This window comes from Papaver somniferum, chromosome 5 (genome assembly GCF_003573695.1).
Source record: "Papaver somniferum cultivar HN1 chromosome 5, ASM357369v1, whole genome shotgun sequence".
Taxonomy (NCBI): Eukaryota; Viridiplantae; Streptophyta; class Magnoliopsida; order Ranunculales; family Papaveraceae; genus Papaver; species Papaver somniferum.
In genome coordinates this window covers 126,628,553-126,700,641 of record NC_039362.1, presented here as the reverse complement: position 1 = coordinate 126,700,641, position 72,089 = coordinate 126,628,553, and the positions used below count along the sequence as shown (strand labels likewise).

At 36.6% G+C, this 72,089-nt stretch overlaps 4 protein-coding genes and 1 long non-coding RNA gene across 7 annotated transcripts; 3 read left to right on the top strand and 2 right to left on the bottom strand.

Annotated features, from left to right (window-relative positions):
- Window positions 1-19,528: 19,528 nt before the first annotated feature.
- On the top strand, window positions 19,529-22,995 carry LOC113282635 (protein FLX-like 4). 3 transcript variants are annotated; one of them, XM_026531680.1, is made up of 5 exons: window positions 19,529-19,668; window positions 20,476-21,097; window positions 21,341-21,480; window positions 21,670-22,080; window positions 22,598-22,995. In XM_026531680.1, exons 2-4 carry the CDS (start codon window positions 20,568-20,570, stop codon window positions 22,050-22,052), a joined length of 1,053 nt encoding a protein of 350 aa, XP_026387465.1. In that variant the 5' UTR covers window positions 19,529-19,668; window positions 20,476-20,567; the 3' UTR covers window positions 22,053-22,080; window positions 22,598-22,995. The 3 variants fall into 3 exon arrangements, with proteins under 3 accessions (XP_026387465.1, XP_026387462.1, XP_026387463.1); XM_026531677.1 differs by having other exon boundaries at window positions 21,667-22,080; XM_026531678.1 differs by having other exon boundaries at window positions 19,568-19,668; window positions 20,460-21,097; window positions 21,667-22,080.
- An 8,585-nt stretch (window positions 22,996-31,580) lies between these two features.
- On the top strand, window positions 31,581-32,540 carry LOC113279564. The gene has a single exon (XM_026528250.1). It carries the CDS (start codon window positions 31,581-31,583, stop codon window positions 32,538-32,540), a length of 960 nt encoding a protein of 319 aa, XP_026384035.1.
- A 13,216-nt stretch (window positions 32,541-45,756) lies between these two features.
- Window positions 45,757-48,073, top strand: LOC113282634 (tetraspanin-8-like). Its single transcript, XM_026531676.1, has 2 exons — window positions 45,757-46,509; window positions 47,491-48,073. Exons 1-2 carry the CDS (start codon window positions 46,003-46,005, stop codon window positions 47,803-47,805), a joined length of 822 nt encoding a protein of 273 aa, XP_026387461.1. The 5' UTR covers window positions 45,757-46,002; the 3' UTR covers window positions 47,806-48,073.
- A 1,101-nt stretch (window positions 48,074-49,174) lies between these two features.
- Window positions 49,175-50,916, bottom strand: LOC113277781 (WAT1-related protein At4g30420-like). Its single transcript, XM_026526776.1, has 6 exons — window positions 50,735-50,916; window positions 50,582-50,647; window positions 50,350-50,466; window positions 49,842-50,268; window positions 49,600-49,751; window positions 49,175-49,480 (listed from the first exon to the last, which is right to left on the bottom strand). The coding sequence occupies exons 1-6, from the start codon at window positions 50,914-50,916 to the stop codon at window positions 49,273-49,275; spliced, it is 1,152 nt and encodes a 383-aa protein (XP_026382561.1). The 3' UTR covers window positions 49,175-49,272.
- A 3,944-nt stretch (window positions 50,917-54,860) lies between these two features.
- Window positions 54,861-60,552, bottom strand: LOC113282633. Its single transcript, XR_003327059.1, has 6 exons — window positions 60,369-60,552; window positions 58,280-59,575; window positions 56,998-57,165; window positions 56,351-56,487; window positions 55,771-55,948; window positions 54,861-55,326 (listed from the first exon to the last, which is right to left on the bottom strand). It is a non-coding gene; the product is annotated as an uncharacterized LOC113282633 (long non-coding RNA).
- Between the last annotated feature and the right edge of the window lie 11,537 nt (window positions 60,553-72,089).

Sequence of the window (72,089 nt, the reverse complement as noted above, 5' to 3'; positions counted from 1 at the left end):
ATGCTTTATTTAACCGAACCTATGCTTTTAGATGAGGAATCACTTCTCAGAGAATACTCACCCTTTATTTAACCGAACAAATCTGAGACAAATTCACAACTTCCGAATTGAATTAAGACCAATATTTAGTCATACCATGAAATCCTTCCGGATAACATGTAGAACAAATTTTTATGAGATAAACAAATTAAAATTAAAATAATAAAAAACAATACTAAAAAATACTCAAATATGATACGTTAATAAAACTAGCCTAGTGATTTGTATAAGTTTAATAAGCTTTTTTGTTGATACTTATTAGATTATATAAGATCATTTCTTTCTTTTCTTCTCATCGAACATATTACGTTAATCTAATCCAGTGACTTAATTACTATCAAGTATCTTTTTTTCCTATAAAATATGAAGTATTATGATTAGCCAAACCATAGTTTTGTGCGGCCTTACAAAATGTGGTTTCAGCAATTCTCCGGCATTCGCTACTGCAAGAGACTTTACTTCAGGATTATATCTCCTCTCCTCCTTACTGTCAGAACTCTAGCTAATAGTTGTAATTTCAAAACACTAATATTCTAGTATTATAGTAATGTCATATATATATACGTAGACTCGAAAGGAGAAATTTCCTATATGCAAAAAAAAAAAAAAAAAACTGAAGCCCACAGGATGAACACTGAAAAGCTAGATGCTAAGAGATCTTTCCAAACGCTAAGGAGATATTTCTTCTCTTTCTTCACCCTCCCTGCATGTAGGCTCCAAGTTCCCCAAATTGATCATTAGCTTCTATTGATCGGGATCATCATCCTCATCAGCAACATACTTATCATTTTGAGCATCCTCGTCTGCCGCATACTCAACTTTACGGACATCCTCGTTCAAATTATAGTATCCTTCTTTATAAACATATTCATCAAGAATCGTACGACCTGTTGCGTCTAAGAAGGGACTGGCGTCCCCATCTGATCCGGAATAATGACTCTCTGGTGTACCGTTCCCATCAGTCTCATCATCCTCATCTACCTTTTCACGTGGACTTTGTACGAATCCACCAGTAAAATCTTCATCAGCATCCTCGTTTATTTCACCCATGTATGGAACTGGACACACAATCTGAGCCAACCGAAGATCACCACGCTTAAATTCTACCATAATGATGCGATTTGTTAAGTAGACAACAAGTCTTGCTGGCCTACAATATGATTCAAGTATCCCAAAGATACGGATAAAACTGGAAACATCAAGATTCCATTCCCCCTCCTCCTCTCCACCCCTCTAAAATTTGAAGCTTCTTTCAATTCTTGATGATAGGTACTTCATTTTCAACAAACCACCCTTAGAAGATACATCTGCAACATTTGCTATGAACCAACTATTTTCCATTCTAACATTTAACCAATCAACGATATCTCGAAGTTCGCTGGAGACAGCATGTGACTTTGGTAAAGGAGTTCGGCTAGCCTCCCTTGAATCTTACAAAGAAAGCGGTCAGCAGTAACAATCTTCTCAGCACCCCCGTCGCTGGAAACCGAAAGTTGACAATAGTAACCCTTATCCACCTTTGTCGAGCGCACAAAGAAAGCTTTGTTTCCGGTAAGGGCACCCAAAGCTATCCATAAGTCTGGCAAACTAAAAGTAAACCGAAAACCTTGTTTCAATATAAAATCAAAAGAATCGAAGAATTCATGTTTATTGATTTCCAACCGAAACCCTTTTATTCAAATAATCAGAACTTGCTGGGAAACTGATAATAGGGTTATTTCATTCTCCACCCTATAAGTGATCTCTAGGGGTGGGACTTGGGTTGGGTTAACCCATTCCCAACCCGAACGTTGGGCGGACATGGACAACGTATTTCAAAACTTTGGGCAAGTTTGGGCACAAATTTTATAAACCCGAGTTAATTTGGGCAAGCATGGACACAAATATTTCTAACCCAAGCAACACGCCCAACCTGAAGAACTATGATATAATGATATTAAACTATTTTTATAATTGGTATTCTTATATATCTAGAGTAAATTTAGATATTATCTTCAAATCTAATAATGAAAATAAAAATTATATTTATCTCATTAATCATTCAATATGAAATTTTTTCATATCATTGTAAATAATCTTCAATTATTTGGAAATTTGAGATAAATGAAGCAATTAAATCTTATTATTACTAAAGAAAATTATTAACATTAACAAACTAGTATGTCCAGCGAAACTTGGGCCAATCTGAGGAACCCAAGGAACATAACTTGGGCGGGTTTGGACAGTACATCCATAGGTTCCACGGGTTTGATAGGCAATCTGCGCAAAGGATTCCTAGCTCGAGTCTGCCTCGTCCAAGCCTTCTAACCCGACCAATCAACCCAAGTCCCAACCCTACCGATCTCCTGAAAACGTCTCAGAATAACCAAACAATCCTGTCGGATAGGTCCCCCCTTCCAAATCAATGTTGACATAGGGTCAAAAACAGATATAAACCTTAAACGCGCTTCTTGGAAAGCCTAACCTGAGACAGTGGTAGCGAAGCGCTTCTTGGAAACCCTAGAGACAACACTACGAGTTTCATTACTATCAAGTATCAACAGAAAAAGGATTTGATAAGAAGAAGTTACATAGAAGAGAAAGTTAAAAATATAAAAACAGAGAAGAAAAGTCATTATATGTGATTCTTTAAATTAAATATATTACCTCTTATATCTTGTTCATATTGCTTCCTAGAATAAAAATCGAATAATAAGTTTTGCTTCAACAAAGTTGTTCGAAATTGATATGAACTACCTTCACGGTCATCGAACCTCAAATCTTTCACAGAACGTATAAACTTTTTGATCGGTAATATGGTTCTATGAACTGGAAGTGTTCATGAAGGTATTTTCATCAAATAGATGTGTTTTCGATAATGTTAAATGCAAATTGATAAAATGCTTATTGTATTTGACTAAATATCTCCAACATTTACATATTGACTTGAAATTCATTAGTGATTCCAAAGGCTTAAATGTCAAAAATTAAATCATTGCCATTAAGAATGCGACTTAGCTCTGTTCCATTACTTCTACTTTTGTTGCTGCTGCAATTGGTCTCCGTTAATATTTTTCTTTTCAGTGTTGTTGCCAAGTTTATTATGTTTATTTGGAGATCAGCCACTGGGAAGGATCGGACTCTTTCACCTTAAAGAAACGATAATGTATGCATCTGATGTGTTTGATAATAGGTCTAAATTGAGAAAAGTATAAACCAAAGTGAGTTCTCTCTATATGGTAATCTCACTCTAGAGTCTAGACGTAAGACCCGACTATACTCGAGTGATGATATAGCGTGTGTATTTGTCCACAACATTTGATGAATTAAAAACTAAATGAGATGAATGTCTACCCTTTAGTTCTTGAATGCCACGCGGAAAGCATTGGCGAATTCTCTCAGAAAAATGTTAACTGTATTCTGATGCAACAAAGGATAAATCTCCTGGTCGATGTCGTATAGTCGATATAAATATGTTTCAAAAATATGATAGATACGATGTTTATACATGGTGTATATCCTTTATAGTTAATAATGTTATTAAAATTGTTCCCAACAAGTATTGTAGGAACACAATAAGAATTATAATGAAATCTATGATTGGTATACAAATTATTTCTAGGTTATATGTCGTGAAATAAAATTTAAGAAACTCTAAACATTCAGTGAGCCCAATTATATTATTTCTTTTTTCTCTTTGTGTTTCTTTTCGTGTAATAACGCACCTATTTCTAGGTTTTGTCTTTTTATTTGATTTTTTAGTCTTTTTTATGTGATAACTCATCTTTTGTTGTTGTTACGGAGGGTCGTAAACAACGTAAATTAAAAAAAAAAAAAAAACTCATGCGTGAGTTAAAATTGTTAAAGACTGAGATGATTTTTTTTTAAGTGATAGCTCATCTTTCATATTTTATGTTTCTATGTTTTTTTTTACATGTGCTTTGAGCAAGCATTTTTTTTTGTTTGACGCACTAATTTACATAATCTTTCAATGACACATCAAGACTGAGATCTATCATTATAGAGATGGAAACACATCAATATAACAAATAGGAAAGAGGAAAAACAACCAACGATGTTCATGTACTATTTTTCCCGTCAAAACATGTGAAATTAATCAATGTACGTTGTCTCAGTCCCATGGTGCACATATAAAAATTCATATAGAGGATATTTGAGCTTGAGAAGATGTAAATCACCAGTAATTTGCATTCTATTCTTTTAATAAGAGTAAAAACACTTTTCGAATCGGCAAATTCTCAGTCAACTAATTCAATAATTTTCATCCAGTATTGAATTTATCTTCCCCTTTTTTTCTTATTTCTTTGATTGTTTAATGATCACTTAACGATTCTATGTTCTCCTAACATTATCTAATCCCTTAAGCTAATTTTATAGTTTTAAAATTTGAGAAATGGGATTCACTCGACAAAGTGCTGACTGAAGGGCTATCTCTTAGCAAAACTTGTTGTTAGTTTGGTTAATAATGAACAATTGAGTCATTTTTATACCCAATTGGGCTATTGATAGTATTAGTGTATATGTAAATTCTATGTAACATGACCTTTGGTTCTGATTCAAATTCTTTTCCATTTTTTTTAAAAGAAAGAAAAATAAAAGGATAGGATATGGTACACTTACTTGCTCCAACCTCGCAATATGTCGATTTTCAGGTTTCATTTTTCCTTCATGCTGCAAAAATAAAAAAAAACTTGAATTGTCACATATTTGCATTGTAGATCATCATTCAACGGTAGAGAAGTCATGTAGCCTATGAATGTTCATGATTATAAAACTTAAGCAACGTTGTACACTTTTTCGTTGTGTTGATACATGTTGCATGTTAAATATTTTGTTCCATAATGCCACTTCTTCTATTTTAAGCTTTAATTTCTTGCGTGTGTCTTGCCGACTTGATTATTAATCGTGGTGAACTTATAATTTAGAGCATGCATGAAGCATCGTAAAAAAAGATTTTTTTTCCATATTTTACCTTATTTATTGCTAATTTAGATCTCAATTGCATTGAAGATGAATTGAAGCAGACTCTGTTCCACAAGTAACCATACCATAGTTTTCCATATCGGGTGTTCACCGATACATGTATGATACCAATATTTGGTGATACTGACCGAAGCTTAAGGTGTTGTCGTCTACCGATTGAATTCGCATGTACTAGATGTTTTAATTCACCTTCATGCATATTATATGATTCAAAAAAATTTGATTGAACTTCTTTTTTTTGAAAAATATTATAATTCAAATAATTGTTACATTAGAATTGACGAATTATATTTCATTCATTAATGTGGAATATAAGATATAAAATTTAAATTAATTTTTTTGTGTGATGTTTTTTTACAAAAGAATTCAAAGTCATGGCGAATGAACATTATTATCTAATTAAAATTGATATACAGTCTTATATGATTACTGTTAAGTTGATGATGATCTGGGATATGAGTTTCACGAGAAGATTGATTTTTGCTAATGGTGTTGGACATGTTAGGTTTAAATCAAATGAAGAAGGAACTAATTTATTTCATGAGTTAATTTCACAAAGGCCATTTCACATGTAAAAGAAGTCAATTAAAGTCTTGAAAAGGTAAATGTGTAAAGTTTTAGTGTTAAAGCATTGCTCGGTCGAACTCGCATGCGTTGCTATCTCAAGCATGTTTGTCAATATTAGTGATCAAAAAACTATAAGTCTTGCAGTTGATCTCAAGAACTCCATGGAAATCATCATACAAGATGAAGGACTACTCAATGAACTGGTGGATCTTCATCGACTATAAGGTATGTGGAGACTTGAACTTATCTGTCACTCAAAAGTCTATCTATTCTACCTCCTACTCTTGAGACAAAAGTCATTTTGATATATAGACTTTCATTATACACATTTGCTATTTCGAGCCGAGTTTATCTCGCCTATCTATTTCTCGAAATATGTGTTGGTAAGCTTTCGCTTTAGCCGAATTCATCTTTACCAAGTGACGAAAGTCATGTTATGTTTCCATCACTTTGAAAAATTCTCTGACGAAAAATGGTATGTGAATAACAGCTATATCCGTCCTCTGAGAATGTTTCAATGATTGAAATGAGAGTTTAGATTACATAACCATTGGTAGGATATAAGCATTGTTGTGGAAACACATATATGTATAAGTCCTTATTCCTTGAACCAAAGTTTGCGAACTTTGTTGATCAAGAGAAATGGAAGTGGCATGAGCCAAGTCAGTGAACTAAATCCGCGAACTCAGTCCGTGAACTGGCGGAAGTTCTCGACCCGAGAATTTCTGCTGGAGTTTGTGAACTCCTTCCATGAGCTTAAGTCCGCGAACCCAGTCCGCGAACTTGAGCAGGTTATATCTAAAGTCGGTTGTTCTTGAACTAATGTTTAAATAAACTAAGGAATGCTTTTGCAAACCGTGGCTATAAAGTTCATGAACCGATTCGAGTGAATCAAACCGATTTTGCTTCAATTGTGTCTTGTGTAGTTACATAAGATTTCCTTGCAATTGAACAACTCTCTAACTAGTTCATTTGAGTCATTTGAACTAGTTATGGTGAAGAAGAATAAGGTTGATATGAGAGTAATCATATGGCTAGCCATTTGGTTGACTTGTTGGACCAACAAATATTAATGTTTGGGTACGGTTCATAAACCCAAAATTGGACATTTCATTTGTGTGTGACAAGCTAAGTTTTCGATCTAACGGTTGAGAAATATTAGCTTGAATCTAATCAGGTTTTCATTTAATGGTGAATATTGAATGCTTTGTTACTAAGCTAACATTGATTGCAAACCCTGATTTGAAAGTGTATATAAGGGAGAACACTAGCAACTGGGAAACCTAATCCCCACACATTCTGTGTGATACTAGTTGTGCTAAGCTAGAGTCGATTCTCCTTTCACATTTGGTTTCTTCTTCTAAACCAGGTTAACGACTTAAAGACTTCATTGGGATTGTGAAGCCAGACCGATACTACTTTTCTTGTAGTTGTGTGATCTGATCTTCCATCTTCTATAGTTACGAGTACCATTGTAATAATTGGCTCGAGATTTTATATCTCCGATAGGCAAGATAGAAAACTAATCACAAATACTTCGTTACATCGTTTGTGATTCCACAATATCTTTTCTCGCTGCGTCGATTAAGATTATTGTGAGGTGATTGATAATATTAAGCTGTTTTTCGGGAATATAAGCCTGGTATTATTGATTGGTTCCTGTTCACCTTGATTTATCAAAAGACGTAACAAAACTCGTAGGTATATTCGTGGGAGACAGATTTATCTATTATCTAGACTTTTCTGTGTGATACAGATTTGTTTATTAAAGTATTCGACTTTGGGTCGTATCAACTCTTAGTTGTGGGTGAGATCAGCTAAGGGAATCAAGTGCGCAGTATCCTGCTGTGATCAGAGGCGTAGGAGCATGACTGTACCTTGGATCACTGTGAGATTGATTGGGGTTCAACTACAGTCCATACCGAAGTTAATTTGGAGTAGGCTAGTGTCTGTAGCGGCTTAATACAGTGTGTGTTCAATCTGGACTAGATCCCGGGGTTTTTCTGCATTTGCGGTTTCCTCGTTAACAAAATTCTGGTGTCTGTGTTATTTCTATTCCGCATTATATTTGTTTATATAACTGAAATAATACAAGGTTGTGTTTTGTTCAATCAATTAGAATATCCGACCTTTTTGGTTGTTGATTTAAATTGATTGACACTTGAATATTGATCTTTGGTACCATCCAAATTATCTCTCTTTGATAAAGACTCGCAGATTTCTATTTGCTTGAATATATATCAAATCGAGAGATTGAGATATAAACTCTTTGATATACTTTTATCTAGATTGATTCTGATTGTCTAGTTGATTCTCTAGAAAGTATATTGGAGTTTTTCCATACAGATTGCTAAGCGAAATATTGGATGTGATTGTTAGACCCCCACTTTTTCATTTAGGTTCTCAAGTTTATCAAGAGAACAAATTTTCGAAGATTTTTAAAAATTAGATAATAATTAAGTCTACAACGAGTAGCACAAAACCTTTATAATATATTAAATTATTTAGAAACCCCTCAAAGTAAACACTCAGTAATCCATATTGGTTTCTGAAGTGAAAAACCAAAAATTAAATAAAGCATGATCCTTAACACAAGTCTAGATCAAGTCCTTAGTAAAAACTTTATTTGCTTTACAAAATGGGATTTCACTTCTCGTTCTTACTAGATAAGCTTGTATGTGTTTTGGATCTCAGAATGGCTATTGACGTCTAACTATTAGACTTCAGTCGCAACAGAAATTCATTAATTTCTTTTGATTGAATTCTAAAGATGTGTTTCAAGTCGTGGAAGACTTTGGAATTCACTTTGAAATGCCATTAGACTTGTTCGTACTAGTTACATCATGTTACTTTTTTTTTCATAGGTCCAATTCAGATCGGTTTCACCTCTTGTGGGCTAGTTGGTCCCACCCTTTTATTTTTTTCGTCCACGATCATTCTTTATCCTCTCAAACTATCAAAAATTACTCATAAATATAGGGAGTTAATCGAGCTTAACAATTCCAGCTTTAATCTGAATTTTAAACCCCCTGGAAATGATTCCAGATATGAGAAGAGTTTATTCTCTCCTAAAGTATTTTAAGTAAGTAGAAATTAGTCATTGTTATATAGAGATTGATCACGCACAGTGGCGAAACTAGGATTTCATTAGGGGATGGGATTGACTATGTCTTTGCATGGATATTAATCTAAAACTTAGACGTGTTGTATCATCCAACATAAAATTGGTAACAAAAAAGCTTTTGTGGGCTTTTTTAACCGTCCCTGATTTTGTGGCCGATAAGTTTGCTGGTTTGCACCCCAGTCACAACTTTGTACGTCAGGACTTGAGTTAGTTTAATACTGAGTTAGATGAGACTTTTGTTAGACAACAAGTGTATGAAAGTTTCGGTAAGTTGGGCCTTATGCCTTGAGGTTTGCCTATTTTGGTTTTGGGTTTTTAGTCCAACTAAACACAAAACAAAAAGCGTTTCCAGTATTTAACAATCGACAAGAGCAATTAATATCTAGAAAAGAATTTTAGTGCTTGATTCCTATATAATGAGCAAACCTTTGTGCTTCAATGAAACATGGGGAGCTTTCAGAAACATAAAGGGTTTCGATGAATGTATTTGATCTAAAGGATAAAATATATCCTATGATCAAGGGCGGAGCCTTCTTAGAGCATGGGTACACGCCCATCCTAGATGGCTCCTAAGCCATATACTACGACTTTTCTTTGTGCAAGATGGCCTACCAATCCCATTTTGCACCCCCTATCATGGATAAGCTTTTTTTTCATTTTTTTGCACAAAGCATGGCATGTCCCTGCCTATGGTTCCCAAATAACAAAGAAGGATTTGAGGGTTCACTCCCAACTTGTTCTTACTTATATCCTATCTATGGACATGTGAGTTTTGGTGAATAAATGGGTTGACTCATTAGACAAGGCATTGGTGATGAGTAAGATTGATTTCTGCGACGTATATTCTTGATATTAATGCTGGTGCAGTTAGTGTTGTAATGCAAGATAGAGGTTTCAACTTTCAAGGATGTCGCATTTGCTTTCCCACTGCCAGTAACTTACCTCGACATGAATGATGGCTCAGATGTCACTTTATATCTCAACACAACCAAACATTTTCTCTCATTTTGAGCCTAATATAAGTGCCACCTGGAGTTGAGATTCAGATTAGTCCCAACTCTTAGACCTTGTTTGTTTGCAGCTGACTCGGCGTATGGGTCTGAGTCAACTCCTGACTCGCACCGAGTCAGCAGTCAGACCTTTTGTTTTCTATTTTGAGTCAGATTTGACTCAACCTATAACTCAGACATAACCCTGACTCAGACCAATTTGAGTCATATAACAAAATACCCCTGACTTAAGGGACCAAACCACTGACTCATAATTGTTACCCCTGACTCAAGGGACCAAACCACTGACTCACAAATTTTTGAGTCAGATGAGTCAGACCTGACTCAAGACAAACATATTGTGTCAGATCCAGTCAGGCGATTTCACTCAGATGTAGATAACTCATATCCTGACGACTCAGATGAGTCAGGAATAAACAAACATGGTGTTACACACACCTTCGTTATAAATTAGTCATTCATTGGAAATCAATTACAACTCAGAAAGACTATCTTCTGGTAAGAAATTGGTCGGAAGCCTAGCAACAAGCTGAGCACTCACACCTTTTTGAATAACTACACCTAACCTATGAAAAAGAAATTCTCCGACTCAGACATTGGCATCGTGGATAGCAATGTAGTTGCGCAAGCACTTCAGAAAGTCTATAGTACCATCACCCATCTCACCTAAGGTGGTAAAAGCAAGTGTCACAAAAACCATAACCATGAGACGTGCACTTTTCTAAATATTTAGCCTTCTTGCGAGTAACAACATTCTTAATGGCAACCTGGGGTAAAAGTACGAACTCCACCATTGGTAAAAGGCGAAACACCAGTCACGTCCAAGAACACATCACGTCCATTCTCCCAGTTATGCACAAGTATGTCAGTCGGTCTCAAAGCAGTGCCATAGTTCGCAAGAATTCCCAAGTCAACTTCCTTCCTAGCCGGCACTCCCGCACGGTAACACATGTCCAAAAAGTACCTAGCACCAAATCATGTATAAAGTTAAGACCAACTTCATTCGCGCAATGCAGGGCATGATTACCAAAGACATCCATGTCTCTTTTGCAAAAGGGACAACCGCCATCCACTTTGAAAACAGGGATCCCTAATTTTTATCGAAGAATTAAACTGCCAAGCTCCAATATGTTGATTAATCCCATCAATTGGAATCGTCATTAGAAAATCCCAGACATGTTTTGTTTGGTTTTAGTGCCACAAAACAGAAACACGCTCCGTCATAGCATAACTGGTGGGTATGTTTTCCTTCACTACTTCAAAGTAAATAGTTGCCAAGGAGTTCATGGAATGGGTGGAAAATTACCAGAGCAGAGAGGAGAAACAACAGCATACAAAGATTTGAAGGAATCCAAAGCTCGCTGAAGAGCTGGGCCACTACCACTAACACCAGCATTCCTCAAAATCGTGGACTGCAACTCTAGGGTCTGTAAACAAGAAGCAAGAAAACAATATTATTTAGTATCCTGCATAGTATACACACCTAGACCACCATGTTTGAATGACAAGGTAGAAATCCTTTGCTGAAGAAGTCTGTAGCCAGGGTCATCTCCAGTGATGATGTGTCTAAGGAATTGAAACAAACGAGCGTCGAATAAGTCTTGAGCTTCTTGTAAAAAAATCAAGTCTAGCTGTTCTCAAGGCAAAATAAAGTCCCGATACACCAATGCAATTTCGAAACAAAAGCAATTCACATTGAGGGTCTTCTAATTTTTCTACAGCATTAATGAGATCCATAGTCTTGCACACCCTATTAACAACCAAATCCTTGTTGAATTGAGCGTCAAGGATGACCGAACCACCCAAAATTTTAACACCCTTAGTTGGCCTACTGATATTAGTAGGGAAAACACTTGGAACGAGAGCTCTAGGGTCTTGAGAGGGCCAAAACAATTTCGTCTTAGCTATATTCAAATGCAAACCCCTTTCAACCACATAATCTTGAATAATCTTCAAAGCCTTTGCAACCATTAAAGTATCTCCAATCAAGGTACCATCATCTAAGTACCAGGCTTGCAACTCAATATCACATTTCACGACAATTTGTTTAACCAAGGGATGAAGGGTAAGAGCAAATAACAAAGGCCCTAAAGGATCACCTTGTTGTACACCCTGGGAAGAGGCGAGAACATGATCCATATAATATAGACTTACAGGAGACACGTAATAGAATTCAACCCGTCGAGAAATTGAAGGGCACAAATTACGTACCTCAGAAAGCATGGTTGTCCGGTCAATGAGACTAAATGCATTCAAGAAATCTACCAATAACATGAAAATATTGTCTGAGTCGCCTTTCTCTTCTATCATACGGTTAACAACATGTAGGATCGCCTCTCCACCACATTTGGCACCTACTCCAAACTGATAATCCCCTAAATAAGCATTGATTTCCTTACCAACATTCGTTGTGGCGCATTTGGAGACAAGTATTCTCCATATTGTACCCACGGCAATAGGACGCAAGCCCCCATCCGTCGTCATCAAGGGAGTAAGATGTACACTTGCTGCGAACTCCCCCAAAACAGGTGGACACAAGCCTGAAAGCCATAAGTTAACTACCTCTGTGATGGCTGTAAGTAACTCTTCCGAAATGGAAGCTGCGGAACCACTAATGGCATCTAAAAGATGTTGCTTCCTGAACCCTTCTCTCCCACTAGAAGTTCCCTTAGGGAAGCTATAAGTCGACCCAAAGAAGGATTTGACTGGTCACTCCCAACTTGTTCTTACTTATATCCTATCTATGGACATGGATTATTGTGAGGTGATTGATTTCTTTGACAAATTAGGGGTTGTTTTACTGTTAGTCTAGGATTGTGGTGTCATGGCATATTTTCTTGATGTTAATGGATTGTGGATTAGTGACATTAATAGGTATTTTAGTGCCATTCATATCAGTGTCGTAGGCTCATTGCATATTTTCATGATGTTAATTGCTCTATACTAGTATTATTATTAATCCCACCCATCCATTGAATATCAAACTCTACAATTTATGGTTGCTTCTCAAGCAATCGAATATCATTAGTTCATCAATCGGATCCTATTATCTACGACCTAGTCTGTAAAAAGAATATATTCGACCTGAAGTTGATGGATTTTCCCAATCGGATAAATAAATTATCTAAAATGTTAAAATACTAATAATACTAAGCTTTTTTTCGGGAATATAAGTTTGGTATTATTGATTGGTTCCTGTTCACCTTAATTTATCAAAAGACGGAACAAAACTCGTAGGTATATTCGTGGGAGACGGGTTTATCTACTATCGTAGACTTTTCTGTGTGATACAGATTTGTTTATTAAAGTCTTCAACTTTGGGTCGTAGCAACTCTTAGTTGTCGGTGAGATCAGCTAAGGGAATCAAGTGCGCAGTATCCTGCTGGGATCAGAGGCGTAGGAGCATAACTGTACCTTGGATCAGTGTGAGATTGATTGGGGTTCAACAACAGTCCATACCGAAGTTAATTTGGAGTAGGCTAGTGTCTGTAGCGGCTTAATACAGTGTGTGTTCAATCTGGACTAGATCCCAGGATTTTTCTGCATTTGCGGTTTCCTCGTTAACAAAATTCTGGTGTCTGTGTTATTTCTATTCCGCATTATATTTGTTTATATAACTGAAATGATACAAGGTTGTGCGTTGTTCAATCAATTAGAATATCCGATCTTTTTGGTTGTTGATTTAAATTGATTGACACTTGGATATTGGTCTTTGGTACCATCCAAATTATCTCTCTTTGATAAAGACTCGCAGATTTCTCTTTGCTTGAGTATATATCAAATCGAGAGATTGAGATATAAACTCTTTGATATACTTTTATCTAGATTGATTCTGATTGCCTAGTTGATTCTCTAGAAAGTATATTGGAGTTTTCCCATATAGATTGCTAAGAGAATCATTGGATGTGGTTGTTAGACCCCCGCTTTTTCATTTAGGTTCTCAAGTTTATCAAGAGAATAAATTTTCGAAGATTTTTAAAAATTAGATAATAATTAAGTCTACAACGAGTAGCACAAAACCTTTATAATATATTAAATTATTTAGAAACCCCTCAAAGTAAACACTCAATAATCCATATTGGTTTCTGAAGTGAAAAACCAAAAATTAAATAAAGCATGATCCTTAACACAAGTCTAAATCAAGCCTTAGTAAAAACTTTATTTGCTTTTCAAAATGGGATTTCACTTCTCGTTCTTACTAGATAAGATTGTATGTGTTTTGGATCTCAGAATGGCTATTGACCTCTAACTATTAGCCTTCAGTCGCAACAGAAAATCATTAATTTCTTTTGATTGAATTCTAAAGATGTGTTTCAAGTCGTGGAAGACTTTGGAATTCACTTTGAAATTCCATTAGACTTGTTCGTACTAGTTATGTCATGTTACTTTTTTTTCATAGGTCCAATTCAGATCGGTTTCACCTCTTGTGGGCTAGTTGGTCCCACCCTTTTATTTTTTTCGTCCACGATCATTCTTTATCCTCTCAAACTATCAAAAATTACTCATAAATATAGGGAGTTAATCGAGGTTAACAATTCCAGATTTAATCTGAATTTTAAACCCCCAGAAAATGATTCCAGATATGAGAAGAGTTTATTCTCTCCTAAAGTATTTTAAGTAAGTAGAAATTAGTCATTGTTATATAGAGATTGATCACGCACAGTGGCGAAACTAGGATTTCATTAGGAGATGGGATTGACTATGTCTTTGCATGGAGATTAATCTAAAACTTAGACGTGTTGTATCATCCAACATAAAATTGGTAACAAAAAAGCTTTTGTGGGCTTTTTTAACCGTCCCTGATTTTGTGGCCGATAAGTTTGCTGGTTTGCACCCCAGTCACAACTTTGTACGTCAGGACTTGAGTTAGTTTAATACTGAGTTAGATGAGACTTTTGTTAGACAACAAGTGTATGAAAGTTTCGGTAAGTTGGGCCTTATGCCTTGAGGTTTGCCTATTTTGGTTTTGGGTTTTTAGTCCAACTAAACACAAAACAAAAAGCGTTTCCAGTATTTAACAATCGACAAGAGCAATTAATATCTAGAAAAGAATTTTAGTGCTTGATTCCTATATAATGAGCAAACTTTTGTGCTTCAATGAAACATGAGGAGCTTTCAGAAACATAAAGGGTTTCGATGAATGTATCTGATCTAAAGGATAAAATATATCCTATGATCAAGGGCGGAGCCTTCTTAGAGCATGGGTACACGCCCATCCTAGATGGCTCCTAAGCCATATACTACGACCTTTCTTTGTGCAAGATGGCCTACCAAGCCCATTTTGCACCCCCTATCATGGATAAGCTTTTTTTTCATTTTTTTTTGCACAAAGCCTGGCATGTCCCTGCCTGCCTATGGTTCCCAAATGCCAAAGAAGGATTTGACGGTTCACTCCCAACTTGTTCTTACTTATATCCTATCTATGGACATGTGAGTTTTTGTGAATAAATGGGTTGACTCATTAGACAAGGCATTGGTGATGAGTAAGATTGATTTCTGCGACGTATATTCTTGATATTAATGCTAGTGCAGTTAGTGTTGTAATGCAAGATAGAGGTTTCAACTTTCAAGGATGTTGCATTTGCTTTCCCACTGCCAGTAACTTACCTCGACCTGTATATGATGGCTCAGATGTCACTTTATATCTCAACACAACCAAACATTTTCTCTCATTTTGAGCCTAATATAAGTGCCACCTGGAGTTGAGATTCAGATTAGTCCCAACTCTTAGACCTTGTTTGTTTGCAGCTGACTCGGCGTATGGGTCTGAGTCAACTCCTGACTCGCACCGAGTCAGCAGTCAGACCTTTTGTTTTCTATTTTGAGTCAGATTTGACTCAACCTCTGACTCAGACATAACCCCTGACTCAGACCAATTTGAGTCAGCTAACAAAATACCCCTGACTTAAGGGACCAAACCAATGAATCATAATTGTTACCCCTGACTCAAGGGACGAAACCACTGACTCACAAATTTTTGAGTCAGATGAGTCAGACATGACTCAAGACAAACATATCGTGTCAGATCCAGTCAGGCGATTTCACTCAGATGTAGATGACTCATATCCTGACGACTCAGATGAGTCAGGAATAAACAAACATGGTGTTACACACACCTTCGTTATACATTAGTCATTCATTGTAAATCAATTACAACTCAGAAAGACTATCTTCTGGTAAGAAATTGGTCGGAAGCCTAGGAACAAGCTGAGCACTCACACCTTTTTGAATAACTACACCTAACCTATGAAAAAGAAATTCTCCGACTCAAAAATTGGCATCGTGGCTAGCAATGTAGTTGCGCAAGCACTTCAGAAAGTCTATAGTACCATCACCCATCTCACCTAAGGTGGTAAAATAAAGTGTCACAAAAACCATAACCATGAGACGTGCACTTTTCTAAATATTTAGCCTTCTTGCGAGTAACAACATTCTTAATGGCTACTTGGGGTAAAAGTACGAACTCCACCACTGGTAAAAGGCGAAACACCAGTCACGTCCAAGCACACATCACGTCCATTCTCCCAGTTATGCACAAGTATGTCAGTCGGTCTCAAAGCAGTGCCATTGTTCGCAAGAAGTCCCAAGTCAACTTCCTTCCTAGCCGGCACTCCCGCACGGTAACACATGTCCGCAAAAGTACCTAGCACCAAATCATGTCTAAATTTAAGCCCAACTTCATTCGCGCAATGCAGGGCATGATTACCAAAGACATCCATGTCTCTTTTGCAAAAGGGACAACCGCCATCCACTTTGAAAACAGGGATCCCTAATTTGTATCGAAGAATTAAACTTCCTAGCTCCAATATGTTGATTAATCCCATCAATTGGAATCGCCATTAGAAAATCCCAGACATGTTTTGTTTGGTTGCAGTGCCATAAAACAGAATCACGCTCTGTCATAGCATAACTGGTGGGTATGTTTTCCTTAACTACGTCAAAGTAAATAGTTGCCAAGGAGTTCTTGGCATGGGTGGAAAATTACCAAAGCAGAGAGGAGAAACAACAGCATACAGTGATTTGAAGGAATCCAAAGCTCGCTGAAGAGCTGGGCCACTACCACTAACACCAGCATTCCTCAAAATCGTGGGCTGCAACTCTAGGGTCTGTAAAAAAGAAGCAAGAAAACAATATTGTTTAGTATCCTGCATAGTATACACACCTAGACCGCCATGTTTGAATGACAAGGTAGAAAGCCTTTGCTGAAGAAGTCCGTAGCCAGGGTCATCTCCAGTGATGATGTGTCTAAGGAATTGAAACAAACGAGCGTCAAATAAGTCTTGAGCTTCTTGTAAAAAAATCACGTCTAGCTGTTCTCAAGGCGAAATAAAGTCCCGATACACCAATGCAATTTAGAAACAAAATCAATTCACATTGAGGGTCTTCTAATTTTTCTACAGCATTAATGAGATCCATAGTCTTGCGCACCCTATTAACAACCAAATCCTTGTTGAATTGAGCGTCAAGGATGACCGAACCACCCAAAATTTTCACACCCTTAGTTGGCCTACTGATATTAGTAGGGAAAACACTTGGAACGAGAGCTCTAGGGTCTGGAGAGGGCCAAAACAATTCCGTCTTATCTATATTCAAATGCAAACCCCTTTCAACCCCATAATCTTGAATAATCTTCAAAGCCTTTGCAACCATTAAAGTATCCACAATCAAGGTACCATCATCTAAGTACCAGGCTTGCAACTCAAGATCACATTTCACGACAATTTGTTTAACCAAGGGATGAAGGGTAAGAGCAAACAACAAAGTCCCTAAAGGATCACCTTGTTGTACACCCTGGGAAGAGGCGAGAACATGATCCATGTAATATAGATTACAGGAGACGCGTAATAGAATTCAACCCGTCGAGAAATTGAAGGGCACAAATTACGTACCTCAGAAAGCATGGTTGTCCGGTCAATGAGACTAGACGCATTCAAGAAATCTACCAATAACATGAAAAGATTGTCTGAGTCGCCTTTCTCTTCTATCATACGGTTAACAACATGTAGGATCGCCTCTTCACCACATTTGGCACCTACTCCAAACTGATAATCCCCTAAATAAGCATTGATTTCCTTACCAACATGCGTTGTGGCGCATTTGGAGACAAGTCTTCTCCATATTGTACCCACGGCAATAGGACGCAAGCCCCCATCCGTCGTCATCAAGGGAGTAAGATGTACACTTGCTGCGAACTCCCCCAAAACAGGTGGACACAATCCTGAAAGCCATAAGTTAACTACCTCTGTGATGGTTGTAAGTAACTCTTCCAAAATGGCAGCTGCGGAACCACTAATGGCATCTAAAAGATGTTGCGCCCTGAACCCTTCTCTCCCTTTAGAAGTTCCCTTAGGGAAGCTCTTAAGTCGACCCAAAACAAGCTCAGTAGAAGCCGTCATAGCCTCTTGCGTAACATGGGTGGGTGTAATATGTGGTGGGGCTGTTAACGAAGTTCTTTCAAGGTACCTTTGGTGTTAGGAGCAACTCCACTTGAAGTGAGGGTGTGAATTGCTGCAGCATAAAGATCATTCCTAAGTTTGCCTCTACACAGCCGAAGATTGGTAGCCTCTTGACTTTCCGGTTTGGTCTTTTTCCTCTTTTCCCGTAGTTGTTGTACAATCAGGTGCTCATCCAGAACAAACTGAATCAGTCTCATGCAACCATCAGCTTCTACCCACTGATTCAAGGCCATATGAATGGGCCTAATTTGCAGCTTTTTTCTGGTAGAAGTTTTCTCTTCTTGGTTGTTCTGTGGAAAGTACATATGGAGAATGCACACATGAAAACAAGAGTTGAATCCAGGGAACCAGTTCTTTGGGTGAAGCGACGACTTTTTGGAGCACCGTTTTGAAAGTACGCGCGAAATAGAGCCCGCACTTGGTAGAAATACTAGAGACAGTAGGGATATTGGCCTGAAAAACCGTATTCAAAAGCTCTAAACTCACAGTGGGTAGAGCTACTTCGTTAGGTTTGTCAGTCACTGCACGTGCGAGGGCATTGGGGCTGCTAGGTCTTCTACACCAACGACGGTAACAGGAGCTGACACTACGTCTCCCTGATGCAGCTTGCACTTCTTTCCCCATGCATTAATATGCATACATTGAGAGCAAAGCCAACTCTTCAAATGATGCAAAACTGATTCCCAAGACATGTAAACGGCTCCATTGCTACGTACCCTCTCACGGCATCGACTTTTACCTTCCTGTCTTTTGTAATGTTGATTCTTCAAATGGTTAAACAGGGAACCTCTCATTAAACCTCTTTCTCCTACGCCATTCTTGCACCCATCCATGCCATGGAAAGGGCATTGGTATAGATCACCACAGCCTGCAGAATTGGAGAAACCCGGACTATCAAGGGGGGTTGCAGTCCAGGCATGAGATGTGAGAGTTGTTGAAACTGCACAGGAAACAGTTTCAAGCATTGGGAGAAGGTTGACTGTAAAAACCCTAGAAGACTGAAACCCTAGTAGGAGATATATCACTGCACGAGATGCTGATTAGGTCGAAAAAGGTATCAAAGTGTAGCTGTACTGGAGGGGAATAAAGCTGAGGACCGAAGATGATGATCAAGGATCATACAAAATCGGTTTGATCAGATGAAAACGCACAGACTGTATGATCACCTGGAAAACGACCCTCGGTGGCAAACGACCCTGATAGATCCGACTAGAACCTCAGCGATTGTCGAACAAAGCTGAAGAACAGTCACCCAACAGGAACAAGAAATCTCCGGCATCGACGTCAGCCCCCACTTTTGGGGGCCACCTGGTCCCACCTTTCTATTTGTTCGTCCAGAATCATTATTTCTCCTCTCAAACTACTATCAAAAGTTTAGACTTATTACAGAAACATCCCAACCTAATTAAATCCGACTAGAACCTCAGCGATTGTCGAACAAAGCTGAAGAACAGTCACCCAACAGGAACAAGAAATCTCTAGCATCGACGTAAGTAATTCTTTACGGTGCTTCTGTTTGATTTCTGATTTCTTTTTTGAACCCAAATTATCTTAAAATTTGTTAGTTTAATTTGATTTTACAAATGCATGAATTTCATTGCTTAATCATGTAAGTTTGAAACGAAAAAAGGGTGAGTGAAATTGAAGTTAATTGAAGGATTTTGAATAGAGGGTTTTATTGTTTTCTAAAGTTTTGATTCAGAAATTGAAATTGAATAAATTTTTGTGATTTTTAATAATGGTTGTACAGGTTTCAATTTTTTTCTATTTCTGTATACTTAGCTCTACTGTTGTCACAATGTCTATATGATTTCTCTCTATGTCAGAGATTATAGATTCAGTAACAAGAGAACAGCAGCAGTTCAACAGGAAAGTTGAACTGATATTCAAGTATAGGTGGTATTGTCAAATTTATTCTGGAAGAAGTTTTTCACCTCCAGATAAACCTAATATGTGCTGCTTAGAATATCGTGTGCATGTTAGGCTATGTAGAGAAACCTTGGTCAGCCTAAATGAGGCCTACTAGAACTTTGAAGCTAACCTATAAGAGATCGACTTCTATGCTTGCTTAGTTGTCGACATGCTAAAGCAGAATTATGTTCTTCATTTGATTCAGTGTTGTGGTTGTAAGTAATCTTACATTGTCGTCTGTATTTTTTTATATATTAGAAATAGAGGAGCTCATACTCATGGAAATGTCGTCTGGCATGTCGTTCAACCATCTGTTTAATTGCCCAGTAATGCTTTTAAAAACTTTGTATTGACATTCAACTCATGCAGTTCAAACTCTTTACAGGTGAAATCTTTTGAATCAAGATTACGTTGCTCCTCAAACTTGTCTAGAGTATTTCTAACTTCTTGGGGATTATGAGAACAACCTTTGGATAGATGGCTGGACATGTTCCGTCTACATTCGAGGGAAATTTTATACAAGGGATGGCATGTCGTGGTCCATTTCCTGCTCACCACCCTTTGGAGCGTCGTCATCCGAGCGAGCGTGAGCTCCTGGAGAACAAGCTGGCTGCTCAAAAAGCAGACATAGAACGATACACTATGGAAAATCAGAGATTGGCAGATACTCATGTTTCCCTAAGACACGAACTTGTTGATGCTCAGCAGGAGATGCAGAAGCTTCAGGCTCACATCAGAAGCATCGGAACAGAAAGTGATATTCAGATTCGACTTTTGGTGGATAAGATGGCCAAAATGGAGGAGGATGTTAGGGCTGGGGAGAGTATTAAGAAAGAACGGTTACAGGCACATATGGAGGCAAAATCCCTAATTGTTGTGAGGCATGAGCTTAATGCTCAAATTAAACACGCTACTCAGGAATTACAGGAGACCCAGTCTGGGGTCAAATCATTACCAGAGCTCCATGGAGAGCTTAATAGTTTGTCCCAAGAACACCAGAGGTTACGGTAAGTGAAGCGAAACCCCCAACCCTTGTATAATCTAGTTACTGTTTTCCAATTTCTAGACTCTCGCATATACTCTAAAATGGACCAAGTTACTGGTCGAATTATCCTAGTTTATAAACTAAGTATAAAATATTGCATTTGTGCTATTAGGTGTACCTTCAAGAGCAGTTTTTACTTTACAGTTCCTTGGAAGCAAACCCTATGAGCCTAACACAGTTTTATGTACTTGATGTGTGGATAAAGGGTCACGTTTGAATCCGAAAAGGGTTTGAACGTGGAGCTAGTAGAACAATTGCAAAGAATGGAGAACATTATGATGTCAATGGCAAAAGAAGTGGAGAAGTTACGTGCCGAGGTGGCCAATGCAGAAAACAGAGCTTATGGTACTCCCTCCCTCCCTCCCTCCCTCTCCATCCCAATCGATCAGTAGACTAAAAATACTATTAGTGTCCCTGTTTAGCTTCTAAATTTATCTATTAGAAATGCTTGATCTCTAGATTCCTTTTTGAGTTAATCTTAATTGTGGTTTTTTTTTATAAACTCATCCTATTAATATTTGTTACATCTAGCAGCATCAAATGCTTATGGAGAAGTTTTCGGAAACCAAGATCCTTACGCAGCACTCCCTCCTCCCCCTCCTTCACTCCTACCTCCCCCTCCTTTACTCCTACCTTCGCCTCCACCTCCACCTCCTTTTCTCCCACCTCCACCTCCTCCACCTCCACCATCCACTCCTCCACCATCTACCCCGGTGATTGCTGCCCAAGTTGATGGTGGCTACAATGGGAATCCTATAAAGACTGGTGTTGGGACATCAGGTGATGCACAAAATGTATATGCAAGGGGCGCCACTACCGCCCTTGCTGGTTCTGCTAGCAGTAGTAATGGTGGTGCTGTTGTTGGTGCTGGGGGTACCACAGTAAGTAGTGGGGCCAGGAGCGGATGCGAAAGATGAAATAATGGACTTCTTCTAACTCTTCGAGGTAAATGTAAATTTCATAATATTATGGGCAGTATGTAAAGTTATCCAAACTAATTTATATTGTTTTACTCGGTGTAACTGTGTTATAATGAAAATGCAATTTACCACTGAGCTAGATTATCTTTTACATTCGTTCTTCGGCATAACTGACAATTCATAATTGTAACTCAAATAGAGACAGTTATTTCCGTGCTTTAGTTATGACTTGGCTGCTACAGAATTAGAGACAGTTAAGGAAACGGTCACCTGTTACCCTGTGGAGTGTTTACTGGGTTTTCAATTTGCATTTTGTATGTAAACACCATAGATGTCTAGTGCTGTCGGTTTATGTTTGCGTATCTTGTAGAAGTGAGATTGTATTGCATTCCCAATGTGCATTAGCTAGTCACTTGAGTTGGCTGTCCATGGATGTGTTGAAATGAGATAGTATTACATTCCTGGCGTGCATTAGCTAGTCACTTTGAGTGTTTTGAAAAATTCTAATGCAAGAGATCATCTTTGGGGTTACTTACTGACAGACTTTTCAACTGGACGATCCGATCTTTGTCCAACCGCGAGTCGTCGCTATTGAGAGCACAAGTGTACGCGGAGATACTAAACACGCCACGACCTTACTGGTTTTGAGGTCTTCGTCGGAGTAAATAAGGGACTGATAACAACCTTACTACTGGTCTTGAGGTTCATTTATGTCATGGTCCTGATAGCGTCCCTAGATGATGAACAAGGTTCCCATCAAAGAAAAAACGAGAACAGGCTTGTGCATTTATGTCAAACAAGATTTCTCTATCAGAAAAGAAAAGAAATGTCAAACAAGGCTAGACTTAAACAAACACCCCAGATTTGGTCAAGTTTCTTAAATGTAAAGTAAAGTGTTGTGTATTATCTTTTGATTAAAAAAGTTTGGAACTTTGGATCATGTTTGACTCCCTAATATTTTGATTATTTTGTTGCTTAATTATACTCCAGTGCTTTTTAGCCTTTTGAAACAGTGGAATGAGTCCGTGATTAGCAGCCTCTGAAAGATGCAGGTGATTACTCGGCCGCCTTTAAAGTAGACAAATCTACACACATGCCTAATTAATAATTCAGTAGTTTGATAATAATTAGCTCCAAAATCATCAAACTCAAAAACAACTAGTACTAGTTAATTGACAAGACTCCTCCACTGGATAATAATTCCCACCAAATATAAATTTAGGTGTCTCAATTTGTGTAGCTAGTGCCATATTTCTCACATGGCTAACACCAATGAGACAAAGAAAGGAAGGCCCTATTCTCGACAAAAACTAAATTGTACATATACAAGTGGCCGCACTCTGTAATTATTTAGTGTACTTGCATTAAACTAAAATAGTATCTTTTTCTTCTTAATAATAATTCTCAATCATTCAAAAATAAAAAAAAATAAAAATAGTGTCAAAAATTTGAAAATCTTAGCTCTGCCTCTGTGATCTCAATATTCAAGACTTAGAATTAGGCCACCCGGTTTTATTCCGAAAATGCTAGAAACCTCCACTTTTATATCCCAAAATTTTTACATTCCTATATGTCCATGTTTTATTGGCTCATTTTTAAAGTGGAGCCCCTGTTTTTCTATGGGATAGGGTGAGTATGAAATTTACGGTGGATAGGAATGATATATAGGTGTGTAAAATTGCGGTTTATAAAGGTGGGGATGGGAAGCCGCTTCGGTTTTATTCAAAACACCAGCTTAACAGAAAAACAGAGGAGAAGGGGAGAGGGTCAATCTGGCATACTACTGTTCTACATCTAGATGAGCGAAGCCATGACAGGTACAAGTACACATCGACCCTTTTAAAAGAAAAAGACAATCACAAGAAATTAGTTTATCCTTAATTATAGCTTTGGACAAAAATGAGCGTTTGGTGGGTTTATCATTAGGATTAAGAAATGATAAATCACTACTCGTTGTTTGTACTGACATGAAACGGCTAAGTAATTAATGTATTTAGAAAGTTGAGCCACCTTTTCACGAATCATTAGACACTTGGTATTCTTTTCTTTTGCTATGCCAGCAAGACTCCGAGTCTCGGCGCCTTGTAATAGCGTAGATCGGGAAACACGAGATAAATTTAAGAGCTGGTGGGACTAAAAACGGATAAAGACAAGGAGAATCAGAGTCATCAACTGCCAACAAGGAAACGGGAAAAAGGTTTTTTTCTTTCTCTATTCTTATTTTACTGTATTCCATATTCCACTACCAAAATTCAAATTTTAAAATAAAATAATACTCCACTCCCCTAAGAAAAATCTTCTGGATAGCCGCGTCGTATCTTTCCTCAGAAGTTGACCGGGTCCTTTTTAAGGGAGATTACTATTCTTACACCCCAGTGTATTAACAGTAAATACCCATCATCAGACTGATCTTATGGCTCTTCCCAAGCCATTCCTAAACGCCTTTTCATGTGAGTTTGGGAATGAATCATTTTTTGGGACTATGAGTTTTTTGAGGATCATGATTTGATTAGGCCACCTTCCCTATAATTATAAGGGGTGTCCTAAAAAATGGAGATAACTAGTTTACCTTTTTACCTAATTAAAATTATAACTAATCTACAATTTCTTCTTCCTCTATTCTACAATTTTTCTTCTTCTCTTCTTCATCAATATATAATCATCTAAGCCTGATCGTATACAAATCTAATCAAAATCATCAAATTTTCATCGTCGTCGATTCATTGAGTTTTCATCATCGGTTAATCAATCTTTTATAAACAAACCTATCCATAAATATTTTCCCACAAACCCATTACTTCTAATTCGTTTTTGATTGAAATTTTGAGCTGTAGTCATCAAAATATGTTGAATTTGGAGGTTACAGTATTAAGTTCGGTTAGGATAATTTTGAAAAAAACCCTAGTTTTACAACCGAACTTTTAAAAATGAAGAACACGAAGAACAGTTCGACTAAGAATTTTTTTTTTGCCTAACCGAACACCTGAGCTCGGTTGAGTCGCAAAAATAATTTCAAAACCGAACTCTTCTCTATATAGCCAAATGTTGAGTTCGGTTTAATCGCAAAAAAAAAATCCTAACCGAACTTTACTCAGAAAACCTATATAATGAGTTCGGTTAACTCGCAAAAATAATTCCAAAATCGAACTCTTCTCTGTATAGTCAAATGTTGAGTTCGGTTTAATCGCAAAAAAAAAAAAAAAAAATTGCGAACTTACCGAACTATGTTGTTTAAAGTTCGGTTACAACATGGTCGAGTCGACTGAACCGAACAAACTCTGTAAACTCAAGCATAGTAGTTCGGTGACATTTGATTTTTCATCAGCTAGCCGAGCAAACAAAATCTCCATTAAAGCTCTGGTTCGTTTGCCTGTGATTTTGGATTTATTAACCGAACTGCATTTGCAGAAAGTTCGGTTTCATGTTCTTCATATAATCTAACCGAACTTTGTTGACCTGGTTGAAATTTTTTGTTACAATTTTGATTTTGAAGATATTTTAGGCCATTTATAACATTCACTAAGTTACAAGCATACTTCGGTACCCAGAGGATGTTTTTTCTCCATATTCACCCATCTCAAAATAATTTTTTCCTCCATCTTCTTCTTCTTCTATCACTTTAGTCACTCAATAATTCTACTTTTAAAAAAAAAAATCTATTAATTTAATCTTAATCAATGATTAATCACACTAACTAATCATTATACAAAAATAATCAAGAGAGTAATTTTGGTATTAATATAAATATTTAGATAAGGGGTGACCTAGAATTACTTCTGATGTCTTACCCAAAATAAAACAATGGTCCCCCCAAAAAAAGGTTGGTCCCCAGAAAACTCTTCTTGGGAAGAGCCTATCCCCAGTCGCATTCCCCAATTAAATTGTAAAGGGAAAATTAGGCCAAGGCCCAACCCATGGATAACCCATAATATGAGGCTCCTAGTTAAAAGAAGTTTAAATCTAGGCCCCGAGTTATTAAAATACATTGATACCCTTATGCATATTGTCGAGCCCATAATTAAATAAAATTCAAATTTAGGCCCAAAATTATTAAAATATAATGTGATGATATTCCCACCACCTCCGACCACCACAGCCACCGCAAAACACCACCACCAACTACCTCCGACCACCACTGCCACCAACCACCGCCGTCAAACAACCTCCGACCACCACCGCCACCAACCACCTCCACCGCCAGCCACCTCCGATCACCACCACCGCCAACCACCACCTCCGATCACCACGTCCCACATAAGTTACACATGCATATGACATGTGTACTCAGAAGTTACACATTCATATTGTGTATCCAGAAGGAATGTGTAACGAGAAGTTACACATGCATATCCAGAAGTTACACATCCGTATGCATGTGTATCTAGAAGTTACACATGCTTATGGCATGCATAGTCAAAAGTTACACGTCAAAAAGAAATATACCAAAAATACATATATTGGTTTAATATTCATTTACAATAATTTCTCTATTTACCATTTATAGTAATCGGTTGTTATTGAACACAATAAAAACACTAGAAATAATCCACTGAATCGTATAATAGAAGTTTTCCTTTTCCTTCTTGTCTTCCTCACTCCAAAATGCTTGCATATCTGCAATAAAATAAACATCCATGGATTAGATTGGATAAAAAAAAAAAGCAAAAAAATAAAAATAAAAATATTATAGAACAATTGTAAGGAAAAATTATAGAACAAAAATTACAGAAAAGATACATGATAACCTATATTAGCATGTGTAACTGGGAGTTACACATGCATTTGTCACGTGTAATTGACAGTTACACATGCATATGACTTGGATACCTAGTATGCGGAATTTTTTGGTTGCAATTTTGTTCATTTTATCATGTGTAACTAGGAGTTACACATGCATCTGTCTACTGTAAAGAGGAGTTACACATGCATATATCATGTGTAACTGAGAGTTACAGATGCACCTGACTTGTGTAACTGAGAGTTACACATCCATATAAAGCACACATTTTATTTATTCATACATGCCTGAGTAGTATTCCAGTATCAGACCAGAACATAGTAAACATGAATGCATGATGTGAGAAGATTAACTACTGTAAATAAGAGTTACACATGCATTTGAATAGTGTAACTAGGAGTTACAGGTGCATCTAAAAAGTGTAACTGAGAGTTACAGATGCACCTGACTTGTGTAACTGAGTGTTACACATCCACATAATGTAAAGAAATGTCTAATGTCTTACACCTAAACTCGTAAGAAATGTCCAATGTCTAGTACAACAAAATTTGTTCAGCAAATCAAGTTCAATAAAGATAAAAGTGAAGGTGCAAAACCATACATGTCAGGGATGTATTTGAGGGAGCCCCAAGTCTCCTTCCCTCCCATAGAAAATCCAATCACATAGAATTTTGATCTTAGACCCAACTGTTCAGCAAGCTCTTCTACATCTAAAGCAGTACTCTTATCTGTAGATTTCGATTCAGATCACTTTTTCCATACCTAGCTCTATCAAATTATCATATGTAACTGGCGGTTACACATCTAATTAGCATGTGTAACTAGTAGTTACAGTTCTAAGTAGCATGTGTAACTAGCAGCTACACATTCATATAACTTGCGTACTTGTAAAGTCTGAAGGCATCATACTTCAAAAGCTAATAGTCCATACCAATGCTTAATGTTGATGATAAATACAATGAGCCAATACACTATACATACATGAACTAGTGCCAGAAGAAAAATGGAAACGAATATTGCTCAATATTTACCTTTCAACAGACACACATGAACCACTGCTTGCCACCACCACTACCTTCTCATCCTCCTCCAAAACCTGTACCTCCATCACCAAAATTACCACATATTCGTTTGTAGACCAGTTCACATGCTTCACAGCTGCCTCAAACATAAACACCTGAAAATTACAAATTACAAATGATTCATTAACGAATACCACTTCATAAACAGTTCAAGATTTCTATGGATATAAAAAAACGACTACCTACTCCAAAAGCACCATCACTACTAATATCTGCTGACACGCATACAAACGCGTTGTAATCTGATAGTACACATATAAAATGCATCCAACCACATTAAGCAACAATATTGCTAGACCCTGTTAACAACTCTTAAAGTTTATAAACAACAGAACCTGGATACAATCAAATTAAACATCAATAAGAGACTATTTAAGTCATAATTTGGAATCAATTAGCTTGACCAAAGTATAATTAATAAGGGAAAAGAAGAAGAACCTTTATAAGACTTTATGGCCAACTTTGTAACCAATAGCTTAGATTTTCAAATAATAATTTTTGGCCAAACCTGGTTCAAGCACAATCACACTATCGAAGCTGTTGAAAAATTTGGTTAGAAATGTTACTCCACTTAAACATACCTTTCTGTCTCCAACCAAGGGTTGCTTCTTTTAAGAATCAGATTCATAACAGATATTGCTACAACTTGTATTTGTTCTTCTCTGTTCTGTGACGCGAGCAGATTCATTTGCTGAATGACTGAACCCCAATCAGGTGAAAAGTTTGAACTCGCACAGCCAGGAAGTCCAAATTGAGTTCTTGTGTGCATCCTTTATGATTCCATGGATTCTACCATTTTGTCCTTCAGGCAAATGCCTTTGACCATGACATTATCCCTGAGCAGAGTACACTGAAAGATCAAATTTAAGTTCATAAGCATATTAATCTAATATCAAGTTACCATGAATAATGAAAACAACAGCTATTTGCAGCTGACCTTGACTCAGATCTTGTATCCAAACTCCACCTGTGTTGCAAAATTACACGAACTTACACAACGATCTATGGAAAACAACAACCTGCACAAAAAAACGCTTTAAAAGTCAACACTACCTCACAATTAAGGATTCAAAAGGGTCGAATTGAACTTCTTAAATTCGAATTTCCACCCAAAATCGTTACAGCCTCAATGACCTGATTTCATTACTTACATTTTGAAGACTACAGAGTTCAAGTAACACTTCAAAGAAGGTAGTTGGCTTAACCATCCCATTACTCATCTACAAGGGAGTAATGAACATACATCAATTCGTAAAATGCACCATACAAAGTCAAATTTAAAGAGCGGAAAGCTTTTGATTGATACAAACATCACCAAAGGAAAGACTAACAGAAGTCATATTTCCAAATCAGCTCAAATCATAAAATAAAGCACCAATTATATCTATTGAAACTTACTATATGAAACATCATTTACAGCTACCGTACTACTTATATAGTATGTATACGTTCCCAGTAAAGCTAATCAGCGAAATGAGTTTTAAGATAGGCAAGGAAACAGAAAAAGTGGATACGGATTTCCCATTGATATTAGATTAGTACCTTGAGTTCAGATCATATCGAAAATCAAAAGTAAGTAAATACTTAAATCGATTCAGATGGTAATAAGCACTAAGATGTTCTAATCACGAATCCAATTGTCGATCGATATTACAAATTAAGAGACAAATCAATTTTAAGCAGTAAGCCCTAGAAAATTTGACGACAAATATTTTTTAAGTTTCTTAACTCAACATGAAGATCAGTATAAGATGATAACCGATCTACACTATGATCATGAATTAATCAAGAAATTTCAGTTGAAATCAAAGTTAATTAGATTTTCAAGAGACATAAGAATTAGTATCTTCTGAGTTTTACTTCAGAATCACATGAAATTGATTTAAATATGATTAGAAGGGAGAAACTTATCTTTCTCAAATTTTTTTGTTGTTGAATCTTCAGCTCTACTTGTTGATGATAATTTTCATCGTCTCTACATCTCGATTTCGACTTACTCAAAAATGAATGAAGATACAAAAACATCATCAATAGATACATAAGTAGAGATCATAGAATCTATTTCTTCCTCTTCGTAGTATATAGAATCAATAAAACCCTAGAAAATGAATCTGATGAGAGCGGCTCTGGTTTTAGATGGAGAGAGAAAGTGAAAATGAAAATGAATCTGGAAATGAAACCTATAGCCTATTTCATTAGGTATATATAGTAAAGGGTATTTTTGGTATTACGAATTTCTCCCAAACCCTAAACTTTATTACCAAATCCTGAAATCTAAAGTTCTGGGCCTAGAAATATTAAAAAGTGAAAGTATGGAGTTGATGTGGGGCTTCTATTTATTGAACCCATATAGTAGGGGGTTCTAGTATTTTTCACAATTGTAAATGGGCAATGGGTAACCGTTTTTTCTACCATTGCTCGTTTTTCGTTTTTTTTTTTTTTGAAACAGAAAAGCATTGCTCGTTTGAAATTTCTTTCCGTATGGATTTCCACTCAATAGAAAATTAAGTGGGAAAAGAGGCTTTAGGTCACGGTTTTTAGGCAAATGAAATGGGAAAAATTGTCGAAATTTTTTTGGAATTAGATCCAGAAGATGCCAAACCAGTGGAGAATAACGATGTTGTAGCACTAATTGAAATTGAAGTCTCGAAGCCGCTCTACAGAGGAGTTCTAAGCCAGAATGCTGCTGATTGCATTCAATGGATTACATTCTTTTACCAGAAACAACCTCATCAATTATGCCCTTCTTGCTTCATTATTGATCATGATATGGATGACTGCAAAAATAAAGCTAAAGATGTCAGAGATTTCTCTCAGAAAATCATTAGATTCTTGGATAAGATTCCTTACAGCATGACAACTAATGAGTTCTGGAAGATTGATGAGGCTCCTACAAGAATCTCCCCAAAGAAGAATAACAGAAGCAGGAGAACAAATTTGATTCCATTTGTCAGGCCAGAGGATGGTCATTACTGCAACTCTTTTTATCCTAAACAAACCCATGAAGGAGAAAGTTCTTCAGCAATTCCTGCAAGTCAAAGAGGACAAAGTAGCAGAAGAGGTGGCATAAGAAGGTTTAAGAGGACCAGAGAAGCAGAAAGCTCTAGGAACAACTCTAATAACATCAGTGAACCTATTGAAGAGGAAGAAGAGAATGAGCAGCAGATGGACAATCAAGGAGTTGATGACTGGGACAAACACATTGAAAGCTATCAAGGAGCTGAGGCAGGGAAAGGAAACTCAATGGAAATTACAATCAACTTTCATTTTTCTATTTATCTTCAGTTTTTCAATAGAATTAAAGCCTCTAATCTTTACTTGCATAAGATAAATATGAGAATTCTTAGTTGGAATCTTCAAGGGCTAGGAAATAAACTTACTGGGGATCACCTTAAGAATTGCATATTTAACTATAGCCCAGGCATTATATTCTTAGCTGAAACAAAATCAACCATAAAGAAAGCTAGTTATCTCCTAAAACAAATGAATTATCCAAATATATGGTGCAATGAAGATAGAGTTAGAGTTGGTGGTCTAGCTTTGTTATGGAAAGATGGTATAGAGTTTGAGTTCATTCATTCCTCAACATATATGGTCAACCTCATTGTCAAGAATCATGACTCTAATGTTGAATGGTTTCTTACTTGCTTGTATAGTTCTTCTTATGACAATGAAAGACAGGTGCAATGAAAATTCATTCATGAAATGGGTGAAAATATGAATCTCCCTTGGGTCATTATAGGAGATTTCAACTCAACCCTATATAGCCATGAAAGACAAAGCTACTCAATACACCCTACTCAATCCCATCCAATCATAACCAACACCATCTCAGAGCTTGGTCTCATAGATATCCCATTTACTGGTAGCCCTTTCACATGGTCAAACCATAGAGATCAACTCAATCAGGTCAGAACCAGATTAGATAGAGCTCTTTGTTTACCCAGCTGGATGACTATCTTTCCAAATGAAATACTTAACAACCTTATCCCATGTGGCTCAGATCATGCTCCCATCTTACTAAACACCAATCCTCAAAATGAAAGTCTCAGCAAACCATTCAGATTCTATGAACACTGGCTCACAAATAGCACCTGCAAAGAAGAAATCAAGAAAAATTGGGTATGCTCAAAGAAGGGCACTGAAGCTTTTAAAGTCACAAACAAGCTAAGACGAGTTAAGAATGGCTTGAAGATATGGAGAATTAAGGAGTATGGAGACACTGATACAAAAATAAAAGAGGTTCAGGAACAACTTCAAGTAATAATCAATCAGCCTCAGATAAATATGGAGGATCATCAAAGATGTCAACAACAAGTTAAATCTCTATATGAAGTGAAGAACAGAATTGCTTACCAACAATCAAGAGAAAGTACAATAAGATATCAAGAAAGAAATTCAAAGATCTTTCATGCTCAAGCCAACTATAGAAGGAGGACAAATCAAATCCATTCTCTAAAGAGTGTTGATGGTGAGTGGAAAAATACAAGAGCAGAAATCACACAAATATTGTTGGAGCACTTTCAAGAAATAACTACTACTTCTAATCCTGAAAAGAATGATGAGATAATGAACCTCATAAGTCCATGCATCACTGCAGAGGAAAACAATAAACTTACTGCAGTTCCAACCTCTCAGGAAATCAGGAAAGTGTGTTCCAAATAAAGTCTTGGTCTGCTCCAGGCCCAAATGGCTTTCAAGCAGGGTTTTACCAGCAAAATTGGGAGACTGTTAGCACAGATGTTATTTAGATGGTGCGGGAATTCTTTAAAACTGGTAAAATTCTCAAGGAATTAAATCATACTTTTCAAACCGTCATCCTAAAGCATAACTGTGTTCAAACTCCTTCAGATTTCAGACCCATAAGCTTATGCAACATCTCTTACAAAATCATCTCAAAAATCATGAAAAATAGGTTAAAACCAATCCTCCATAAAATCATATCCCCATGAAAAGTTGCTTATGTACCAGGTAGAAATATATTGGACAATACCATCATAGCTCATGAAATTGTTCAATACATGAAGAACACAAAATCTTATCATGGTGTTGTGGCTGTTAAATTGGACATGTCAAAAGCTTTTGACAGGATGGAATGAAGCTTCATCAATGAAATTTTTCTGAAACTTGGATTCTGTGATAGATGGCGCCAGCTTGTCAACTAATGTATTTCAACTACTACTATATCAATTCTTCTAAATGGTTCTCCAATACAAGCAATGGTTCCTACAAGAGGATTAAGACAGGGAGATAGCCTATCTCCATATCTCTTCATCATCTGTATGGAAGGATTTAGTAGGATGATCCAAGCTGAAGTGGATAACAAGGTCATAATTCCCATTCACCCTGCAAGATATGGTCCTCCAGTTTCACATCTATTCTTTGCAGATGATTGCATATTGTTCTCCTCAGCTAAAAGATCTTCTATAGAAAGTATGCAAAAGGTCATACATAAATTTTGTGAAGCTTCAGGACAAATGATAAATCTCAACAAATCCAGCATACACTTCAGTAAGAGATTAAATGAGGGCATCAAGATTGACATCTGCAACATGATGGGAATGAAAACTATGCCTTTGGATGAAAAGTACCTGGGAATTAACTTTTTCATGAGCAAAGGGAGAAATAAGTGCTTCAAAAACATCCATGAAAAGATGAAGACAAGAATTCAACATTGGCAGGCTGGTATGGTAAATCAAGCAGGCAGAAGTACACAAATTCAGGCTGTCACTAATTCCATGGCTCAATTTCAGATGGGATGTTTCATTCTTCCTCAACAAACCATAAACCATCTTGAAGCTTCCCAAAGAAAATACTGGTGGAACAAGAACAATGGAAGAGGTTACTATTTCATCTCTTGGGGTGCAATTTCAATCCCTAAAAGATGGGGAGGACTTGGGTTCAAAAATCTGAAGATCTTCAATGAAGCGATGATCACTAAACTGGCATGGAGATTAATTAATGAAAAGGATAAGAAATGGGCCACCATTCTAGAAGCAAACTACTTCAGAAATGAGAACATTCTTCATGAAGACATTTCTGAGAAAGGAACTGCTATCTGGAAAAGCATCAGTAAAGGCATATAATGGATCAAAAAGTTTCATATTTGGTTAATTGGAGATGGTAAGTCATTTTATGCCTTCAGAGACAATTGGATCAAAGGATACACTGCCCAACATACCCAATAAAATTTCAGAAACAGTGAAGACATTCCTTATCACATGAAAGTTGCAGAAATCATTGACTCAAACACAAGAAATTGGAATATTGGACTCCTTCAAGAATACTTTACTCAAGACCAAGTGGAAGAAATTCTGAATATTATTCCTCTTACTCAACAAGAAGATAAGATGAATTGGTCCTTAACAACCAATGGTATGTTCTCTGTGAATTCTACCTACAAAGCCATTCTCTGCTACAACAATCAAACTCTCAGAAATAAAGAAGAAGAAGCTAAATTCTGGTTAGGCTTATGGCATCTCCAAATTCCTCATAAATGTGAGTTGTTCCTGTGGAAAATTGCTCAAAACATTCTCCCAGTCAATCAAAAGCTTAACAGATACAATCCAGACCATGATGGCATATGCACTAGATGTCAAGAAGAAGAGGATAGCACTACTCACATGCTTATTCACTGCAATTATGCCAGAAGTATTTGGAATGCTATCTTCCCATATATTGCTCAAGATCTCAGTAATACTGATGATATTCAACATTAGATAAAAACTTGGGACAATAAAGATTCTAGAATCAATTTTGGGAGACAGGTCAATGTGAATCTCATTGTGATCACAATGTGGTTCATATGGAAATCCAGATGTGAGCTAGTTTTTGAAGGAAAAAACTGTTCCATTAACAATCTGAAAGCCAGGGTTTACACTTATTGCAATGAGAATAAAATACATAGTAACAATCAATTGATTCAGATGCAGGTTTTAAGATCCAGGAGCAACAATATGGATAATAGAAGAGATAACATGAATAGATGGTCTCCTCCGTAAAGGGGAAAACTGAAAATTAATATAGATGCTTCTGTTTTGCCTGGTAACCATTATGCTGGAATTGCTCTAATAATAAGAGATTTTACATGTCAATATGGACACTGGTAGAGAGAGTCAGGGATATAACTCAGGATGAAGCTGTTGCGGCATTTAAAGCTCTGCAATGGATCATTCAACTACAAATACAGAATGTCATTGTGGAAGGCGATAACAAGAAAGTCATGGACATCATCAATGGCCTGTGTAATATCTCTCCCTGGGAAGATGGTAATATTATTAAAGAGTGTCAGCACCTTGTTATTTGTTTAGTAAATGTCGTTGTTTGCTTTAGAAATAGGAAGTGTAATCAAGTGGCAGATCTTCTGGCCAGGTTTTCTAGGACAAACAATTGTAGTAGGAAATGGAGTATGAATCTCCCCGAGTCTGTTAAAGTCAAGCTTGAAGCTGAAAAAGTTATGATGTAACTCTTTGTCGTTTCTGAATTTTAATGTTTATCTGTGTGTTTTTATTTCAAAAAAAAAAGGTCACATTTTTAGAGCTGGGAAAAGGTCGGGAACCTCCATAAGCATCAGTCAAAAAGTATCCTTTTAATACAAAATCATATATCCTATTACTCTAGGACAACAATTGAAGATTGTGTCCGAATATAAGATGGGAAAATTCAGAAATAGTCCCACTATTAAGACCCGGTTTGCAAATTAGTCACACTATTACAATCTATTAACAAAACAATCCTACTTCCATTAGTTTCAGGGTTAAGTCGGGTGGGCCCATAAAGTCAGAGTTAAATGAACTCGTAAAATTACAAGCCTGTCTTTAACCTGACTTTGTTAGATCTTTCACCATACATCGTGTGACTGGCACATCTCGAGGATACTTTGGACGGACAAGATCACTCAAACAAAACACCCACTATAACAGTTTAGGGTTTTCATTTGAGATTCATTTTCTTCTCAGCCGAATATGTCTCTCTAAACTCTCTGCAACAATGGCGATTTACAGAAATTCGAGAGGTTTCAAGTCATTTTCTTCACAAACAGATCCTTTATAGACTTTAAAGGACTTGTCTAAACACTCTGCTGCAAACGAGTGAACCAGATATGCAACAATGGTTAAATGCCGGCTAGTAGACTGATGGCTGATTGAGATTTGCGAGTATGGATCGAGAAATCAGGAGAAGGAGATCTATCAAAAATGCCGACTGTTGAATTTGGAGTGATTTTTAAGCAATAACAGTGAGGGTTAAGGTAGCTTCTCTCTTTCTTTCTTATTCTTTTTCTTCTTCTCTTCTGTCTTTCTTCTTCTTCCGTTCTTTCCTCTTTTCTTCTTTCTGTCGATTTCAAGTCGACGAAGCAAAATTGTTTTGATGTGGGTGTTTCGTAGAATCTTGTAGATGTATTAGTGGAGAAGGTGATAGTGTTGAAGTTTTCTGAGTTCCAGGAGAAGAAGAGATTGATGTAGTTGTAAACTAGAGAATTAGGGTTCTTGAGTCGATTGAATTGAGATTAAGGTTGGATGTAACAAATTGAAGATGGGTTTAAATATCTTGAGTATAAGAAGAAGATTGTTGTGCCAATTTGAAGATTATGTTTCAGAGAAGAGTAATTTGATAATTAGGGTTTCTTCATGTTGTATTCGAGTTCGAACTGGGCAAAAATTGAGAAGATTTAGATAGAATTGTAAGATGGGTTTTGATTATTGAGAACAAGGAAGAAGAATTGATAGTTAATTCTCAAATCTCAGTGATGAATTGAGTAACTAGGTTCCTGTTTTTGATTGAAGTAATTGGGTTTGTGTTTTGAGTTCGGGGTTGCTGTCAGTTCAGAGATCGAGCAGATGAAGATGGGTAACCCAGAAGAAATTAGAGATGGGTTTTTATCATTTAAAAGGGGTTATGTGGAGTTGGAGTTCGAGAATCTACAGAAATTGTTGGTAATTTGAGTTTGAGATGAATTTAGGGTTCTTCGTGAGATGTTGCTGATTTATGGGGAATTCATGTATTACAATGAAGATTAAGAATCTGGTGTTGTTAGTGAATTCAGATGAAGGGAGATGGGATTTGAAGCTACCGGAATCAGGGAAAGAGAACAATAATGGTTGTTGAGTTGGGTTTGCAGTTGAGCAGGTGCAGTGGATATGAGTTGGAAGCTGAGGCCAAGAGAAAAAATGGTTATGAGTTGAGATGGATGTGGATGTCATTGATTGAAGTCAACAGTGCCCGGTGTTTAAAGGTTGATGGTGATGCTGTCAGTAACGGTGCAATGGCTATGGAGACAATGAAGCTGCAGTTCAGTGAGATGGTGAAGGGTAGTGATGATGGAGTCCAATGGTTTTGAGTAGTGGATATGTTGTTGTTGGTGGTTAAGAAGAAGCTGTTACTGCAATGAGTTTGTGATTGTGCTGGAGATAGTGAAGTAATTGATGGTGGTTTGCCTGAGATTTATGCAGGGTAGAATTTGTGTTGAGTTGATTTGCAGGCAAGGACTAGTTGTGCCATGAAATGGTTGGAGGTAATGGAGTTGTTGCTTTTGGTATTGAGCTAAATTGCCAGAGATGGAAGAAATGGTGGTGTTTGATGCAGAAACTGAGATGGTGGCGTCGTGTAGATGCAAATACATGAGATAAAGTTGAGGTGTGGACTAAAGTGATGAATGAAAGAGAGAGAAAAGGACTGGAATAGATGAATGAAGGTGCCAAGGCTACTGTTGTAGTGCAGTATTATGGAGTTGAAGGAATGGTTATATGTTGTGGTTCCTGTGATGTAGGATATTTGTAGTGGTGATGGTTATTGCAGTTTAAAGCATTGCATGTGTTGAGCTGAAGCTGGTGCTAATATGTAGAGATGGGTGAAGTGTTGCAGTTGAGGACAAGAACAAGGTCTGAATTGTAGTGGTGATGGTTGTAGCTGAGTTGAAGTCTTAATGCAGCTAAGCTTGATGTTTTTATGAGATGTAAGTGCTATTTTAGTGAGCAGCAGGATGAACGCAAATGGCTCAGGCCTTGGCAATTAGACTGGTCAGCCTGAGCCAGTCTGCTAGGATCTAGTTACAAAATTGTTGCCACATTAGCGAGTCCATCACATCAGCGAGGTGTCCACCACGTCAGCGATGGGTTAACTGTGGTTAACATTTGCTTGAGTTAAGAGCGAGGGTATTTTGGGGACAACTAACCCCGTTTTTCTGAAAAACTGTTATGTCGGACCAAGTAGGATCAATGTGTAACCAATTTACAAAAGTAGGATCATTTTGTAACTGAATTATAAAAAATATGACCATTTTGTAAATGGCCCATATAAGATTCAACAAAAGATGTAATTACTAATACCATTCTAAGGAATCGCTTCATTTATAAGGTGTTTGAAAACCAGAAAGAAAAGCACTTTTGCTTTTCCAAAAGCAGAAGTGAATTTTAGAAGCCAGAAAAAAAAATCATTTTGCTTCATAATCTTTATACTTCTTAGAAATTATCGTGAAATTGTATATCCAAATTAATTTCTAACTTTTGTGTTCTAGATTATAAAGGATAAATTAAGTGATATCCAAACACGTTGTCGGTACTCCATTCACGAAACAATGCAAGTTAAGGATTCAAATGCATTTTAACCTTGAAACTATTGATTTGGTAATAAGTGCATAATTCATATGATTTTAGTATCCATTCCATACTTGTTTTAGCTATTATTCTTGTATGTATTCGTATTATTATTCTTGTTTTCTCTTATTTGACTCTAATAGGTGAATCATCCAAAAAGGAGCTACAAAGTTATGAAAAGAGCTATGAAGAGAAGTATCCCAAGTATCCAAGCGCCCAAGTCCAAGAGAAATGGAAGAAGTGCGACGAAAAGGAGCAAAACGCTCATAATCAAGACACAGGCCAAAGACCGATCTTAACTCATTCAAATTAAGGATTTAACATCACCATCTTGAATATAATTGAAATATAAAAAGAATTCAAAAAGAATGAGGTCATTCCGAGTTCGGATGAAGAAGTTGTGGCCAAAACAGTTTTCATTGAATACCGAAGACAGTGAAGTCTGCGAACTGGGTTTGCAAACCGAGTTCGCAGACTTATTTCCGAAAATATCTGCTGGAATTTGAAGTTTGCGGACTTGGTACGCGAACTTATCAAATGTGAAACGTGTATTCACACCTTGGAAGGCCTAAGGGCACGTTTGGAGTCGTTATGTAATATTTTCGGGTCGGGTTCCTAAACCTAACTAAATACTTGGAGACCAAGCAATGTAAACCTATAAAAAGGTATCATGTTATGTAAAAATATCATCGAATCTCATATCACAAGTTCTAAATCAAAACCTAGGGTTTTCCCCTTTAGGGGGAAACCACCATTATTCATCTTCTTTGTAATATGAGTTGCTAAATCCTTTGTTGATTAAGGATGAATTCAATGTTCTAAGCGTGAAGCTTTATTAATAATATAAGTCTATTTGAGAGTTTTTATCATCATCGTTTGTATTTACCATATATAGGGTTTATGAATGATTCTTAGATTGATTTGGGATGCATACCAGATTAGTCTATTGATTGTTCTATCACTAGTAGAAGTTATGAGATAAGTAATCGTCGATTAACTCTCTACACAAGTAGAAATCGCGAGACCTTACAGAGAGATTCTGTGGAGCAATCGTGTGTGAAGACAACACCAGCAAGTAAACCTTGATCTAAGAGTTTAACTACTGGGATCAACCTAAATTCACAAAGCTTAAGGCATTCGATTGGATTACACCTTGAGTGATCTACTACTTGGTGGTTCGTTGGACAGAATCTGGTAGGCGAGAACTTCCGTATCCAGTGATATAAAGAGTTTTGGGGATAACACTGATCTAGATATTATTCTACGGTTGATGATGAATGGTTCTTACGAACGATAGATAAGTATTATAATCCTGTGACCGCTTGGTAACGGCGAAGGATTCCTTAATCATCCCTTTCTTCTTATTGTCTTTATATTTATCTTAAAACCAAAACCCCCCTTTGTTATTTATTTTATTTTGCTGATCAAATAACCTATCAATTACACAGCTCTCTGTGGGAACGATCTCTTACTATCGCTATATTACCAGTTAATTAGTGGGAAATATATTTATTAATTTGTTGAGCCTACGACAGCCCATACAAATTTTGGCGCCGCTGCCGGGGAGTAGTCGCTAATTGATTTGTTATTTGTTTAGCTTGTTTTTTTTGTTTTTTTTTTTGATGTTCTTTTTCTTGTGAGTCGTCATGTTTCCTTGCAGAAATAACATGTACGGAGCACAAGATCAATCATATAATAGTGGTAATCAATATGGTTTTAAATCTCATTCATATGACAACTACCAACCATCCTATGGGTATAATCAAAATCAACCTTTTGGCTATGATCGATATCCCACGGAACCTTATGGATATTCTCATACATGTCAACAACCATATGACGGTCAACAAAGTGAACAATCACAAGAATTGGAGGATAGTTATGCTTCTAATCATTTATATCCTGAACTTGAACAGAAGTTTGACCAGTTTATGCTTCAGTTTAAGGCCAGTTTTTCCACATGGGAGTTACTTAAAGAGCAACGTCTACAAATTATTGATCAACATCAACAAAGTGTTGATCAATCACTCCAAGAACTTCAAGAGGGAATTAACAACTTAAGGAGATACATGAATCAACTTAAGGAGGAAATGGAGAAAGATGAGCAACCTTTTGAAATCCTTTGTAACAGTGATGAAGTTATTCCAACTTCGGATCTTTATAATGATCATTCGCCTATTCAAAAGGAGGAGCTTTGGTATGACCGAACCATTGTTATGAACGGTGTGACACACTCAAATGCATATCAACGTTACAATGAATATATATATTACAATGTTTTTAGGCCGGTTGATTTTCAAGAAGTAGACCCGACTTTCTCTTTGTCGGAGACTCATACGGAAGACCTTAGTATTTGCACCAATGAACTAGAATTTTTGGGAGAAGATTCCGATTCCGATAAAGAGGTTGACGAAGAAATTGAGATTGAGATTGAACCAAAATTGATTGAAGTCGTGGAAGACCCAATTGAGCTAGATAATAATAGTTCGATATAGGACCACGATATACTTGAGGTAAATAATTCACTGTTAATTACGAATGAGGATCCGAAACAAGGTTTGTCTAATCCTTTGCATAATTCAATATCTATTGGTCCTTTTCCTCTAATCGAAGTAGCTTCTCAAAGAGTTGTTAACCCAACTTTTAAGAAAATACCTCACTTAGGATTGGAGTTATGTGCTTATAAAGTTTTAACGGATTACTTTGCTTCTAAGTATCCACCACTTGATGTGTTTGATTTGAGTATTGTGCAGGTTCACCAAGCTGAGGAACCTTTTGAAGTTCCCGAATTGTATGTTCTATATCCACTTCCAAGTGTAAAAAGGATTAAGTGTGGGGGAAACTTCAACAAAGTGATAGCTTCAATATTTATGTTTTGTGTTAATGTTTTTTTGAAGCTATTATTTGAATTGCAGATTGTTATTTGGAAGGATTACCAAATTTTCAGATTACTGGTGTATGGACGATAACAATAACATCGGGCTTTGACGACGTTAAACCAAGCGCTGCGTGGGAGGAAACCCATCGGTTTTGTATCTCTATCCATTTTGTTTTTAGTTTTCTTAGTTTTTCATATCATATCTTTCATTCTCATCTTATATTTTACAAAGTCCTATATCTATAATGAAAGTTTTGACGAATTCTCGTCAGAAAATTCTGACTGCACAGTTGTCACTAAAATAGCTCGCGAGACTTCATACGAAGTCCGATTTGAGTGGTTGACCCCAAATTTTAAATAGAACAGACTCACCTTTATTTTCCAAAAAGAAAATCTGAATTTGGAGTCTGTTAAGTTGGAGCGATTGGCCTGGACATTTGAGTTTCGGTATTTTTCCAGAACTTTTTCAGATTGCATGTCAGTCAGTCCGGAGGCCATCAAAGTCAGACCGTTTTTCGAAACACTGTGCACTTTTAACACGTTATAGAAAAGACGTAGGAGAACAACTTTAGTTTAGGATGTTTTTCCTAGTTCCCTAGCCATTTGCACAGTTTTTGAGTTTTTCAGGGATGTTATGTCAGAAATCAGAATTTTCGGTTTTGAACATTGAAGACAATGTTGAGTTTAAGTGTGGGGGAGAATTTAGTATCTACTATTTGCATATACACATAATAATACTCTTTGATTTCTTACATTCTTGAGACTTCATCTTTTGGAGTTAGTTATGAGCTATTTAGGATGACACTCTAAACCTTTTTAAGGTTGAAATAGTTCTTACGCCTATGGATTGAGTTCCACGTTATCAATTCCACAATCCTTAAATATATACATTCATAATTGAATGCGAAACTAAGATATGGTAGTCATTTGAAATATTTATCCTCGCAATTAATCATTACTGAATCACTTTCTTTTTATCTTTGCAGTGTTATGTTTCTCTAAAGTGATTTGGTGGGATCATGATACTACCGTGGATGTTGTAGCAAGGTAATCATTAGTTGAGTATTTGAAAGCCCCATAAAAATTGTCTAACACTCATAAAGAGTGAGCCGAAAAGAAAAAAAAAAGAAAAAAATATATATATATATATAAGGCTCCTCTTCATTTATCTACACTAATAAATGATAGGTCCGGAATTGCGGATTAATCATAGTCGATGAAAACAAAAACCATATCATCATTATATAGCAAGTCAAAAAGACTATTGATGAGGTTCTTGACACTTTGACAGCAGTATGTGTGAAACGTCGGCCCTGTCTCCGTCGCCTAAGCAAGCGTGGAGTGCAGGATCCAAGGCAACTATCACATACTTGCTGAAAAGGGAACATGCGCTTAGAGTATCTAATCATGTGGTCGAGTTAAATGGGTGCTTCTCTCAACTATTGCGCTATAAATATATATCCTTTGACGACATTCATACAAGTATTGTGGGTAACATCTTTAGTCAACATTTGCACACTTCACTTTTCTATTTCCATTTTCTTATCTATCCATGTGATTTCAGTATGCGATTGTTGTGACAAACGTTGCAACAAGTACGATGGCCATCTTAGTAGAGTTTTGCAAACAGGTTGAATATCACACATAAGTAATTGCTAATGTGTGATGATTGGAATGTATGTGGGATGTTTGTAGCTAAAGAACATATGCAAGCTAATTATTTGGCTTTATTACTTTGTGTCTATCCTTAGTTGTTCTTCCAAGGCGAGAAATTGGAGTAGGTGTTGTGGGTATACCTCTTGTAAGCCCTCACGAGACTATAACTCGTCCACTAGGGACACCTAGGGGTTTAAAGGCCTGTTATTCATGCTAAGAGTGACCGTATCCTCACGACATGGAGTTGTTGTATTTAGGATTAGTTTTATTTAGTTTTCTCGAGGATTAGCAAAAGCTAAGTGTGGGGGAATTTGATAAGTGCATAATTCATATGATTTTAGTGCCCATTCCATACTTGTTTTAGCTATTATTCTTGTATGTATTCGTATTATTACTCTTGTTTTCTCTTATTTGCCTCTAATAGGTGAATCATCCAAAAATGAGCTACAAAGTGCTGAAAAGAGCTATGAAGAGAAGTATCCCAAGTATCCAAGCGCCCAAGTCCAAGAGAAGTGGAAGAAGTGCGACGAAAAGGAGCAAAACGCTCATAGTCAAGACACATGCCAAAGACCGATCTTAACTCATTCAAATTAAGGATTTCTCATCACCATCTTGAATAGAATTGAAAGATAAAAAGAATGAGGTCATTCCGAATTCGGATGAAGAAGTTGTGGCCAAAACAGTTCTCATTGAATACCGACGACAATGAAGTCCGCGAACTGGGTTTGCAAACCGAGTTCGCAGACTTATTTCCGAAAATATCTGCTGAAATTTGAAGTTTGCGGACTGGGTAGCGAACTTATCAAATGGGAAACGTGTATTCACACCTTGGAAGGCCTAAGGGCACGTTTGGAGGCGTTATGCCATATTTTCGGGTCGGGTTCCTAAACCTAACTAAATACTTGGAGACCAAGCAATGTAAACCTATAAAAATGTATTAGGTTATGTAAAAATATCATTGAATCTCATATCACAAGTTCTACATCAAAACCTAGGCTTTACCCCTTTAGGGGGGAACCGCCATTATTCATCTTCTTTGTAATATGAGTAGCTAAATCCTTTGTTGATTAAGGATGAATTCAATATTCTAAGCGTGAAGCTTTATTAATAATACAAGTCTATTTGAGAGTTTTTATCATCATCGTTTGTCTTTACCATATCTAGGGTTTATGAGTGATTCTTAGATTGATTTGGGATGCATACTAGATTAGTCTATTGATTGTTCTATCGCTAGTAGAAGTTATGAGATAAGTAATCGTCGATTAACTCTCTACACAAGTAGAAATCGCGAGACCTTACAGAGGGATTCTGTGGAGCAATCGTGTATGAAGACAACACCAGCAAGTAAACCTTGATCTAAGAGTTTAACCACTGGGATCAACCTAAATTCACAAAGCTTAAGGCGTTCGATTGGATTACACGTTGAGTGATCTACTACTTGGTGGTTCGTTGGACAAAATCTGGTAGGCGAGAACTTCCGTATCCAGTGATATAAGGAGTTTTGAGGATAACACTGATCTAGCTGTTATTCTACGGTTGGTGATGAATGGTTCTTACGAACGATAGATAAGCATTATAATCCTGTTAACGCTTGGTAACGGCGAATGATTCCTTAATCATCCCTTTCTTCTTATTGTCTTTATATTTATCTTAAAACCAAAAACCCCCCTTTATTATTTACTTTATTTTGCTGATCAAATAACCTATCAATTACACATCTCTCTGTGGGAACGATCTCTTACTACCGCTATATTACCAGTTAATTAGTGGGAAATATATTTATTAATTTGTTGAGCCTACGACAGCCCATACATTTGGTCAATTAGTTTATATGTATCGGTCCAACTATTTGTTTGTTAAAGGTTTAACTCCGTAATTATTAAAATCAGATCAAATATGCCGATATTACTATAATACGATAGTAAAATTAGAGGTGATGTCTGAATTCAAAACTTGTTAACATCAAATTTTTTACCAATTAAAAAATAAAAATATGATTTTTTTTGAAGCATGTATATATTAAAAGGAACTAACTAGAGATTACACGGGGGAAAGTAATTCCCCTAGAGTCACTTAACAGAATTTGAATAAGAAAAGGAGGGTTGGATAAAATTAACACAGATGGGGCTGCTAGAGGCCATCCAGGTATGGCAGGAGCAGGATTCATTTGTAGGGACTCGAATGCACAAACCATTATGGCTCTTGCACAACCTCTAGGTTTAACTACTGCGCTAACGGAAGAGACATGGGTAACCGTAATAGCAACCAGAATAGCAATGGAAAGACAATGGCCAAGAATGATAATTGAAACGGACTCGGAGAATCTCATGCACTTCATCAGAACATTAGCGGAAGCTCCTTGGTATATATCACAATTGATTGCAGAAATCAAACAAAAAATGCGCCACATACCTTGTTGCCACATTCAACACAATTACAGAGAAGACAACAAAGCAGCGGATGGTATAGCAAACTTTATAGCAGATAAAAGCGAAGAAGAAGGAAGCTACTAATCGACAACGATATGACATAATCCACACGAAATGACCAACGCAATTTCTTAAAAAATTTTGTTTTGTTTCCCAAGTCAAGCAAAGTTAGCCGTGTGAGGTCCATTACAGAATAGACCATCTCAATCTCAAGTCAAACCAAGGGCACCACACCAACCATCCTCATCTACACTTCCCATAAAATCAACCTAATCCCCCATTAGGAAAGGTCTTAAATGGCGTATCAGACGAACAAATCCTCGCCGTCTCCACCTCATTAATAAAACAATAAATTATTACCGCGTCTGAACGATTTTTTCACACGCCATTCCAAATTTCTTTCTTCCCTAAACGGACACTCCAGGAAACTACTCAGAAGCATCTTTAAACCGCTTAATTACAGAGTCCATTCCCATATATAAACACCCAAATCCGTCTTCATCTTCTCCATTCCATTATTATTTCTCTCTCATTCTTCGATTATTATTTGATTTCTCAGTAAAAAACAAATCATGGCGTTTCGTATCAGCAACAATCTGGTCGGAATACTCAACTTCATCACTTTCCTTCTCTCGATTCCGATCTTAGGCGGTGGAATATGGTTGAGTAACAGAGCAAGTACTGACTGTGAGAAATTTCTGGAGAAACCGATTATAGCATTAGGAGTATTTCTCATGATCGTATCGCTCGCTGGTTTAATCGGTGCTTGCTGTAGAGTTTCGTGGTTACTATGGGTTTACTTGTTTGTGATGTTTGTGTTGATTGTGTTGTTGTTCTCGTTTACGATTTTCGCTTTTGTTGTGACTAACAAAGGTGCTGGTAAAATTACTAGCGAAAGAGGTTATAAGGAGTACAAACTGGGAGATTATTCTAATTGGTTGCAGAAAAGAGTTAGTTCTGAGAAGAATTGGAATAGGATTAAGAGTTGTTTGATTGATGGGAAAGTTTGTAAGACTCTTTCTGAGGAAACTAATGTTGATGCTACGCAGTTTCTAAAGAAGCATTTGTCTCCTATTCAGGTATACAATCTGATCTATTCTTTTTTTCTTTTGATTGATTTTGTATTTGGATCTTGATTTTTGAGAAATTAGTTTGAATGATTTGTTGATTTCATGTTGTTCTACAGTGATTGTTTTAGTCATGATAATTTTGTTTATGTATGATCATCTCTTTCAATCCTTTTTAGGGTTTTTTTTTTTCTTCTTTTTTCTTTTTCCTTTTTTTTTTTTTTTTTTTTTTTTGCCTTTTGATTTTTAACCTTTACATTTTTTACTTTTGAGTAGGATTTTGGTTTGATACTGCTTGTTCTTTTTTTTTTCTTAGTACTGATTTCTTGTGATTTCTGTATATACTAGGTAGTTAGGTTATTATGATCGCTGTATGTATGTTCTTTTACTTTCACTAGAAAAATTGGGTGAAAATTGTATAGGTTTTGTTTCAACATAATGGTGTAGAAATTGAAGTTGGGAATATCATTCAGTTTTGGGGTTTCATGTGTTTTGTGAATGGCTTTAGAGTACTGGAAATTTATCCTATGAACTTTAAAATCATATGAAATTGTTCCATTCATATTGTTTTGATGCTTATGGTTGTTATATTATGAACTTCAAATTCTTGTAAACTTTTTGAACTCTTGACTTCAGAAAAAGGTGTAAATTATGATTTTCATTCCTTTTGCTGTGATTGATGGGTTTCTCTGAAATGCTGTTTAGACTTTCTGGTTTGCTTTTTTTAAATGATAAATTAGATTCTGTTGAAGTTACAACTTGAAACATTGCCTTGAGTGCAGCTTTAAATCAATGCATGATGAATAACAATTATGTTTGTAGAGATGGAACTTGAAGTAGGCTTAGGTATGTGACATTAAGTAGTAGCATGTAAATGAAAACATCTTTGAATTCTTAGTATTTCTGTACAAGAATATATGGGTACACACATTGTTGTTGGCTAGTTCTTACTATTAATACAAATTTTCACATGGATTCCTTTTGTGATTGCAGTCTGGTTGTTGTAAACCACCACAAGAATGTGGGTTTCAGTACAAGTCTGCAGCAGTTTGGGATAATCCCGGCAACACCACCTCAGCAAACCCTGATTGTGCAACTTGGAAATCTGCTCCTTCTACTGCTCTATGTTTTGACTGTCAATCTTGCAAGGCAGGAGTCCTTGCGAACTTGAAGAATGACTGGAAGAAGGTTGCTGTCCTGAACATCATTTTCCTCATCTTCCTGATAATTGTTTACTCCATTGGATGCTGCGCATTTAGGAACAACAGAGAAGATAATGCTTATCCTAGATGGAAGGGACACGCCTAGAGGACTCTAATATCTCCTTCTCACATGAATATCATCAGTTATATATCACAGCTGTTCCATACTTCATTCCTAGAAATAGTTAGATCTTTTGTTACTTTGAAAACATGGTTCTGTGAGTTTGTAGATACCTACTTGGATACGAGTTTCATTTGAAACGTGACTATGTAGTAGTAGTTGATTTGGATCCTCATACTTCAACTTATCTTCTATATGTTGTGGATTTCATTGTGAGTTTTGTTTTGCATTTTACATTTTGTTGCAGACAACACTTGTTCCTGTTCCCTTTTACCTTTTTTTTTGCTTGACCCTTTTAGGTTTACCTTCCGTTTGGTGTTCTGTCTTTTTTTCTTCCTGCAGTTGAGAGATTCTTGAGAATTCTCCTTTGTCGGGTAAAATTTGCTTCTTGCTTGGTTGGATAGTGGGTGGTAGTGGACATTGTTGGACCCAACTTTAGAGTGGAAAAGTTATGAAGTTTTTAGGATTAGCTTTCCATACTTATCCAGTAATTGCCTGGCAACAGTTGATCGAAGAGATTCGAAAACCATAATTTGCTTTTATTGTGGTTCAGTTGTTTGGTGCACTTTTCTCCTATGAGTCTATGACCCATTGGATTCCACAGTGGTATGAGAAGACGACCACGAAAGTAAAATGGCCATGAACCTTCAACACTTGGAATAAAAATAAACAACCTTGTTCTCGATAATCAAAATTCTAAATCAGAAAAGCTTCTTCGGAGAACTAATCAGAAACTGTGAACTTGAAATTAGAAACAAAAATCATCGACTATAAACTCTGACTTCCAATATGGAGTCGTGGCCAGGTGGTCAACTATTCCTACTGGTATTCCTGTTCCTGGTTGGTTTTGGTTTTGTCTAGGCGGCTTTAGACCTGAATGGGTAACATCAATCATATCACATAAAGAGTTACCGGAAACACACTTGAAAAACCACTCATCTTACTTTTGTTGTATCTTTTCTCAGACTTATCTGAATGGGTAAACATCCATGGAATTCAATCCTTTGGGGTATGAAATTTGGTGATTTATTTACAAAAAGAAAAAGAAAAAGAAAAAAAAAAAGATAAAGCAAAGGATAGTTGAGATTGGAGAATTCTCTTTTTCCATACCAAAAGTTGTTTGGTAGGATGGTGGTAGTGGACTTTGTTGCCAAGAATTTCAAATTGGTAACTTAAGAAAGTTCGAAATTGTTTGTGTTTTCCTTTGACCCATGGGATTGAAGTTGGATGTTTCCCATCTCCACTGACTATATCAATTTGCAAATTGGAAAAGTGTCAAGATTTACTTTAAGAAAACACGTTTACTTGTTTACGATGGTAAACATATATATAGTAACATATGCAAGGACTTCTCTTTGCTGGTTGGTACGTAATAGTTGTAAAGGCTTTTGACATAACAAAAAATGTGCTAGTCTCCAGCCTTTAAATCATGGTATATACCACCTATAAGCATCATTGCTTGGATTGGAGAAGGGGTTCTTGTAAATCGATTTTGCAAGTAATCTCTTCATCAAATGTTTCTTGAATCACAATATTGAGTACTTTCTTTGAATCATCGTCGTCATCAGCATCAGTCGTTGTTTGTATCTTTTTGAAGTCTTTTGATTTACCCCATAATACAATGTATAGACCAGCTACCACTGCAAAAGCACCTGCCATGCTGTTGAAACAAAACATGACTGTCTTCATTAGTTTTTCTTATGCAGTTACAACAGTTAGAGTTGAATTATGAGTAAAAATCGAGCTCCGGATTTTCAGAAAGTATTTCAGTCGGTTTACCTTCCTGTATATAGCTCTTCCTGAAGGAATAAACAAGCCAAAATTGTTACAATGACAGTACATAGAGGATTGAACATTGCAGAAAAAAGTGGCCCTCTTAATGAAATGCACCATGCTTGAACGAAGAATGAAAACGCAGAACCTATAACACCCTGCACTTATAGACATACATATGGTGAGCCATATATGAGTGCAACTATGGAGTCCTACAATTTTTCACATTCTTTATATGAATTACTTACAGAATAGATAGCACATAGGAGTTCAAAACTTGAATTTAAACGCCACGAATTAGGATTTGGTTCCAAAAAGTATGTGACAAAAGTTGATTGCAAGGTTGCAAAGAAACACATCCACGCGGATAAACAAAGGTGATTAGGGTAACTTGCAGTCATAGGAACCTGCAAAATGAGCCAACAAGCCCAGCAAGCACAACTTCCTAAAAGAAGAAAACAACCCAGCATCCAATTGTTGGGACTTCCGACAGTCACAGAGGAGTTGAAGTAGTGCAAAACGATGGAATTCTGATTTTGTTGTTGAGGGGTAAATTCTGTATTGAGAAGCTTTGGACCCTTCATGAATGCTATGCAAAATGCTCCACTGACACATATTACTGTTCCGACTATCTTTGCCAATGTACTCAGGCTTCTTATATCAACGTTCTCTAATCTGTTTTCGGAGTCAGGTTAACACCTTAAGCAAGCAAAATTTTGACAATATTTGTAGATATATAAAGTGAAATCAACTTACCCAATTAAGGCTGCTAGCAGAAAGGTGATGGCAGGGAGTAAGTTCCCCATTGCACTGGCTATGGATGATGATGTCAAATACAATCCTTCAAAGTAAATATTTTGATTCATTGTTACCCTGCACAGTTAAAAAATCTTTAGTCAGTTGCCAGCTTTGAGTTTTGGGAATCGGTCAAGTAGTTGACCAGCGTTGACTGACTTGACTGCTCAAATTTTCCTGATAGCTTGCTTACCCAATGAGAGAAGCAGCAAATATCAAACTAAAGCTCCTCATTCCTAAAGCAGTTCCTGGTTTTTTCCTGTGTAGAGTCATTTGCATATTTGATTAACATTTGAGAGTACAGAGACAAAGAGACAAAAAAAATAAATTTACTGTAAAGCTTTACCTTTGAGAAAAATAAGCAATAGGAGCAAGAACAAGAGTAGCTATGGCTTGTCTGTAAACAACAAAAACCCTAGGACTCATTCCTTGTAAAAGAACAGTTCTAGAGGAGAGTGCTAGAGCTGCATAAGTAAACTGCAAACCAATCATAGCCATTGCAGGCTTATAATCTTCCCACTTTCCCATATTTTTCTTTCTTTTTTAGTTTTTGTTGAGATGATGAGATGACTACAAGTGTTGTAAGTAGCTTCAGTTTTAATGAGCTTATATACACAGTCTTTGCCTCGGTTAGCAATGATGTAATATAATAATTCTAACAAAAACAAAATTTCTGGAAATGATTGTATCACATTAAACTGCAGAAGATACATTATGCTTAAGGAGTAGGATATTCTCATCATCTTGGTATTTTGGCATTATATTTGCTGCATTTCCCACATAAAAAAGGAACAGAAACTGAATTCGACATGAAGTACAATCAATAATAATAGAACAGAAACTGTGTGCAGCTTCACAGCATATGTGGCGGCAAGTGAATCCGTAACACGCAATGTCTATGTGTAGGTTTTGGATCAAGTGAAGATTGGTTATTCTATATTCATTTTGAGTTGGCTATACCATGTTATATATTGCTATATAAAACAAATTTGGTTTGTCATGGGAAAGTTGAAGAAAGAGTTAAATGAAACGTATACACACCGGATATTCAATATGGATTAATCGGTGAATAAGCATTTGATGATCAAGGGGCGGTGCTATCTGTTAGTGCTTCCATAATCCAAATGCATGTGGTGGTATCCTACACCTAATTATCTCTTGTATTTTCTATTGACAAGCACGTAGTTGTGTGACTCTTACCAGTGACAGACTTACCAACATTTAAAAACCGGCGTAAGCACAGAACGCTCGACCGGCAGAAAGAAAAGGTGGGCATAAGACCTGAACCTCCAAGAAAAGAAGAAGAAACAAAACATCTAAATCTCTAAGCAGAAAGGCCATTTCTACGAATTCCTCCTTTCCGTAGCTCTTACCCTGGCATTTGATGCCTGGGGCATATTTCATTCAATTTCTTCCAACTTCAATTTCGTCTTTCTGTACTTGATCATAGCTTCTTTTCTTCTTCGGATCGAAATCTCGTTTCGTTTCCTTACCTTTCTTGAGCCGAGAAATCATAAAATCCACATTATAGCCCTTTTCTTTAATTGCTTTCAAACTCTTCTCTAATGCTTCCAGTTCATCCATAGGAGTGGTCCACTCGCAAGTTCTTATGGCACAAAACTAGCTAGTAATTCTAGCAGATAAACAACAAAAAAAGCATTTAATGTCAGACAATTTTGTAGCCTATGTACACAACCAAGCAAACCTATGCTGCTATGCACTAAATATGCATACTGCCACTCATCTACGGCCTACATCCAAACTGATATAAAAAAATAGAGGTAGAGAGAAAACCCATCGATGATGTTGATATGAACATGGTTTGCGTATTGGTTATGGTGACTGCAGAGTTCATAATTACCTGATCTTTGATTTTATCTTCCTGCCTGTGACTAGTTGTTGTCTTCCTGCCATTGATGCTTTTCTTTTTTTTCGATTGAACAGATTTAAAAAAGAAAACTTCTATTGATGTTAATGGAAATGATGTTGCCACTAACCAAAATTTCGAAAAATTAACAAATTTTAGCGCGCAGGGTTCATGCGACATGTGATCACAGGGTCAATTTTTTTTTACCGAGAATCAAATTTTGGGCCACATTGGTAGAATTTAGGTCAACATGACATATTTGATCCACCTAAATCTGATCAGTTTATGCTGAGATGACTACTACTACATAAACATGGTAAGTACCTTTGAGAGAGAACTAGCTTTTTTAAGTTTGTTCCTGATAAGTTAATAAACCGATACGGAATTGGAATTTTTTACATTAATTTTTGAATAAAGAAAGATTAACAAAAATCACTAAACACTTGGATATATCATATCCGATCTATCTACGAGTTTATCCAACGCACGGACAGAAGTAAAAAAGAAACATCTCATTCTAATTTCTTTAAGCAAAAAAGAAACATCAAGGGATATTAGTATTTTCTTTTTAATAAAGAATACGAGAGTTCTTTAAAAATTTAAAAATTCTGGATCAATTTGCACTACCTTTAACAAGTCTCTTCCTTTTCGCTGGGATTTAATTTCAGCTGGGAACTTCCCAATATCAGTTACTTTCCTTTTTCTGGCTGCTTGAGATTTGGTTTGAGCCGATTAAGAAAAGTCATGTTACATTAGATCTGAATTATGGAGAAATGACCAGTTTGCATTTGAAGAACCAAATGACCTCTTCGAAGGATGTCCAACACTCCACCTGCAGAGAGGGATAATATGAACTTTGGTAGGATAACAACAAGAGAACGGGAGATACACAAATACGCAAAAAAGAAAAAAATTTCTAGGGGAAAAAAAGATATTATTACTCCCTCCGTTTCTAAATAATAAGCTGGTTTCATGTGTTATTTGTATATAAAACCTGTCTATTTTTTTGAAACGAAAATAGTACATCATTGTCTTCGGATTTAAGCACCTAGAGTTAATTGGTCAAGGAGGTAAAGTTTTTGAGAGGATAAATCATTATGTTAGACGGTGGTGTTGTTGTTGGTGTTGAAATATCTGTCGCTGCTGTTGATGGAAGAACATCAAGATCTGTAGTTGTTTTTGCTGAAGTGGGTTTTAGGGTTTCAACATCTAAAGAAGAATTTGAGGTAAGCTTTATATAAGACCCGCCTTTATTCTAGGGTTTGAATGGAACCATCGATCGTCCATTTGTTTTTTATTACCTGATCCAGCGGACGTGATAACCGATGTCTAAATATTTGGATACACGTGGAGGTAATGTATTCACAAAATTTTGCTCAACCAGATTTATCAAAGCCTTGTCAAATATACATTTTACACCACCACCAATAATAAGAAAAATGGTCTAAACATGAACTAACTGCAAATGGTCCTGCGAACAGGAACCTGGATTGGTTTTTGTTTTTTACTTTTAGAACCATTCCTTGGGACCATGGTTTTTCTTGGGACCATGGTCTTATTAGGACACCTCTCTATAATTATAAGGAGTGTCCTCAAATGTGAAAATGACTAATCTATTCTTAACCTAATTTAATTTAAAACTAACTTAATAACCACCAATATATATATATATATATATATATGACCACCACCTCCTTCCACCACCACCGCCCACCACTACCTCATTCCACTACAACCACCACCTCTATATATATAACTTAATTTAAACAATTAACAAAGGTATTCTCACAAACCCATTATTTGCCATTCGTTTTTGGTTGAAAAAATGAGTATTAACCATCAAAATGAGTTGAAAATGGAAGTTGCAGAGAAACGTTCGATTAGGAATTATGTAAAAAACTTTGTCGAACTAACCGAACCTAATGGAAATGATGAACATGAAGAACAGTTTGGCTATTTCGCAAAAATAACTCACAACCGAACATCAATTCGGTCAGTTCGGTTACGTCACAAAAAACATTTCCCAACCGAACTGGTCAGTTCGGTTACGTCACAGAAAACATTTCCCAACCGAACTATTGTTCGGTTACGTCGCAAAAAAATTCCTAACCGAAAACGTCGCAACAAATATTTCCTAACTGTTCGGTTACGTTGCAAAAAACATTTCCCAACCGAACTTTGGTTCGGTTACGTCGCAAAAAATGTTTCTTAACCGAACTTAAAGTTCGGTTTGATCGTAAAAAGTTTTAAATTTTTTTGTAACCAAACTATTTAATGGTCACACCAAATATATAGTTTAGTTTGAACTATTTAAAGTTTCAATTTTTCGTAACCGAACTTCTTACTGGTAACTAATCATTAGTAATCATACGAATCATACTAGTCACTAATCATTAAGTTCGTTTTTAGTCATAAATTTGGTAACCGAACTTAATCGCAAAAAAAATTAAAATTTCTCAAAAAGAAAATTTCCAGTTTTTTGTAATAGAAATTCTTAATGGTAACTAATCATTACTAATCATACTAATCATTACTAATCATACTAATCATTAACTAATAACTAATTAATCATTAAACTAACACATTTAATTAAGGAGAGTAAATCTGATATTAAGAAAAACATTTAGATAAGGGATGATTTAGGATTATTTATAATGTCTTGTCTAAAACAGAACCATGGTCCCACAAAAAAAAAACTATGGTCCCAAAAAAAATGGTTCTGCTTTTAGTGCACCAGAAAGAGAGACAGGCTCACTTCGGCCCAACACTTGGCAAAATTGTGAGGTAATGCCAATGAAACATCCTACTCGCCAGAGTCCATTGGGAAAAAAAAAATCTGGGACGACACTGTTCTCAACCATATCCACAGTACCATTTTTCAGAGCACCGCTCCACTGACATTACAACTTTCTAAGTAACCAACTGCTTCCACATTTAATGGATGTCTGGAATCATCAGAAGTCCTAACATTTAATGGTTGTCTAGTTGGCAATGATCCCATACCATCTTTTAACCAAAGAAAGGCGGTAAACTGCTCACTGTTCTTTTGCAACAAGAGCTTCTATTGATTCCTGTCAAACCCAAATAGTTTGTAATTATAACAAATGAGTTATAAAGGTAATCAAAAAGCTGCTTGGATTTTCATTTTTTCTTTTAACTTTGGCCACTGTCTTACATCTCATACTACTCTAGACTTACAAATGACAGAAAGAAAATGCAATGCAAAGGAATAATGTTCCCAACGACTACTCAAAATGTGATGCAAATAGCATTGATTCATGAAAGCAAGAGAAAAATGCAGAATTTGCAAAAGAAAATATTGTAAATGAAAATCAGATTTTAGAAGATGAAACGTGAATGCTACATCTGGGATGCAAACAATCCTCACTTTGGGGGCTAAATAAGAGTCGTGGGCTAAGAAACAGTAGCGCACACATAAAGTTTAGATAGAATATCTTGAGCATAAAGTATTTAAATGCACTTTTTGATATGGATGAAATAAAAAATGTTCAAACCTGAGTTATAGGTTTCAGCCTTCAGGGAACTAACTGGCATTGGTTACAGGGAAAGAAGAAATCCTTCTTCGGTGCAGCTCATTCATAAGTGTATTAATCTCTGGGTACTGGGTTCCCAACAAGTGACCAGCACAATGCCTGGGATGGAGACTCTCTGATAATTACTCTGGTTTCACTCCTGCAGAGAACATATATAACCCATTACCAACTCACTCAGACAAAAGGCCTTATTGTAAGTCTGCTATCGCATCAAACCTAGGTATAGGAGACCAGTACATAAATCTACAAGGACTCTAGGAGCTAAGTGGTTTCTCCATAGCGCATGATGGTGGTGAAGCTGAAATTATCTTTCAGAATAGTATCATAACAAATACAGAAGTAGCTGAACTCATGTCTTACCAGCTAATTGAGGAACTGTTTTACATCTTTAATCGCTAAATATTACTATGACAACAGAAAAGCAAGGTGGAATAAATAAAAACTTAATAATTTGCTGTAACTTGAAACCTATATAACATAGTAAAAATTTGGAGAACAGATGACACTTAAGAGGCACTCAAACTTGCAAGTTGCAACTTACCAGGGAGTCTTTCATTTGCTTTATCACATTTGTGTGCTTCTCTATAGCATCGTTTACAATTTCTAATGGATCATCCATCTTCTCCAACAGAATAGATATTACCGGCACAAGCTATACAGGGTGTTGCTTCCATGCACCTGTTCAGTTTGGAAGTTAGACATGGCACATCAATGATCATAGTTAAAATGTTCAGGAGAATGTACTAAAGGCATGAGTTTAACACAATGGGACATTACCAACTCCGACAAAAAGCCGTAAAGTAAGTCCGCTGTCACATCAAACCTAGGTATAGGAGAGCTGGACATAAATCTACAAGGATTCTAGGACCTAAGTGGTTTCTCCATAGTGCATGATGGTGGTGAAGCTGAAATAACCTTTTAGAACAGTCTCATAATGAATACAGCAAAAACTGATCTCATGTCTTACCAGCTAATTGAGGTACTGTGTTTCCATCAACACAAGTGTAGCCCTATGCTTTACACGCTAAGTCAGTTTTAACCTTAAATCAACAAAAACATCTTTGATTGCTAAATATCACGTCAACAGAAAAGCAAGGTGTCATAAACAAGACTTGTGAAAAACTTATATCACATTGTGCAAAATTGGAGAACAGATGACCAATGGAGGCCATTAAACTTGCAACCTACCAGGGAGTTCATTTGCTTCATCCTTTTTGTGTACTGCTCTACAACATCAGTACAATCTTTAACGCATTATCCATCTTCCACCAGCAGCTTTTTCTTACAGGATCTGTGTGATGCCTCCAACAGAATATATTATTGGCACAACCTATACTGGGTGTTGCTTTCATGGACCTATATTCAGTTTGGCGCATCAATGATTACATTATTAAAATATCAACCACAACATACTAAAGGCATGTCTTTAAACAATGGGCAGCAAAAGTACAAAGGAACCACCATCAAAATATTAACTCAAAATGATTTTCAAGATCCAGGCTTCCAGCTTTAAGCAATCTAGAGTTTATCATAACCATGTCATTACTGTGATGCGGGAAACTCCTAAGATTAAGGGCTACATTGTCAATTATCAGTTTCTTACGTAAGTTCGTTAGCACTCATATAGTGTTCATTTTCAAAAAAGGATAGAAAGCTAAATAGCTGGCAAAGGTTAAGAATACAACTCAACACATTTTACATCTTAGTGCTGTGTAGATCAAAATTTCACTACTCATGGACTTCAGGATAAGCATTAGGAGTAACTAACTAGAAACTTCATGTAAGGAAATAGCTCGCTTGTGAAATCCACAAAAAATGTTTACTCCACCACTCCTCGTAACATTTTAAGGAAAATAGTGGTACATGAAATTAAACTAAGCCATCTTGATGATAGATTGCATGAGTGCACCTTTATCTAATCCTCTTCATATTTAAGATTGAGGGCGATAAGACTGTGGACAGAACTAAGCAACCAAAAGATTGACAGCGATAAGACTGTGGACAGAACTAAGCAAACCAGAAACAGGTCACCTTAGTGTAAATAGTGTCATTTATTTATTTTTATTTAAGAAAAGACCAAATTTATTGATGAAAGAATAAAGGGAATACAAAATTAAGGAAAATAATTCCTGCAACAAAAGGAAAAAATATGGGCACCATGTCCTAATACCCAAAAAAAGGACCCAACAGATGATATCAGGTCCCAAAGACTCGTAAACCCAAAAAAAGGAACACAAGAACGGGAATAAACCCAGAATCAATGAAATCTGTAATATGCATGATCAGGCATTTTAATTCTGTGAAATCTGTAATTTATCTCATAATTTAGTGTAAATAGTGTCACAAATCCCAGCAGTCTCATCTTTCTCTTCTAGTGGCATCACCACGACACCAAAATACAGAAAGCAAATCAATTAATTCATAAACCATATATAGATTCCACCACATCATTTAGTATATGAAACTATACCTCGTATAAGCTGAATTTATCTCAGCTATCACCAACTTCTTCCCAGTAGTAACAGTCACAAGCATCACTGATTCTCCTCATCAAAAACACCATCTTATTCCCGGTAGTAACCGTCACAAGCATCACCAATCCTCTTCAACTAAATCACCATCTTCTTCCCAGTAGTAACAGTCTCAAGCATCACCAATCCTCGTAAATCAATTCACCATCTTCTTCCCAGTAGTAACAGTCGCAAGCATCACCAGTCTCAAGGTTCAAGGACTCCCACCCACCATTTATGATGAACTTCTGCGGCGAATCTCTGAATTTTTTCACTTCGTCGTTCCAATTTAGTTTTTGCTTGTTCTGATAGTACTTGACGTTCGAACAGGTCAGACGATGTTTAATATTAGCTAGTAACTCTAATGGAATTGAGTTGATTTGAAGCACATCACGACTGAAGTCTTTGAATACCACTGTTATATCAGTGCCAGATAGACAATCTCGATCTCGTCTAGTTTAACCACAATGTGATTTGTTTCTACAAGCTCTACTAGGAAAAATAAAGTCAGTGCAAAGACAGCCCGAGCCCCTGTGGGGAAAAAACCATGAAATTCGTACTCCGGCGGTTCAAAATAATTGATAACTATAGGCTCGGATTCCCACAAATCTGTAACTTTGTCAACAAAGTCCTGGAGATCTTTGTTACGGTCATCAGTCTGTACAACAGGGGTCGACTCCAACTGGAAATGGATATTATTAGTCTCTTCTGTCCCCAACATGATCTGGTTGTGCAAGTGAAAGTGCAAGAGAGGCGTTATCTCATGATCTCCAGCTCGGAAGAAAGGACACTTTATGTTCTCGTACATAACATCTATATGGGGATGGGCACTGGAGGTTTTATACCCAAACCCATTCACATGCGCTTCGAGGGTACCCATAATGGTCTTCCACCTTGCCCTCCTATCTTGGGACAGATTGTGATGTTAGTTAACTTAATAATATCTTGCACATTAGTTTCCAACTGCAGTTTCACCGGAGTGGAAGGTCTTACAACATCACCTATTTTGTTAAAAACATCTTCCGTCCCAAAATAACCCCTGAGCAATCTATAGGAAGTTCGAATTTTTACCGAGGAAGCAAGGTTTGCCTGCATATACCTTTCCATCTCCTCAAAATACAGGTCTTTAGTGCTTTTAGTTGCAGCCATATCACGAGATGGTTTAAACACAAGAGTCTTGTCGAAGCCTTCAAATTTTCTGATGGCAGCTTCTAAGGTTTCTTCCGTGTACTGACAAGCTTCCATTGACAACAGATCTACATAAAAAGAACAAATGACGTACTTCTTAGCAATAAAACTGGCAAGGAAAAACTTCATATTTCTATCATACATGTCAAACTCGTACACGCAAGAATGAGGGTATTAACAAGAAGATGGCATTCATAAAAGGGCAAGAAGTTGATTCCAAACTAACAGTCTGTACTTGCAAAGTTATAAATTTATATGTTGTGTTACACTTAATTGTGCTTGAACACTAGCATAATTGTAACATCAACCAGTATGGATCCTACACATACACTAGAGATATATTGATTTTTCCAGTGTTGACAATAGACACCCCTTGTACAAGTTTCCAACACTTCATAAACCCACAAACACCCACACAAGAAGCGAAAAAAACACAAAATCATATCAGAAAATACAATCTAAACAGTTGTGCTTCAGCCAAAACCTAAAGCGGATCGCTATGGCTAACAATTGCATTCAGAACAGATCTACTTGTACAATGTTGGGTAATTTCATGTCTTACACAAATTATCAGAGACTAACTTATGGTAAGAACTTCTGATAATTCATGTCCAGTATAAAATCAAGTTAAATGCCAAACCAATTAGAAGAAGGTAGTATGAGCAAATAATCAAGCAAAATAAGCATGATAATGATCTTCTAACTGCTAATTACCTCTACCTGACCTGATGGACAAACAGTTTGAAATATTACTACGGGTGGAACAACTAAGAACCCTAGAAAAAAAATCAGATAGAACTCTAAATTATCCACAGGTGATTGTTAAAAAACAAATGAGTAGAAAAGACATCGAAATCAAACCTCAAAATCTCAGATGAATTCCAGAAGAAAAATCTGATGAATGCGAAACTAGGGTTAGAACCTGAAGCAGAAGGAGGAACAGAGAAGAGAAATTTAACGAGTTAAACTAGGGGTGAATTTGGTTTTCACGAAATTTTAATGGGAAATTTGGCGTCAGATTGTTGTGCCCTATTCAACATGGTTTTACAGGTTCCATACTTTTAAGTTTTAAGCACTCTTTTATAGGGCCTCTGCGCGTCAACATGGTACTGTTGGGGTCACATTCCAATAAAAAGGGCTCCACATGTAAGACAAAATAAAATTACTACTACTAATTAATAAATTCGAAAACCCCATGTCCAAATAATTTTCATAATGGCCAAATAACCCTCTGTTAATTATTTGGGGAATATTTAATTAGATTAAATTTAATTATTTGGAAAATATTTAATTAGGTTATATTTAATTAGTGTTAATCATTTGGTCAGGTTAGATAACTTAGCTTTTGGATTAAATTAATAAATTCCATTTATAATCAGGAGAGTATTTTATTAGGGTAAATTCCATTTAGCAAAGTATAGCCTAATTAAACATGAAACAAAGTACGTATACTTTGTTGCTATCTACGACTACGACTAGGAAATCACAGCTCCTAACCGTAACTGGTTCGATCCTCAAATACATTTTTATTTTCTCTTAGCTTCCATAAAATTTGAACAGAAAACTAGGATTCTGTTTGCTTATGTAACTAAATTGTTATCCTTTCAAAGTAGTGGGATCCTTGTATCTATAGGATTGGCTATATATCCTACTCCAACTTAGTATTAGGATCCTTGATATATTCAAATTTCAGAGTAGTGGGATCCTTGATAAGTTTGACTTCATAGATTAATTCAAATCCTCGTTTAATTGGGGCCAAAGAAATTAATTGGGGCCATGACATTTTATTTGCACCCAAAATTTTTAAGGACGTATTAATCCGACTATGAATATATTGTTTTATCCTTACTATTTTTTTTCAAATGACGACCCTAATTAACGACCATTTATAGACATTAACGACAGTTCAAAGTCGTCATATACATAATTAAAACAATAACGACTCTTCCAAAGGGTCGTCAGGGAATTGATTATGTATATGATGATTCTAAACTGTCGTGCATTTCCGCCATTAACGATGAAGATAACGATTCTTTTTAGAGACTAACGACTGTTTTTAACGACACTTCTAAAACACTAACGACTGTTTACAGTCGTCATATGTATAATTAAAACAATAACGACTCTTCCAAAGGGTCGTCAGGGAATTGATTACGTTTATGACGACACAAAACTGTCGTACATTTCCGCCATTAATGAATCTTCGACAGTTTAGAGTCGTCACAAAATTAACGACTGTTTGGGGTCGTCACTGAAAATTTTCAATACCATGACGACTTTTCATACAGATCTGGGGGGAAAAAATCAGACACAAAATTACAGACAAAAAATCTGAAAAAAAAAAAAGAATTAAACTCTAATTAAATCAGATTATCACTAATTATTTAGGGGCATTTTAGCCATTTAAAAAATATTTTTTTAAAGGGTGACCCAAATTAGGATTGGGTGACCTCTTTGGTCCTCTAGTGCAAGGTTCCAATTAAAATGTTTGGCCCCAATTAAGCTAGGATTCAAATCTACGGATATATCCTTACACTAACCCGTACCTAAATCTTTCATAGATTTGACTAAATCCCGTATTTCCTTCTTTATCCAAACTTCACTATGAAAGAAATTTCTAAAAAAAAAAAATGTAACGCCAAGAAGATTTACAGTTAGGATTGGCAGTTGTCAAATTTAACCGTAAGGACATTACGGTTGGTTTATCTAAAACCAAACTCAGCCGTAATTCTTTTTTCGTTTTCTTTAAATCTAAGATATTTTACGGTTTAGTTTTGTCAAAGTCGAATCCAATCGTAAATCACCACAAAAACACATATAGTCTTTTATTTTTTATTTACGGTTAAGAATTTTGTGCTTCCTAACTATAACAGTCTCAGGGAACAAGTTTACGGTTAAGAAATTAAGATTACCTAACCGTAATTGGTTCCAAAAACTTAATTTTTCAATATTTCAAACACAATTAGTTTGTTGATCACAATCACTTTTATCAATTTGCTTCTTCCACATCTTTAATAGGAATTCCAATCGATGATTATAATTTTTTCGATCGATCAAAAGACGATGAGATGATTTTAATTGGCAAAAAAGGAAGGATTTACGGTTGATGAAGAGAGGTAGTTTAGAAGAAGAAGAGGAGTAGATTTTTGAACTACAATTAGGTTTTGATTTTAGTTTTTAAGTTTTTATTTTAGATGAAGAGTAACTTAGACATTTAATATTGCATCAAGATATCCCATAACTAATCTTTTAGTCATTAGGAATCCAAGTGAAGCCCCTCTATTGGAATGTGATGCCCCAATAATAGGCTTATAGAATGCTACACTTATTAGCTTTAGCATGTCTGCCAAAGCCTTGGCAATCCTACATCACCTCAAGAGGTGAAATCCATTTTTACCAAAATCTTTTAACCAGAAGTGTTTGTACCCTATTAAAATAGCATACGTGCGTAACACATGAGGCTTATAATGGAAGCATAAATCCGGTTTATTATGGAAACCGGTGGGTTTGTTATGGAAACCCACAAGGCTTATTATGGAAGCCTGGGGTTGGTTTATTATGGAAACCGGTGGGTTTTTTATGGAAACCCACAAGGCTTATTATGGAAGCCTGAATTTGGTTTATTATGGAAACCGGTGGGTTTGTTATGGAAACCCACAAGGCTTATTATGGAAGCCTGGATTTGGTTTATTATGGAAACCGGTGAGTTTGTTATGGAAACCCACAAGGCTTATTATGGAAGCCTGGATTTGGTTTATTATGGAAACCGGTGGGTTTGTTATGGAAACCCACAACTCCATGGGTTAAAAGATCTTAATAAAAGAGGTTAAGATTTTCATGGAATAGTTATTATAGATAATTATTAAATATTATTTAAGATAAATCCTGATAAAAGAAGAAATTTATCTTAAGTAGTTATAATTATTATTCAAGATAATAATTATTTGGGATAAGTGAAGATTATGATAAGTATTATAATTTATCATGAATCTGGTTTTTATTTGGGATTTATACAGATGAGGGAGGTTATTTGGATAACTATCAAAACCCTAAAGCTACATCTATTTTCTGCCTATATATAGAGACAAAATCTCAAATCAAAAGGTACAAAATTCTATTCTTTTCACCATAATACACTTGCATAGAACATCCGCTGATTTTAGCATCGGAGTGTTTTTGCAGGTACCCCCACCTCTTTTGATCAATTCTTTGGAGATTTTTCATCAACGGTAGCGATTGGATCAACTTTCTCGCATCTCGAAGATTGTTGGAGTGATCATTTTTGCACCAACATCTTTTGGCGCCGACCAAGGGGATACGAAGAAAATATCGTGCTCCTCATTTGATAGAAGCCGTTCTCAGACGATTTTCGAAACTAGGGTTTCAAAATCATTGTGAACAAAAAGTTACAGAAGGTTTCACAACCTTTTCAGAAGTTACAGAAGGTTTCACAACTTTTATGGAGGTCACGGAAGGTTTCACAACCTTTTCAGAATTTCCAGAAAGTTGCAGGAAGTCTAACAACGTACCAGAAAGTTACAGGAAGTTCCAACTACGTAGCAGAAAGTTGCAGAACACAGTTCAGAGAGTTGCAGGAGCTTCTGAACACTTTCAGAAAGTTGCTGAACGATTCTGAACGTTTTCAGAAAGTTGTAGGGAGATCCAAAAAAGTCGCAGAAAGTTTTTCCAAAGTTGTTAAAAGAAAAGAGAGGCATATGGATGCATCAGGAGTAAATCAACCTGAGATGGATGTAGATGTACCCATCGGAGATTTGATGAATCAACAAGCAAACCCTCGAACGTTGAGAAGTGTTGTTGTCCAAGGAGATTACGACGAACAGGATGGAAGAGAAACATCGATGTCTTCATCGGTAACAACATCTCGATCTCGTTTTGAGGGATCTTTTCAAGGTTCAGAGAGAACAACGTCTCGATGCGCAGGTCACCATCTCCAACCATCAGCCGAAGCTTCCATCATCGAGAAGGTTTTCAAGAACAGCATCCAAGCATCCATGAACGACGACAGGCCGACCTCGTTAACAGAGGAGTAGGCTCTCGAGTTGACGATCTGTCGGCAGAATCAGCTAACGTTCGGTTAACTTCTCAGGTTAATGTATCACCATCTATGCAAGCTAATATACCACCAGCTGCTCGAGTCGATGACCCACGGGTTACACAGGTTAGCAGACCTCACGTAACACCTATCGACCTAACAGTAAGGGAGCGTTTGCAAGAGCTTGAAAGAGAGAACAAACGGCTTAAGGTTGCGTTAGAGAAAAGAAAGGAAATCAAAGAAGCTGTTATCCCTCGTTCCAGCAGCGAGAGATCATACCGACATCGAGAGTTTGGCAATGCACACAGATGGAGTGAACTTCATGACGATCGTCGTCGTCGACATAGCCAAAGCAACGAAAGAAGAAAAGAGGACGTCAGAGATGAATACCAGAGCCGATATCACCGTGATGATGGCTATAATGGTCGATATGACATCAATAATGATCACTACTATGCATCCGAGAGGGATAGACATGAAGGAACAAATCAGGTGAAGCATAGGCAGAGGGTCGATCGCAACAATGATCGTCACTCAAAGAAGTCTAGGCATGAAAAGGAGCAAAGCAGCACTCACCATACGAAGTTAGCAAGGTTGAAACGACGACTGCAGAAGCAAACTCTTAACTCTTACAGGGATAGAACTTCTGCCAGCTTTGAGAACACGGCGTAAAATAACTGCTTGAGTAATCATAGGAAAACAAAAGTTGAGATCAATAAGAACTAGTTTCTTAATTTCACAAGGAATCGACTCCACAATTTTACGCGGAGTTGGACTCTTAATACGCTACGATGGTCAATGACTAAGAACGGTAATTTGGTTCCTATGGAGGAGAAGAGTGGAACGGTGTTGCTCACAGCGAAGAGCTAGCATCATTTCACGTGACCTCAAAAGCCAGGCGCAAGTTCTACTCAGTCCGGTCGTCAAAGAAAGGTGAAGGCGCGAATTAAGGTCATGAACCAACGTGTACGGGCTGCATATTTTGGATGGGCTAAGTAATTTGGGTTTATGAACTCATTACGAGGGGTTGTAGCACCAAATGACTGTTAGAATTCCGAATAAAGCCAATTATGGACGAATATGAACTTGGGAAGCTGCAGGAGTTTGACAAGATGTTGAGTTTTTGAAATCTTATACGAATTCAAATTCCTGAAGATTATGGCGGTGACGCTTTTGAATAGAGTACGAAACGTACTTATGGAAGCAAACAGTCGGAGAAATCCAAATGCTACAGCCTACATATTGAGCCAAGCATTATACAAGGGAAGACGAACAATGGGTCATAGTAGGGTCCGTCTCTGCCGTAAGCATGGTGCCAGCTTAAAGTAACAATGTAATGTTCAAAAGTTTACAAGACTAGCATGTGGGACTTTAGTGAGCTAAAAGTACAGCATAAGGCCATGCTAAGCGCCACGTGTTTGATGTTTGATCTATGTGCCACATCATCGACTACTACCACTTCAACAACTTGTGGTTTTTGCATGGATGCCACGCCAGCCCATTCTACCACGCCATCACCATCATGGAACAGTCGTCAAAGCACGTCAGCGTCGGCGCATAGTCCTACCAGGTCATCATCCAGCGAAGCTACCATGCCTGAGACCTTAACCAACTGTGTCAGCTGGTAGTTAAGGAAAAAAGATGAAAATCATAAATATGACCGAGTTTGAGGTTCGTGCATAGTAACATGATCGAATTCAAAGTTCTTTTGATTTATTGCTCGAGGTTCGTCAGCAACATAATCAATTGAAGATAAGCAAATAAATCAAAGTTTTCATGTGCGGCGAAAGGGTCCGGAACCGAGGGACACGCCACACCAAGATAACATTTCGAGGCGATTCCAAAAGGAAAAATCACGATGAACCCCGAAATAAGATGGCAACGGAAAAGATACCATAAGCCCAGATCCATCTAGCAAGTGAGGAGCGAATATAATAGATCTAGTTCCTGCTTCACAAGGGGGCGTCTTTTCTATTCGAGAATATCTCTTCAGATATTGGGGGCGGCTAAAGTGACGCCTAACATGCAATCAAAACCAACTTGTTTAAAGAAGTCGAATAATAGAAGACATCTTTTTCAGTATCGTGGCAAGTACTGGGGGCGAATAAGATGGAAGGAACGAGGGCCCGAGGAGGTATGTCCTCACTAGTTGTTACATTATAAAAGCGAATTTTAAATCACAAATGAGAACTTTTTGCATGTATTTATTAAAGAAATACGTGCAATGTTTTTCTAATAAAGAGGAAGACAAGGGCGAGATATTTTAGTTATCAAAGGCGAAGTATTTTAATTATGAAGGAAATACTTGCAATGTCTTTCTATAAAAGAGAAAGACAAAAGCGAAGTATTTTGGTTATGAAGGAAATTGTTGCGATGTATTTCTAGTAAAGAGAAAGGCGAAAACAAAGTATTACAATATAATTAAGCTGAAGCTATAATGGAGCGAAAGAAGCAAAGGAAAAATGTTGAAGAACACATGCGGAGGAAATGCTTGCAGTGTTTTTCTAATAAAGAGAAAAACAAAGTGTTTTGCTTATCAAGGAAATAGCTGCAATGTCTTTCTAATAAAGAGAAAAATAAAACGAAAAGCGTTTAGTAAAGGAGGTGGAGCGAAAGAAAGGAAATTTACGACGAAAAACTAGAGACAGTCAACCCGTAGACCAGAGATTGTCGTATATTATTCACGGACACACGAGCATTGAGTCGGCAAGTTCTAGGCCAGTACGGGAAGAAGTGGTCAACCAATGTGCCTAGCAAATTACGGGAGGAAACTTCATTCAAGTGAGGTATGTTCTCAAAGTCGAAGTTGAATTATTAATTTGATCCTGATAATTTTTCTATTAAAGAGATAAATTAGAGCGTTTTTCTATCAAAGAGAAAAACCAAGGAAATGCTTCATTGACCATAAGGGTGGGAGATGAGATTAGAGAAGATTTACAAGACCAACACTTAGGTCATATGTTAGCTAATGGAAGAGCAAGAGAACATAACATGATGATATGTTTGGCGTTTTGGTAATACTATATGGAGTTTTAAGTACGTTGTTGATACTTTGAACGTGTTTGGTGATTAAAGAACAATGGCTTATGAGATGATTGAGTATATTTTTGGTGCTTCGAATTATTAAGCCAACTTTGGGGAAATCTACACAACAAGCTAGCCAAGGCCACGAAAGGTTATCGAATAAACATCATATGACGAATTTGAACAAGCTGCGAAGGTTAGTTCTTCTTTTGATTTTCTTAATCCGCAGAACAAGCTGGCCAAGGCCACGAAAGGTTACCGGATAAACAACATATAGCGAGCCGCGAAGGTTAGTTCTTCTTTTGATTTTCTTAATCCATCAACAAGTTGAGAATTAAGAGGGGGCGATGTTTGTACCCTATTAAAATAGCGTACGTGCGTATCACATGAGGCTTATAATGGAAGCCTAAATCCGGTTTATTATGGAAACCGGTCGGTTTATTATGGAAACCGGTGAGTTTGTTATGGAAACCCACAAGGCTTATTATGGAAGCCTGGGGTTGGTTTGGAAACCGGTGGGTTTGTTATGGAAACCCACAAGGCTTATTATGGAAGCCTGGACTTGGTTTATTATGGAAACCGGTGGGTTTGTTATGGAAATCCACAAGGCTTATTATGGAAGCCTGGATTTGGTTTATTATGGAAACGAGTGAGTTTGTTATGGAAACCCACAACTCCATGGGTTAAAAGATCCTAATAAAAGAGGTTAAGATTTTCATGGAATAGTTATTATAGATAATTATTAAATATTATTTAAGATAAATCCTGATAAAAGAGGATATTTATCTTAAGTAGTTATAATTATTATTTAAGATAATAATTATTTGGGATAAGCTAATATTTATCATAATCTGGTTGTTATTTGGGATTATACAGATGAGGGAGGTTATTTGGATAACTATCAAAACCCTAAAGCTACATCTATTTTCTTCCTATATATAGAGGCAAAATCTCAAATCAAAAGGTGAAGAATTCTATTCTTTTCACCATAATACACCTGCATAGAACATCCGCTGATTTTAGCATCAGAGTGTTTTTGCAGGTATCCCCACCTCTTTTGATCAATTCTTTGGAGATTTTTCATCAATGGTAGCGATTGGATTAACTTTCCCGCATCTCGAAGATTATTGGAGTGATCATTTTTGTACCGACAAGAAGAAAAATTGACAAGAGCAACGAAATCAGAATTATATGCCGGAAACTGGATTTTGAAGACAACCAACATAAAAACCTAACAATAACATAAATTACATCTTCAAGAGCAAACACATGTCTGCATTTAGTAACTATAAACCTGCTTATGATAATCAGGCATACATATAACATTGTAGTTAGAACCTGCAAGATAGATAAATAGGAGACACTGCCCAATGCAAATATAAATCGCCATGAAAAGCAACATCGGCAACAGTAATATGAATTAACAAACTAGAGCGATGCAGATAATTTATGGTCTGCTATACTCTATTCTTCATAATCTGATTGATAGGACTTCCCGCTACACCAGTCATTAATTTTAGAAATGATGGTTTTTCAAATGATGTTGTAGTTGTGGTAAAAACTGGGTTCTTTTCAGACTTGTGAAGGAAATAATTTTTAGACTTAATAAAAATAAAGATAAAACAAATTAAATTCAAAGGTGATGTAAATATTATGGAAAGACCAGGGGTTAGGATTTCACCATTCACCAAAATTCATGTGATTCAATAATAATTATTATCATGCAATTCTAGACATTATAATTCAAATCAAAAACAATTGTGATTCTAATCATTGCCTAAATCATATTTTCAAAACATCCATTGTTAATCGCAAGCATGAAATATCAAAAGCAATAAACCAAGCATATTTAATCAAGAGAAAACACAATTAATTAATAAAAATCATTTATTCAATTTTCATTCGGTGCAATTAATCATAAAAGGATTGCATAAATAAATTTAAATGAATTTTACCACATAACTTTTGGAAGAATGGCTTCCTCCATCACCTCTGGGATTGGGTTTAGCTCCTCATATCAAGAACTTGATCAAAATGGCTTAATAGATGTTTTTATTGATGATATGGTGTTTAACAGAATTTTTGCAACGCTGTATAAATGTTCAGCGTCAATGTTACAATGTTCGAATAAGACTGCCTATAAACGATACTTCTGAACTGCAGCAAAATAACGACACAGTATTCTGCTGTAGGTACTATTGAAGAACGACGCTCCAGAAGCGTCTGTTCTTCGTTCTTCGTCTTCCTCCTTGAACAACAGCAGCAACAACAATCAATGGTATCTTCCTCGTTTCGGCTTTGAACTCTCTTCTATTTCTCTCTAAACTTTTCTAAACTTTTCTTTCATGTAAACCAACACTTATATAGCCCAACAGATCCATAAATCTCGACTAAATATGCGATTATTCTTTTTCTTCTTCTCATGTAGTTGAAACGATAATCGCTTCTATTGAGCTTTTTCACGTGCTGTTAGCTATAAAATAGCTACCAAACTCTTCCATAATCTTGAATAGGACCATGTACATGTTAATCCAGCGTCAAAGTCCTCCAGAAATCTCTCAAAAATATTCTAAAAACCCAACAGAGAACACGTACTCTGTTTTCCCTTTCTTTGCTTCTCACGGGTATTCCAGCCCATTTTTCCGGGTCCAATTGATTGTACCGGGCTTGTAATGTCTTCTAGAGTTCATACAAACCAATTTCGGCCATTGAATCTCTTTGAAACTGCCCGAAAATTCACGTCCAAATTCAACAGTGTGTTTGCCAAGTTTTCCCGCCATTTTTGATAATTTGAATTTTGAAGAGGGGGTGCCCCTATCTAGAGCGTGGGTGCAAAAATCGCTTCCTTTGGATGCCTTTATCAACTTTTAGAGCCGATTTTTTCAAAAATGTTTATTGGCCAAAAATACCTACACACACATAAAACACCATAATAAGTACAAAAATGGGCACTGTCAATATATAGAATCGGGACAAATTAGACACAAAAATGTGTCTATCAAATACCCCCAAACTTATTATTTGCTAGTCCCGAGCAAATCAAAACTACAAAATAAAATCCTAACTCACTGTCGCAGGCATCGTCGATTGCATTTAGCGTATGCAATAAGCCTTAAAACCCCTAGGTGGCTCTAGTGGCCGAGTTATACTCTCGGGAGGGCTTACCAGAGATATACCCACAAAATCTTTACTCCAGACCCTAGCTATCTACGCAGAACCTTGGAAGGCACTAAAGAATCTCCTTGGTTGGCGTACTTATTGACTACATGAAGAAGTACCCTGATGCGAAATTCCAATTGATGTACACGAGTTTGCACTCAAGCATACTAAAATTCATATAAAGTGACAGAGCTCTACTCAGATAGTTACACTATGGACATCATATTCGGAGTCAAAACTAATCACATGGATAGATCAAGAAGATGGATATAGAAAAACATATATGGTATTGATGTTTACTAAGTGAACGGCGTTTCCGATATCTGTATGAAGGCCTCCGCCAAAATGAACCTATCCTAATGGATTAAGATATTAGTCTGACTAATATCAACACACTGGCATATACAAGGGGTACCAGTGGTCGACTTTATTGAATTTATTCCTTTTGTTCAAATGGTCTGGTCTCAATTTTTTTTTTCTTTCTTTTTTTTCCACCTTTTTTCAACTTTTTTTTTTCTTCAACTTTTTTTTTTGTCGTATCTCAATCACTCTAATTCACCCTAGCATTGGTAACAACTTGAATCGTGAGCCCCACCTAGAGTAACATAGTTTAAAAACAAAATAAAATAAAAATAGAAGTGAAAAGGACTCAACGAGATATGGTGAAACTATCATGTTATTTCTAACACCTTAGCTCTGTGCTTTTATGAATAGACTCTTCTAGATGTTTCCATCTAATCAGATTGGTTCCTCAACTCCTACAACCAAAATGCTTCCATTCACTTAGATTGGATAGTGCTCTCCTTAATAACGATAAATTTCTAGGCTCTCGAGTTTATTTATTACAACTTAAAACTAACAAAAAGAAGTTTTTTCCCCACCCCCAAACTTAAATCTAACATTGTCCTCAATGTTTCGCATGAAAGAACAGTACCAAAAACATGAGGAAATAGTAAAGAGAGAGTTCGGAAAGATAGTACCTGAGTGAAGTGAAACCAAAAACTGAATACAAAAATTATACAACATACAAATCGCCTCGATGGTCAATCAAGGGTAAACAGGGTCCTCCAGAGGGACCTCCTCAACATCACCTGTAGGAAAAGGCTCTAAAAAGGGCTTCAATCTCTGACCGTTAACCTTCGAAGAACTACTACCATCCGGTGTCTCGATCTCAACAGCTCCATGAGGAAAAACAGTGCGAACAATAAAAGGACCCGTCCACCGAGAACGTAACTTCCCAGGGAAAAGATGCAAGCGGGTATCATACAGAAGAACTTTTTGACCTGGAGAAAATGACTTCCGTAAAATGTTTCTATCATGCACAAGTTTCATTTTGTTCTTATACT

Bases quoted from the DNA above. Each gene is read 5' to 3' on its own strand.
- LOC113282635 (XM_026531677.1), top strand. From the start codon at position 20,568: ATGGCTGGACATGTTCCGTCTACATTCGAGGGAAATTTTATACAAGGG. The intron at 21,098-21,340 runs GTAAGTGAAGCG...GTGTGGATAAAG, and splicing joins CAAGAACACCAGAGGTTACG to GGTCACGTTTGAATCCGAAA. The intron at 21,481-21,666 runs GTACTCCCTCCC...TGTTACATCTAG, and splicing joins TGCAGAAAACAGAGCTTATG to CAGCATCAAATGCTTATGGA.
- LOC113279564 (XM_026528250.1), top strand. From the start codon at position 31,581: ATGGGTGAAAATATGAATCTCCCTTGGGTCATTATAGGAGATTTCAAC.
- LOC113282634 (XM_026531676.1), top strand. From the start codon at position 46,003: ATGGCGTTTCGTATCAGCAACAATCTGGTCGGAATACTCAACTTCATC. The intron at 46,510-47,490 runs GTATACAATCTG...TTGTGATTGCAG, and splicing joins AGCATTTGTCTCCTATTCAG to TCTGGTTGTTGTAAACCACC.
- LOC113277781 (XM_026526776.1), bottom strand. From the start codon at position 50,916: ATGGGAAAGTGGGAAGATTATAAGCCTGCAATGGCTATGATTGGTTTG. The intron at 50,467-50,581 runs GTAAGCAAGCTA...TTAACTGTGCAG, and splicing joins TTTGCTGCTTCTCTCATTGG to GGTAACAATGAATCAAAATA. The intron at 49,481-49,599 runs GTAAACCGACTG...TTGTTTCAACAG, and splicing joins GAAGAGCTATATACAGGAAG to CATGGCAGGTGCTTTTGCAG.